Below are 72089 nucleotides of genomic sequence, written 5' to 3'. Positions count from 1 at the left end.
AATGTAGAAAATGGTGGATTAAACCTGGTTCTATAGCGCTAACCCTCTCACTTTAATAACAGTCTCATCAAATTCCGCTACATTTACATGTTCCTGGTAATATTATTAAGTATACATCAGAATTTTGTCTGGTAAACAAATTAAATTCAAATATTCAAACTTTTATTTGTAAATTTTCAAAATAGTCAAGATTATCACACCAATGCTTAGGTATGAGTTATGTTCTTTCCCAAAAGATATCCTATGAAACCATGTCATGTGCTGAACTTTCTGGGGACTCCATTAACATGCTTATCGGAAAAAAGAACAAATACTAGATGGATACAAAGAAGACAACAATCTTACAATAAAGCATGTATGGGTCTAATCATAGTCATGCCAGATTCACACGTTCAATGTGAACGGAGAATGTGTCAAGAGAAAACAACCCATTTCATCCCCTTTTGTCATATATAGTGCTTTTAGTTGATAGTTAGCCACATTTCTCTTTTGTTTGTTTATTTACGATAAACTTCTTTGTCTTTTTCGTGCTTAATTGATATGCTTATAGTTTAGGTATACGTGTTTGGAAATGCGCAAAATCTTGAAGTACACACATTAAGCAGCAAGACCGTGTTCAAGAAAAAAAGTTAATCAACACTTATTTTAATATCTTTCAATTGATAGAAAACGTCTGCACACGACCCCTTATATTTAAGGAAAGAAAATTCTCGTTACGCCAATCCATACCCACATGCCGACCATAGCAACAGACATATCACCTCGTGACACCAATCCGTACCCACATGGCGTCCATAGCAACAGACATATCACCTCGTTACTCCAATCCGTACCCCTATGGCGTCCATAGCAACAGACATATCACCTCGTGACACCAATCCGCATCCATATGGCGTCCATAGCAACAGACATATTACCTCGTGACTCCGTTCCATACCCACATGGCGTCCATATCAACATAACCATCACTTATTATAATGACAAAAATTATGGCGTTCTATGATTGTGCTTCAACAAATAAATCACATCAGGAATAGGAAATAAATAACATCTTTAAGTCGGTTTGTTATACGTTAATAGTCCTAAGTACTTCAAGTGAAAACTTTACATAAATAGGAAATATTCTGTAAAAATACTTACTAGATATAACACCTATTGTATACATATATGTTGCTATCAGATTTAGTTGATATATATATATGAATTCCAGTGCGTGTTTACGAAGAGTTGTTTTAATTAAAAAATCAAATGATATTTACAAAAACGTTTTCCTTAATATAATTAAATTTTATAGTATTTTTAGATAACAATTCCTAATAATTTGATAATTACTGACAACCTAAATGTATTTGTTTTGTTGGGTTGAAAAAATTGAAACAATTCTATAAATTATATTGGTTGAGTAAACAGTGATACCATCTCGCCATGAACAAATGATAAACATTTAGTTAACCCGTTCGCATGTCATTTGCCCAATACATTATACATTTTTTTAATTATCTTTTAATCACTTTTATATTGTGTTATTATTGAAATTGCGGTATGAAAATGAAATGATTTTTTTTTATTGCTATCATTATTCTAATATACACATAGGGTTAATGATTTTGTTTGAAGCAGTTTTTAGCTTGAACCTGGTGGAAGTGAATATGCCAGAACAATACTCGAACTCGGTTAAAGCATGGAAGTAATATTTAAATATTACTTCCATGGTTAAAGTAAAAGGACTATTAATACGCATAGAATATTTGCTCATTGTTGAAGGCCGTACGGTGTCCTATAATTGTTAATGTTTGTGTCATTTTGGTCTTTTGTGGATAGTTGTCTCATTGGCAATCATACCACATCTTCTTTTTTCTATATATGGGTAATCATAATGTTGACAAGTAGCTATATAAGTAAGCCGGATAAAAGTAATAGACAGGCGAAAGGTACCAAAGAGACATTTTAAACTCAAAAGTCAAAAATAAACTGACAATGCAATGACAAAAAAACGAAAAAGACTAGAAAGACAAACAAAAGTATACAAAACACAATTTGGGAAACTAAACCCCGAGCAACACGAAACGCAACAAAGCTGGTATGCTCTCAAGTGCTAACGTGGGTACGCACAACCTTCTTCATATGTAGCACCCGTCATGTTGATAATATATTGGTATTTCTACGATAAGCGACTTCATATGACATTTAAAACGGGGAAAACTATGACTACTCTTAAAACATAAAATAAAAAAAAACACGGTTAACAAGATTAATTAGGACAAGTTTTCAGTACAAAACTGTATAAAATGGGTCCTCTTTTGTTTACTTATATTGGCGGATTTTAGACTTTATGACACAATATCTGTTGATGAATAGTACAATTTCCTGCTATTCAGTACAACCAAATACAATGCAATATGGGTTTGCTGCTAAACAGTACAACCAAATGTAATGTACTATGGCTTTGCTGATATACTGTGGATTCATTTATTTTTGTGGGTACCAATTTTTGTGTTTTGAGGAAAACTTACATATTCGTGGATATTTAATTTCGTGGTTTTGGCAAAGTCTACAATCATTCCTTTACAAAATTTGTATTTCGTTGAACATTTGAATTCGTGGTTCTCCTGTACCCACGAAATCACCGAAAATTGGTATCCAACGAATTTTAGTGAATCCACAGTACAGTACAACCAAATACAATGTACTAGGGATTTGCTGTTATACAGTACAACCAAATACAATGTACTATGGATTTGCTGCTATACAGTACAACTAAATGTAATGTACTATGGATTTTCTGCTATACATTACAACCAAATTCAATGTACTAGGGATTTGCTGCTGTACAGTACAACCAAATTTTGTGTACTAGGTATTTGCTGTTATACAGTACAACTAAATGTAATGTACTATGGATTTTCTGCTATACAGTACAACCAAATGCAATGTACTATGAATTTGCTGCTTTTCAGTACAACAAATGCAATGTACAATAGATTTGCTGCTATACAGAACAACCAAATGTAATGTACTATGGATTTGCTGCTGTACAGTACAACCAAATGCAATGTAGTATGGATTTGCTGCTATACAGTACAATCAAAAGTAATGTACTATGTATTTGCTATTGTACAGTACAACCAAATGTTATGTACTATGGATTTCCTGCTATACAGTACAACCAGATGTAATATACTATGGATTTGCTGTTATACAGTACAACTAAATGCAAAGTACTATAAATTGGCTGCTGTACAGTACAACCAAATGTAATGTTCTATGGATTTGCTGCTATACAGTACAACCAAATGCAATGTTCTATGAATTGGCTGCTATTCAGTACAACCAAATGCAATGCACCAGGGATTGGCTGCTATATAACAAGCCAAATGCAATGTACTATGGATTTGCTGCTATACAGTACAACCAAATGCAATGTTCTATGAATTTGCTGCTATACAGTACAACCAAATGCAATGCACCAGGGATTGGCTGCTATATAACAAGCCAAATGCAATGTACTATGGATTTGCTGCTATACAGTACAACCAAACGCAATGTTCTATGGATTTGCTGCTATACAGTACAACCAAATGTAATGCACTATGGATTTGCTGCTATACAGTACAACCAAATGCAATGTTCTATGAATTGGCTGCTATTCAGTACAACTGAATGCAATACACTATTGATTGGCTGCTATACAACAAACCAAATGCAATGTACTAGGGATTTGCTGCTATACAGTACAACCAAATGCAATGCACCAGGGATTGGCTGCTATATAACAAGCCAAATGCAATGTACTATGGATTTGCTGCTATACAGTACAACCAAACGCAATGTTCTATGGATTTGCTGCTATACAGTACAACCAAATGTAATGCACTATGGATTTGCTGCTATACAGTACAACCAAATGCAATGTTCTATGGATTTGCTGCTATACAGTACAACCAAATGGAATGTTCTATGGATTTGCTGCTATACAGTACAACCAAATGCAATGTTCTATGGATTTGCTGCTATACAGTACAACAAAATGCAATGTTCTATGGATTTGCTGCTATACAGTTCAACCACATGTAATGTTCTATAGATTTGCTGCTATACAGTACAACCAAATGTAATGCACTATGGATTGGCTGCTATACAGTACAACCAAATGCAATGTACTATGGATTTGCTACTATACAGTACAACCAAATGCAATGTACTATGGATGTGCTGCTATACAGTACAACCAAATGCAATGTTCTTAGGATTTTCTGCTCTACAGTACAAACAAATTCAATGTACTATGGATTTGCTGCTATACAGTACAACCAAATCCAATGTTCTATGGATTTTATGCTCTACAGTACAACCAAATGTAATGTTCTATGGATTTGCTGCTATACAGTACAACCAAATGCAATGTTCTATGAATTGGCTGCTATTCAGTACAACCAAATGCAATGCACCAGGGATTGGCTGCTATATAACAAGCCAAATGCAATGTACTATGGATTTGCTGCTATACAGTACAACCAAATGCAATGTTCTATGAATTTGCTGCTATACAGTACAACCAAATGCAATGCACCAGGGATTGGCTGCTATATAACAAGCCAAATGCAATGTACTATGGATTTGCTGCTATACAGTACAACCAAACGCAATGTTCTATGGATTTGCTGCTATACAGTACAACCAAATGTAATGCACTATGGATTTGCTGCTATACAGTACAACCAAATGCAATGTTCTATGAATTGGCTGCTATTCAGTACAACTGAATGCAATACACTATTGATTGGCTGCTATACAACAAACCAAATGCAATGTACTATGGATTTGCTGCTATACAGTACAACCAAATGCAATGCACTAGGGATTGGCTGCTATATAACAAGCCAAATGCAATGTACTATGGATTTGCTGCTATACAGTACAACCAAACGCAATGTTCTATGGATTTGCTGCTATACAGTACAACCAAATGTAATGCACTATGGATTTGCTGCTATACAGTACAACCAAATGCAATGTTCTATGGATTTGCTGCTATACAGTACAACCAAATGGAATGTTCTATGGATTTGCTGCTATACAGTACAACCAAATGCAATGTTCTATGGATTTGCTGCTATACAGTACAACAAAATGCAATGTTCTATGGATTTGCTGCTATACAGTTCAACCACATGTAATGTTCAATAGATTTGCTGCTATACAGTACAACCAAATGTAATGCACTATGGATTGGCTGCTATACAGTACAACCAAATGCAATGTACTATGGATTTGCTACTATACAGTACAACCAAATGCAATGTACTATGGATGTGCTGCTATACAGTACAACCAAATGCAATGTTCTTAGGATTTTCTGCTCTACAGTACAAACAAATTCAATGTACTATGGATTTGCTGCTATACAGTACAACCAAATCCAATGTTCTATGGATTTTATGCTCTACAGTACAACCAAATGCAATGTACACTGGATTTGCTGCTATACAGTACAACCAAATTCAACGCACTATGGATTTGCTGCTATACAGTACAACCAAGTTCAATGTTTTATGGATTTTCTGCTCCATATTACAACCAAATTCAATTTTCTATGGATTTTCTGATCTATAGTACAACCAAATGCAATGTACAATGGATTTGCTGCTATACAGTACAACCAAATGTAATGCACTATTAATTGGCTGTTATACAGTGCAACCAAATGCAATGTACTATGGATGTACTCCTATACAGTACAACCAAATGCAATGTACACTGGATTTGCTGATATACAGTGCAACCAAATGCAATGTACTATTGATTTGCTGCTATACAGTACAACCAAATTCAATGTACTATGGATTTGCTGCTATACAGTGCAACCAAATGCAATGTACTATGAATTTGCTGCTATACAGTGCAACCAAATGCAATGTACTATGGAGGTACTGCTATACAGTACAACCAAATGCAATGTACTATGGATTTACTGCTATATGGTACAACCAAATGCAATGCACTATGAATTGGCTGATATACATTACAACCAAATGCAATGCACTATGGATTTGCTGCTATACAGTACAAGCAAATGCAATGTACTATGGATTTGCTGCTATACAGTACAACCAAATGTAATGTACTATGGATTTCTTGCTATACAGTACAACCAAATGTAATGTACTTTGGATTTCCTGCTATACAGTACAACCAAATGTAATGTACTATGGATTTAATGCTATACAGTTCAACCAAATGAAATGCACTATGGATTTCCTGCTATACAGTACAGCCAAATTCAATGTACTATTGATTTGCTGCTATACAGTGTAACCAAATGCAATGTGCTATGGATTTGTTGCTATACAGTACAAAGAAATGTAATGTTCTATGGATTTCCTGCTGTACAGTACAACCAAATGCAATGTTCTATGGATTTGCTGCTATACAGTATAATCAAATGAAATGTTCTATGGATTTGCTGGTATACAGTACAACCAAATGCAATGTACTGTGGATTTGCTGCTATACAGTTCAACCAAATGTAATGCACTATGGATTTAATGGTATACAGTACAAACAAATTCAATGTACTAGGGATTTACTGCAATACAGTAAAACCAAATGCAATGTACTATGGATTTCCTGCTTTACAATACAACTAAATGCAATATACTATGGATTTGCTGCTATACAGTACAACTAAATGTAATGTACTATGGATTTTCTGCTATACATTACAACCAAATTCAATGTACTAGGGATTTGCTGCTGTACAGTACAACCAAATTTTGTGTACTAGGGATTTGCTGTTATACAGTACAACTAAATGTAATGTACTATGGATTTTCTGCTATACAGTACAACCAAATGCAATGTAATATGGATTTGCTGCTATCCAGTTCAACCAAAATACAATGTACTATGGATTTGCTGTTATACAGTACAACCAAATGCAATGTACTATGGATTTACTGCTATACAGTACAATCAAATGCAATGTTCTATGGATTTGCTGCTTTACAGTACAATCAAATGAAATGTACTATGGATTTGCTGCTTTACAGTACAACCAAGTTCAATGTATTATGGATTTGCTGCCATATAGTACAATCAAATGCAATGTACTATGAATTTGCTGCTATAGAGTACAATTAAAATGTAATGTACTATGGATTTGCTGCTATACAGTACAACTAAATTCAATGTACAATGGATTAGCTGCTATACGGTACAACCAAATGTGACGCACTATGGATTACTGCTATGCATTACAACCAAATTCAATGTACTCTCATCATATATTTCCTTAACATAAATGACAAATTTTGATTTCGACTGTTGCTGGTGTTTACTTCCTCTTTATTGTGTTTATTAATTTTATGTTTTTATTCCTACGTCTTTAGGCATTTCACTGTTTGATAATTGCCGCCGTGTTGTTTTATAGTCGATCACTTGTATAATCTAATTGCTAGAGAAACAAACTTGACGAATTGTTTGTTATATTTTATAAAAATTATCTGAATTTTATTTTGATTAAAGAAACTTTATGAATTATGTTTAATATGATTAGCTATTGATTCAAATTTAGCTGTATCATTTGAAACTTAGATTAGATTATCAATCAAAAGAGTGCAATAACTCGTCAGAGGAAAATACATCACCATCAATTACGCCAACGGTCTTTTAATCAAGTGAGTCAAAATGTCTGTTTAACTAATTTCTAATGGAAAACATATGAAATATGTGTCCTTGGCTTAGCAGCTCACAGAGACACTAGTTATCCTAGTAACCCTATGTTTCCTATGCATAATTTTAAACTTACTATTACCAGAAGTTGACCAGTATAAATATGCGTGTTTTCAGATTATCTAAATATTCATCATAACACAAACAAAAGTTCATGTTATCGTACGGTATGCTATATTTTTGCGTTTAAAATTCCCCTGTTGTTGGTATTTCATCTCGTCTTTTTTTGCCAGTATAAAGATTTATTTTCGGTAGTGCCATTGAAACGAAGAAAGAATAATCAATCATCGGTATTCAAAAAATGATATCATTGGATCAAGAACGTTCGAAGAATTTCTGTTAGTTTTGTGTAAATAAGATATGCAAATACAAGAAACAAAATCACTTTAAACCGTTAGTTTAAACGGAAACATGTAAATTATAAGTTAAACATTCAATCAGCATTACAATAATGTAGACTTTTATATCCCAAAAGAATTGATAACAATAATGCAGATCTTAGCATTTGATAAACGTATGAGTATATTTCAACTATCGCAATCTTCAACACAAAGGATCGTTAATATCTAATACATGAGTATTTTTTGCAATTTCAAAAGACGCAGTGTTTCCTGACTTCTTGTAAAAAGAAACACATGAAAAATAGGTTTTGCTAAAAAGGTCGAAGTAACGAATAGAGACGAAAGGGTTTATTGCAACCTTTGTAGACGGCGATTCAGGGCCCAGTTTCACGAAGCTGTCTTAGGACTAAGACATGTCTTATGATGGTCTTACGACACATCTTAGTCCTAAGTGGGTTTCACAAAGTGGTCCTAAATTAGGACATCTCTTAAAATTGGTCATAAAGTTAGGACAACGCGAGAGGTGTCTTATGATGGTCTTAGGATAGTTATACGTTTATTTATACAAATTCCATTTTTTTTTTTTTTATTAATTTTGAAAAAAATATCTTATTAACATCTAACTATCTATTCTCCTGTTCCTGCTTTTAACGCAATTTTTCTAGATTGACGGATTATCATGAGTTGTCAACAATGTAAATTCGATGTATAATTGATATCAAAATTGCACGATTTTATCCCTTAACCTTTTATAACCAATAAAGTCGAAATTGAATTTAACTCACTTGTACCAAAATAATTATCATTTTATATTCTTGTTTTCTTATTTTTTCATTAAAAATTTCATATTTATATTGATGTATTGTTTGAAGATAATTTATAAATAAATGACTTTTACTTTTTTTATATTTATTTTGCAAATTATGTCATTTATATTGATCAATACGTTTAGAATAATTTATGGTAAGACATACTACATTTACATGATTTTTTTTCCGTAAATCATATTTATATTTGAAAATTTAAAGAACTTGAGACAGGTTTAGGATGTCTTAGCTAAGATCATCCTAAGATAAGACAGCTTCAAGACGAGGTCTGAGATATGTCATAGGATAGTCATAAGAGGATCATAAGACATGTCATAAGATATGTCTTATGACATGTCTTAGGATAGCTTCGTGAAACCGGCCCCAGATTATTTGTACAGATACATCATAACGATAGACTGAAGAAAATGGTTTTCACACAAGGAATACAATCATATTCCAAATTATAATCCTGGTAACTTTGATAACTATTCTTATAGTCTAAAAACATTTGTTTGCAACAATTAGAATGAAATCGTTTTTGTCGTAACGAATTCTTTTTCCAATTAATGAACAACCATAGTTTCTTTTAGTAAGCATATGAGTAACCTTTTGGTCTTCTTACTCTATTAGACAAGATGTATCCAACCAAATCTTTAAAATTAAATCAAAAGCTATACAGTTTAAAGAAATATTTCAGGATAAACTTTTTTTAAAAAGGAAAGAACAATAGCTGAGTTATATTTTTTCATAAAGGATATCCAATAGATGTAGTTATTTACTTGTAGATGTTAAGTAAGCGTAGTGTTGTTCTTTATGATGGTATGTTAGTGTGTTTTCCTCAAGGATGTTAATTAAGTGTATTTGGCCTTAAGATTTTCAGTGAGTGTTTTTGTCATTGAGGGTATTCAGTGGGTGTCTTTGTGTATTTTTGGATGTGCAGTGAGTGTAATCAGTGTCCCTTTGTATGTCTAGAAGCTAGCTTTGTGTATGCATTGATGTCCTGTTAGTGTTTGCTTCTTCATGCTATTTAGTGGGTGTCTTTGTGTAGTTTTCCATGTTCAATGCATATGAGTGTTTTTGTCCTTAATCATATTCAATAGGTGTCCTGTGTGTACGTATGGATGTTCATTGAGTGATTTCGTCCTTAAAGATATTGAACAGGTGTCTTTGTGTAACTATGGATGTTCAGTGAGTGTTTTGTCCTTGAGTATAATCAGTAGTTTTCTTTTGGCATTGTTCACCAAGGATGATATTTAGATGGTGTCTTTTGTTTACTTATTTTTGTTTATATGTGTGTGTTTTGTTCTTGATGATATTCAATATGTGTCTTTGTGTAGTTTTCAATGTTAATTGAGTGGTTTTGTCCATCGGGATATCCAGTAGGTGTTTGTATGTATCTATTCATGTTCAGCGAGTGTTCTTGACCTTCATGATAATCAGTAGGTGTCTTTTTGTAGTTTTCGATGTTCAGTGAGTGTTTTTGTCCGAGAATAACCAGCTGATACCTTTGTGTTTACAATATTTAGTTAGATTTTTTTTATCTTTCGCATGTTCATGGCTTTTGTTTTTCGTTTACGAATTCTACTTGCTGCTTTGTCGATCAACATGATCTGTAACTGGTTTTCTTTTATTTTCTTTTAATATTTTGTGTTGATTTTACAGTCTCTCTATTTTTTATATAGGTTCAATTTGAGAAACCTTTGAGGTAAGGTAACGTATGGTATGTCATATAACGTATCATCACATGTAGATATAGTCCGTATCTTTTTATCTGATATAATCAGAAGATATATCTGTTTACACTCTGTATCAACCCGGAGAATGTTACTTATCTGATTTTATTCAAATGTTTAAAAAACGAAACTTATGACTTCCGATTATACACAGTTGTCGATGCCATTTAATCTGATATTTATCAAAGACAGAAGTGTTACATCCACGATCGCAGTGAATCAGTGATACATTTACCTTGCCATCAGCAGCTAAGTGATTATGCTTCAGTAAGAATAGTGGTGGTAGTAATTCATAGTGTGTGATTCCTATTTTAGTGCCAATTAAAAGTGTAACAGTTTTAATAAGCTGCGCTACAACTGTGATGAGATGTGGATTACATGTTTTAGTTTAATTTAGCTGCGCTACAACTGTGATGGGGCCTAATAGTTTTAACTAGATGTGCATTAAATGTTTTAGTTTAATTCAACTGCGCTAAAACTGTTATAGGTTAAATGAGCTGCGCGTAATATTTTATACTTCTAATTTAATAGCTTCCCATGAGAAAAGTTGTAGTTTCGATAATATGCACATAAAATGTTAGGATTCAATTAGCTGTGCATGAAATGTTAGGGGTCAATTAGATGTGCATGAAATGTTAGGGTTCAATTAGCTGTGCATGAAATGTTAGGGTTCAATTAGCTGTGCATGAAATGTTAGGGTTCAATTAGCTGTGCATGAAATGTTGGGGTTCAATTAGCTGTGCATGTTAAATCCGCTTAAAATATAAAATCAGCTGGCTGTTATTGGTCACTTGAGTTCAGCTCCGCTGTCACAAATTGATGGTGTTTGTTTTGGTCAATCATTAGTTTTGGGGCTATTGGTTTTCTGTTCGTTCTGTTTTTATAATTGTCATGTGTAGATATTTTTTTTAACCAATGATTTATTATTGTCTCCTTTTGCTACTGTTTCCTCTTTAAAAGCCTGAAGGGATTGCGATTGGATATTGCCTTAACGTATTGGGACAATACAATACAGAAGATGATGTCTACTTGATATTTGGCTTAATACGGTTTTCATCGTTTGCAGCACTTTTGCATATATTACACAAATAAACTTTGTTATGATAATAAAAATATGTGTACAAATATATATGAATCTATTGACTTTAATAGAACTAAAAAAAAAGACAGCACTCCTTTATCAGGTCTCTAGTGGAGAGTTTTCTCATTGATAAACATACTAAATCTTATCATTCTTTTTTATTACTTCAGAAGAAGATTATAAAAAAGAACTCACTAACTATCTTACATTTGTTTGGCCATCATTTTTTTTGTGCATATCTTGTAAACAACAATCAAATATAATCTTAAATATTTCACAAGTGGGATCGATAAATGCTTAAGATAGTAAATGTCACAAAGAGCGAATATTCATCTGGGTCTTTGTAAACGTAGAACGAAACGGAAAGAAACTATCTGATTTGTTGACTTGTGTCAGTTGTAAACAAGGACACAACCTTGTTTTAAAGTTCGTTTTCTATAGTGGGCTGTATAACTTGTAAATACTTCAGATTTACAACTCTAATCAATTCTAAATCATTTACAATACAGACATAATCCGACCTAAACACCCAATAAATGCATTCAGTTCGCTGACACCTGCATGGTCTTTTGTTGTTCAGCATCGGAGAGATTACGTTTGCTACTATAAACTCTCGTTTATCAAAATCAACGATCAATGTCCGTTAACAACAATTACTATCAACAAAACGTAGGGAATTTATTGTAACACACTATTTAATTATATAGTCTGTGGTATTTATGATCAGAGAAAGTCTTCGGACGTAAATCCACTAAAATACCTACATGACAGATAAACAATTTAAAAGTTACCGCTATATCGGCGAATTTTAAACATTAATTCGGGAGAATATATTAAAACACGATGTTAAATTTGCCATAAATTTTAATGCGTTTAGAAGTAGTAGTAAAGAAAAAAGTTTGGATATTATGAATGTAAAATTACGATCTAATTTGAGAAAAAAAGTGTTTGATGGACAGTAATATTAATACTGATTATCTGAATGAGAGATGTAAAGCTTCTGTGATTTGTTTATATATTGAAGAAACACGTGTCTTGGTATTTATAATCCATTTGGCCATACCAGTTGATAATTGTTTATAGAGTTTAAACACAGGAGATACCTATAATTATCATTGTGTATTGAAGGCTAGAAGGTGTATCTGCATTAAATACCATTACGGATTTACATTAACTGTGATCTCAAGAAATCATTGATGGACGAAAATGATCGCTATTGATTGTTTTGATCAACAAAAATAGTTGAATCGTAATCAAAATGAGTTGTCCATTTCAAACTGCGGTGAAAAATGAAATTGATTCTATCAAAAAACAATCACCGAGTTCCAAAGGATGTAATGGTACAGAAGACTGTAACAAACACAATAGAACCAAGGATAAAATACCTCAAACTAATGGAACATTATCTGGTAGGGATAATTCTCCATCAAATAAAACTAGAAAGGAGAGCGGACTATCTCTGTGTTCTCAGGCCTCATCAGATGAACTTGACGGAGAAGATGAGAAGAAACTAGGACTCGTGGGATTGATAGAAAGTGTAGGGACACTGTTACTGCCTTCGGTAAGTCAAATCTTTGCATTCTATTTAGAAGGGGGTTATATCGTGCATGATTCTATTTTTAACTTAAATCATTGTCATTGGAACGAAAAGAATAGGTGAGATAACTCGTAATAAATGACTATTATTGTACATATTAAAGTTAGAATTAGATGAAACACTTCATCACCTCGGAGGGTATAAATTGGACAAATTTATAATAGTCGTATTCGTGTATTCTGTTAGATTTGTTGATGAAATCATGGAGATCGCTCCAGTTTGCCTTGATTAGAAAAGATATCACAATGTAAAACTGACTACAAATATTGTGTGATTGCAAACATGGAAAAGGGATGTTTTTTACAAGTTGTAAATAATGAGGAAGTAGACAATAGTCATATTGGTATTTTGTAAGGGAAATATTTTATTTATTGCTTTATCTTATACTCCTCATAAATGTCATTTTAAATGCAGTCGAATATAGAAAAAATAATGTAATATACGCATGATTTAGAATTATTGCAAATATGTATGTTTATCCTTTTGAAAACACATTGATTCGATCGTTAACGCGTGATTTGTAATACCCAGAGATTTATGCATATTACAAGGAAAAAAGGTTTATGATAGCGTGTAAATATTAATTAAAGAGAAATGCTTAAAATGTCGTGATTGACGAGAGTAAAGTTTGCTGGAGCATTATTGATATAATTTTACAGTGAACTGACATGATACCTTCTGTACATGTTTACTTTGTGGACGTTTATTTGTAGAGTTTTATTTTTATTTGCAACACTTATTTATTCAACCCAACAATTATTCAATATATAATAGTTCCGCTTGACCTTTTCGTGCATCTTTTAGTAATGAATAATATTCTAATTTAGATAAAAACATGAGTATAAACATTAAGTAAAGAGTTGTGTAGCAATTAATATGGTTGACAAGACACATGGGTATTTACATACAACGATTTTTACAATGCGCGAATATTTAATGTTACAAAATTATTAAATGAAACCAACATAACTTAAAAAGTTGCCATCATAAAGGCAGGATTAAAGCACACTTAAAGTATACTGTTATCATGGACGAAATGCAATAAAATTCTTCCCCTTTATTCAAAATTTAATAAACAACACCGTTAAACTTATTATTCATTTTAAATTTGGGGCACATTAGGGTTTTATTGTACCTGTATTCCGTTATAATGTATATTGCTCTTGACTTCAGAGACCATTGTTGTTTACAATAATCAGAACAGTGGGTTTACTCAACTAGAATCAAGTTTATAACACATTGTTGTGATGTTCAGAAAATTGCTACTGTATCTCTGTATTGGGTCCTCTTAAAATAAATGTTAGACGGGTGCCGAACAAGTTTGAAGATGAAAAATGTTAATTTGAAACAAAACACTGAAGGTAAACAAAATCACGAGTCCAAAAAGGATAAAACCACGATATATTTATAAATAATCATTTCAAAATATTCCATGAGATTTTTCGGTATACATCCACGCATTCACTTAATCTCTATTTCACATAACAATTCTGTTTATATGGTAATCTGGGACAAATTTAAAAACAAACTGGGATCAATTTACATAACAAGGAAAGTCGTCTATTTAATTGAGACGATGTTTAATACTTAGTAGTAGAACAGAATTGAGGGCAATCATAGGAAATAGAATGCTCAGCTAGAAATAAAAGAATAAAAAAAAACTTTGAGAGCCTTAAATAACCATCCCCCAACAATAATGACATGATTGTACTTTCGTTTGGTTTTTGTTTTCCTAAATATATAAGACACGTAACTAAATTAAAGACTGACAAAACAATAGGTTAAATTAAAATGCCCACTTAATTAAGTTTTATATCTAATAAAATTGAGAATGGAAATGGGGAATGTGTCAAAGAGACATCAACCCGACCAAATAAAAAAACAACAACAGAAGGTCACCAACAGGTCTTCAATGTAGCGAGAAATTCCCGCACCCGAAGGCGTCCTTCAGCTGGCCCCTAAACAAATATATACTATAGTTCAGTGATAATGAACGCCATACTAATTTCCAAATTGTACACAAGAAACTAAAATTAAAATGATACAAGACTAACAAAGGCCAGATTCTCCTGACTTGGGACAGGCGCAAAAATGCGGCGGGGTTAAACATGTTTGTGAGATCTCAACCCTCCCCCTATACCTCTAACCAATGTAGAAAAGTAAACGCATAACAATAATAAATGTTTCAACTTTAATAATAAAAGATATTATAGATGCAATTCAAATAAATGATGTTTTAAATATTGCATTTCTTTTATACTAATTATGATATTATGATCCGGGAAATTAGGGGAAAATAACGACAGCATGAGCTAGTTGGTTATCACTTATTTCGACGGAAGTCTTTGTAATATATTGATAATAGTTCCGAAACCTTATAGTATTTACGAATTAGGGTAGAGCATATCTTCGTTTTTATATAAATTACATGTGTTTACATAATACAAAGAAGGTAAAGAAAAGCGTCACAGAATTCGGAAATTAATGTTGAAATGGCTAGGTTAAATATATAAGTGTACTTGTTCATGTATGTCATGTATGTATAGTGTCAATGAAAACATATAAATATTACAAATAATTTTGTAATACGATTGCATCAATAAAAAATCTGTTTATGTCAAGTAATGATTTAACCAAACTGTAGTAGCTGTTGTTGTTTCACTTGTGAGAACCCTTTTTATTTACTTTCTCAAACTTTCTTACTATAATACTATATGTATTTTCACCAACGTTCAAAGAAGAGTAAGCGACAAGTTAGCTGAGCTGGCAGGACTAATCTGTATAGTGTATTAACATGCACGCTACTCAAGCTGAGATTCAGTCATTCTTAACATGCTTAAATTTTATTTCAATTAGCATGTTTTGTGTTAGTAGTACTTTTATTTTTTTTTACTAGACATTAAATATTTTTCTACGTTAACATGATAAGGATACAATTTCAGTGACGTAAAACTCACCGGTCAAACACCCAACAGCTTATACCCGAATCGAAAGATTTACACTATGTAATGAATGTGATAAATAGTAAATAAAAAAGAATGAAATTGGAATATATGCTACTTTATTTCACGCGTTCTCTTTCGTCTTTTTTCTTTTTTTTTTTCAAAAACAGGTAAATCTTCCACTTTAATCATCTTTAATATTTTTAAAACAAAAGTCCACTTGTAGATACATAATGTGAACTCTAGCGCTTCACTCAAATGTCTCCCGAACCTTTACTTTCATACTTTAAGAAAAATGTGTGCACTCTGAAAATATAAACTTAAATACTTAAGATTGCAGATTTGTTTAACAAGATAAAATGAAGAGGTTGGACCCGTATCAATTAACATTGTACCCTGCTCAAACCAGTCCTCTACGTCCGTATAAGGATCAACTTAAAATTGTAGATGTTTATAACACAATAATTATTCCATTTCTTTGGTTTAGGATTACATTGATGTTGACCAAGGTTTCAAATCAAACCCACGGGTTAAAGACGGGAGGATATATGTGTTTGTTTAGGAGATGTTAACCAAATATGACTACCTGTTAAATTAAACAACTGGGTTAAGAAAGAGACGAACAAGTGGCAGCTTTACCTAATTAACATTTTACGAGTAAAAAGGGTGGAGCGTTTATTTAAGTTGGCCAAGTTGTTTCAAGTTCTGAATGAAATTGCGGAAAGTGTAAAATTACACCTGTCACAGGTTAAGACTGGGTGGGTGAATTACATAAAAGTTCACCTTTTGTCAATTAATCTTGAAGATTATACATATATCTTTTTTTTACGTCGCATTTGGACAAAGATTTTCAAGATGGAGTTTTACTTAGCGTAGAAATAAGCGTCATTGAGAAAATATATCTCCTATTCTTAAGATCATTATACTATAATAAGTTGACGTCGATGATCAAAACTCGCAAATAAAACGATAACAACTGACGAAAATTATAATTTAAGGCAAATATTCTAAATAAAGGATACGAACAGTCAAGCTGGGGCTAACCAATGGCTGTGGTCAGTTTTGATTGTAACTCCGTGTCGCGATGATGACTGTCTGTAGGTATGCATCGATAGTTAAATATAGGAAGATGTGGTTAGAGTGCCAATGAGACAACTGTCCATCCAAATAACAATTTATACAAGTAAACCATTAGGTATACATATAAAAAAGAAGATGTGGTATGATTGCCAATGACACAACTATCCACAAAAGACCGAAATGACACAAACATTAACAACTATAGGTCACCGTACGACCTTCAACAATGAGCAAAGCCCATACCGCATAGTCAGCGTACCACATATTTTTCATGGTACAACTCTGACGGGAGAAGTTGGTTGTAGATGGGTATGGTCAATCAGTTGGAAATGTAGATTTCACTTTTCTGTAACAACTATGGCTTCTCCAGTTTTTACTATGAGTCTGCCTTGTCATTTAGCTTCATCAACTTGAAAATTCTTAAGGTATAAAGAAAAAACTATGCATTTCATAAAAATTTATTTCATACACTATAAAGTTAAGAGTCAGAAATACAGCAAAAGATCCACAGCAAAAATCTGTTCATAGTATCCGTTGTAAACCCGCGCTTGCGCTGTTTATCGTTTCGTTTATTGGTTACGTATCGGTTTTTTTTACTACAGTACAAGCGTTCTTTCCCCCTGTAGACCCTTTATCTTGTAGACTTATTTAATTGTTAATTGATAAATGTCAGCTTACAAAAAAGACCCAATAGATTAATAAGTTGATATATTTTAAAGATTTAACCTTTTTAAGTCAGAAACAATAAAGCTGACTTCCGTACATAGATGCAAGAATCGTTAATACATAATCCCGTGGGATCAGTTCTTTGTAGACTATCGTACAAGGTTCCGACATATGGAAAATACTGATTATTATACAATTTATCAAACGCTCTAACATCAGTCAGGCTTTTCCATTATAAAATAAGTAAGTTACACAAAAAGAACAACGTGAAAGTAAGATTTATGCTTCATTCGATTGTAAAATTACTTTTTTTAATATGTGTGTCTCAATCGATTGCTATTTTATTCTTCAGTACATAATTTAGATTTCTTGATATTACTTAGATGGAATATGTAAATGGTGCCAAAAATAGCTCAGCTAACATAGACCCATTATTCTTTCAAACTGTAATCCCGGTAGTGTGTGTGGTTAACTCTTTGAAAAGACATGTACCAAGTTAACTATTGACCTCGTGTGATGCTTCTCTGTTTTGTTGGTATTAGATCCTTCCACAGCAAAATCCATGTACGAAATAATGATCACGTGTCCAATACGAGGACCAATTTTAAGGCATGCGATAAAAACCGATAAGGATTTCGTGTAACTTTCAAGACAACAACCTGTTGTTACTTTATGTATCAGATCACCAATTCAGAATCCCTTTATCTAATAAGCTATATTTTTCACAGCTTTCTGAACATACCTTAAGTTTGACCTCATACAAAACAGATGTATCATAAATTGTACACGTATCACCTGTTTACACGTCAATTTTCAACCTACCTTTAAAGTCTTATAAGAAAGAACTGACCGTCATAACATAAAAAAACCTTCTGAAATAACCCCTGTTTTTTTGAAAATCATAAATATACTATTATGGAGCGCATATATCTTCAATTTTTAATGCAATCTAATAGACAAGTAAATTTTAGCTCAAAATTACCTTCATGAAATTCTCTTTCACTGAAAGTTTCATTTCTGCAAATGCTTTTGCTTAATTTGAGGGAGTGAATTGGTGGTCTGACACCTTTAGCCACAGTTAAAAATTATTTCAAAAACATTTGTAAAATAACCATGGATACGACTTATAAAAGGATGTTTACTTGCATCTACCAAGGAGGCATTTTTAGTCTTTTAATTTATTCCTTTTGGTCATAGTGTTGCATACCTTTCTGTGACTGTAACTGTCTTTGAATGATCACATGGTACATGCCTTCTTTGTTTGTCTTACATTTGAAAGTTTGATTTTAATTTATAAATAAGGAGATGTGAAATGGTTGCCAAGGTGGCAACTATCCACAAGTGTGACAACAATACATATGATGCGAGTTTATAATATTAAGATACCCTGCACAGTATATACGTAACTGTATAAGAATGATGCCATTTTATATTCAAATTCTTCCACAATTATTCCTCAAGTACTGTATGATAATGTGTAGCCTGTTTTCAAAAGTTACGTTTGTGTAAAGAAAAACGACACTTGTACATGTATAAAAACTATGCACTTCGAATATGAAAAAAAAATGTCAGCTAGTCCTTGTATAAACACAAACAAATATATTATACTTTGTACCCCGATTTAATTTAATAAGTTTTGATTATCTTCAGCAGGGAGATTCCATTGTAATCTCCGGGGATTACGTTACACTGTAATTACCTCCAGTAACTATTAATTCCAGTCTGTTACAAATCTTAACTTACATGCAATCTAAAGATTTATTAAACGAACGGAAATCAAAAGACGATTTATCATGAAACTATACCAAAAACCTCTGTGGCATGTTATTCAGTTTCCTTGCTTTTCTTCCAATTAGTGTCTCAGAGTATAATTTGAAAGTACATAAATCATTGTGTAATAACTTCAAATCCTTACCAACTGCAAAAGGCATAATTATACAGATTTTGCTAGATTTAAATGAACATACTTTATGTGCAAAGGACAATTATGTTCGGAAAAGAATAACTTATATGTATTTTAAGAACGGAGAATAGTGTTTTACTTGGACCAAAAGCAGGTGTGGAGCAAGTGATATAAATACCAATGTTAATCATTTGTGTAACATAGTTTCATAATCAGTATGTAGGTTTAAGATATCTGTCAGCTCTAAAGCCATTTATTTACTTAAGACATCTTGTTCTAACAATGCTTAATCAAGATCGCCCATTTGTGCCGGAAGTGTCCATTTTAAGGTAAAGTGTTGATTAAATAAAATAATATGTCAACATGACAATATTATTTCCTTTTCAATATTAGTCCCACCAAGGATTTGTAAAGTTACTTTCCAAACAGATCCTTAGTCCCACGATAAAAAGGATGTTCTTGTGAAGACTGAAAGTTTGAGATGGGTTCCGACCCTAAACAAAGGCAACAGTAGTATACCGGTACTGCTGTTCAAAAGCTGAAAGGTTTTTGGGTCTGACAGAAAAAAATATTAATCTGTGCAGATCGACAGAGTTCAAAATATAGGTCTGCTACTTTTCCGGTTGGGGAAAATTAAAAATCAAATATAAATCTCGTAAACTATGGAATTCATTTAACAAACCACAAAAATGTAAATATTAATTTAAAGCAAACACTTTATTTTTATGTTGTCAATAAAAACTTTAAAGAATAATAAATACATCAAACAATATAGTAAATATTGACTTCTTGAGGTATTTATTTCAACATGTTTACAATTATCATTTTGTACATGTACAGTTAGAAGATGTTAAATATAGTAAACATTAATATTTATAGTTTAAAAAGGATAAATTTGAATCAAAACAGAGATGGGACCTAAACAAACTTGTTAACAGTTCAGTGATAATGGACTAAACTCCGAATTATACACAAGAAACTAAAGTTCAAAATCATTCAAGACTAACAAAGGTCAGAGCTGGGCTCCTGACTTGGGACAGGCGCAATAAATCGGCGGGGTTAAACATGTGAAATCTCAACCCTCCCCTACACCTCTAGCCTGTATAGATATGTGTGTATGTTTATGTCGGATTAAAAAAAAATCTCAATAAAACAAAACAAAAAAGGTTAAAATATCATCATGCATGCGACCATACGGTGTGTGTCATGATCAATCTCATACATGTATGCCAATCTCAAAACGCACGAGTGACACTCTCATTACAAACCCATTTGAAAACGTTTTAAAGAGAGACTTCCAAAAACTTTAAGATCACAAAACAACCAAAAGGGACTCAGTTAGAAGATTACAATTTTGCTTGTCAATGTTTTTCAACAAGAAATACACCATTAAAGACTACACTTGAAAAGCTGCCCAGGACATCATTGGTACAGGCATGGGACATTGTTTTAAATTTAGGTGTTTTATGTTTAAAAATGGCAAAAAATATGCAATATTTACATGTGCTAAGAAAACCTTCCAGTAAAGCAACGAAGGATATTAAAACATTAATATAATTTTAAAGGCAAAAATTACTTTCAACGTTAGTAGACCCCCCCCCCTTTTTTTCCCCAAGCCCAACACATAGTATGATCCTTTTAATTAATACTTAATTTCTCTCAAACTTTTAAGCTGATTATAACAAAAATGTTCTTGTTGACATTTTGTCTCTTGAAGTATTTAAACTGCTACTCATTTTCATTTGCAAAACATATTGATCCCCCACTTTGAAATTGTAAAATAATTGAACACCCCTTTTCCACATGCATAAAAAAATTGACCCCCTGCATATTGACCAGCCCCCTCTTCGCGCTATCGGCACAGATACAAAATGATAAGACCCTAAATGCACTCAATTAACCGATATCGTGTTAGCAGCTCAGTTAGCAGCTAGTGTCTTAACTAACCACATTTTAAAGTGCAGAATTAATCCACATCATTGCATTATGAATATCTTCAGAGGTTTCTCATTAGATGAGATGACATTTTATTATTCCTATAATATTGCTGATACATTTTTTTTTACCCCAAGATCAAGATTTTTGATCAAGAATGTCCATGGAAAAAACTACCACTCTTTATTATATTTGTTAAGAATGGATTGCTTCCCCTTATTTTGCAGTTTTAATAAATCATATTTTTTTTCAGTAAAACATCAATAATTGAAAAAACAAATGAAATAGTCCGTTTAAAACACCAATTTTAACATATGATATTTATTTTTAAACAAAGTATATTTATATTTTAAAAAAACTTTGTAGGTTATTTTTTGCTTATAGACCAATCAGGTGGTCATAAAATTTGAAGTACACTATATAATTTTGCCATTGTTAGGCACTGTCTCATTGACGTATACCCTAAACGTTGATACACAAAATCAACGGTATATTTGCGAGCTTCCTCAGTAATAAACTGAGGTTCACAATAACAAACTAAAGTGAACATAAAATGGAATGAGAAAACACGTACTGTGTAATAACAAATTATACCGTGACATTGAAATATATTCTCAGTAAATAAAATATATACCATGCATATCACTTAAATAAGAATTATGTTTATAAAATAGTTGTATAATTATAAAATATTCTTCTAAAATTCTTTTCTATAAAATGTCAATGTATACTACTCGACTGCGGCAAAAAAATATATGCTCGAGTCGACTGATACATTTACAACAGTATGCATACAGATGGGACAGTTTATTTTACATAAAAGTTTTAAATATATACATTTACGGTATTTTTTTATATTTAAATAATACCTGTAAATGTATATCGCATTAATATTGAAAGGTTCATTAAATAACTATATTTAAAGATTTGAAAGCATTATGATTGCTCTAATTTCTTCCTTATTACTAACATAAATTACAAAAAAAGAAAAAAAACAACTATTTAAATCAAGAAATCGTTCGATCAAAACGCTTGAAACTGATGCGATTTAATGATTTATTTACGTACTTTGATTTTCATATGAACTCTTATACATATAATTATGTTGTTAGCAAAGATACGTCGTTTTTCTGTATTCATGGTATTTGTATATAGTTTTATACAATATTTATATTAGTAGAAATAAGAAGATGTGGTATGAGTGCCAGTGAGGCAATATTCATCCAAGTCACAATGTGAAAAACACCCAATAATAGGTCAAAGTACAAAAAAATGTACGTCAAAGTGTAAGAGTATATGTATTCATCTATCTGATGAGTTAAGCCTTTTTCAACTGATTTTTATAGTTCGTTTTTATGTTGTACTGTTATACATGTACCACTGTCCCAGGTAAGGGGAGAGTTGGGATCCCGCTAACATGTTTAACCCCGCCACATTATTCATGTATGTGCCTGTCCCAAGTCAGAAGCCTGTAATTCAGTGGTTGTCGTTTGTTTATGTGTTACATATTTGTTTTTCGTTCATTTTTTTTACATAAATAAGGCCGTTCTTTTTCTCGTTTGAATTGTTTTACATTGTGTTATCGGGGCCTTTTATAGCTGACTATGCGGTATGGGCTTTGCTCATTGTTGAAGGCCGTACGGTGACCTATAATTGTTAATTTCTGTGTCATTTTGGTATTTTGTGGATAGTTGTCTCATTGGCAATCATACCACATCTTGTTTTTTATATTCATAAATATACTTTTCATTTTATGTCGTTGGTTTTATAGTGACAGAAATTATGTAATACAGTATTGCAACCGTCCCCATCAGATACCACAACAGTTGCATGTTGCAATAGTAATTTAAGGACATCCGATACAGTTTCATGTGATCTAATGCCGGTTGTTGATATTAAGCATAATTGTTAATTAATTCCAACACTGAAATTAAATTTTGACAATTGATTTGTGTCCAGTGGAAAACACTTTCATTTGCAATTAATTAGTCTTGTACCATTTAATGTATAGAATTGTAAGTGTATTCCTGTTTACTAATATGCTTAAGTGATGACGAACTGTCTCGTAAATGTATGAAGGGTATCGCAAAGTTTACTTAGTCCAGAAGCAGGGTCTGGACTTTTTGAAATGTACTGTTCAATTTAACAACAACAAAGCACAACTTAGACTCCTATAGGGATATCGATTGGATTTGTATTAACAAAAAAGTACGAATTGCTATTTAATAACGATGGAAACGTTTGGGTATATCTAGCCCTATGAGCGTTCACATGACGGGGAGACGAATGGTCTCATACGGATGCGCTTAGTAATTTGGACGCTATTGGGGCGTTTTTTTCAATGGACACGATTAGGCGTTCATAAAAAGAACATTCTATTTTGTAGTTGTATTTATAGAGCTGTATTATCGTTAATGATGGCAGCTAAGCATTATTACCGCGTGCTCTCATATTTGACATAAATAAATGAAATAAAATGTTCCGTGTTTTTTTTTTAAAGTATTGATTTTTCAATACAAAGGATTATAAGAATTAAAACTAGATTGATGCGCTAGCTGTACTTTCGATATGAATTTATAAAGATCATTGACACATATTGACATTTACTTTGCTTGTAACTAAAATACGCTGTAAAACTTTTGTTTGTGTTCTGTCAGACTGACATCTGATCCAAATTAAAAAGACGAATGACAATAAAATTCGAACGCGTATCGTCACTCCAAGAGTTAACTCCCTTTCATACTGTATCGGCGTTTCTCTTTCTCTACAAAGTCATGGATTTAACGTACTCGTTTTGACGACACTAGGCTACGTACATATTATCACATAAGGTCCAGGGATGGCCATTCGTATTGTTATACCAAGTTATCCCGTTTTCACGAAAGATATACATGTAATTTGATAATCGGACTCAAATAACGAGGTGAATTTAAATACAAGATACTACCGTACTTGAATAGATTCAATAAACTTACATGAACATACCTTGCACATCGTATTTGTACATTGAAACTAATATGATTTACTGGGCAATTTGGAATCCTTAACGACCTTGAAGAATTATTTAGCTAATCTAAATTATCACGATTCTGATTGATTACTGTTTGTTTAACGTCAAATTACAAATACTTCGTACATATTAAGAACGATAACAAGTTAAACAGAAGGCGCTACAAATAAAAGCGACTTAACCGCTGAAAGGGAGGCGAGGTTGGGAATTTTAGAATTCCATTGGTAAACAATTGCATGTTGAAAAAATATACAGAAAGTTTGTCAGACAATAGGTCACCAATATAAGCACCAAAGAAAGGTCCCAATGGTTCCCTTACAGAGAGATAGCCAAGTACTCTCCCAACCAGGTGCATTGTAATAATACTAGACGCAACATCTGCGCATTTATAATATTCTGTATCTAACAAAATAGAAGGAAGACGAAAAATATCAATAGAACATTCAACCTCAAAGAGAGATTCAACCCAGTAAGAGGAAGATTCAACTTCAAAGAGAGATTCATCCTCAAAGGACATTTAACCTCAACGTCAAAAAAAGTCATGGCTAAAAAATAAAAATAAATCACTATCAGACAAACAACATCACACATAGCCCGACATAGAAAATTAAGGACTGAACAACACCAACCCAACCAAACACTGGGGTGATATCACTCATATCAGGTGTTCCGGCAGGGTAAGAAGATCCTGTTCCATATGTGACACCCGTCGTATTATTTTAAAAAAATACGAAGATAAGTTTTATTAAGTGATAAGGCATCACACAGTAGCAGATTGGTAATCCAATTTTATCTTATCCTAAGACAAAACCAAATCCGTAAACCATCGCTCATGTAAATGAAAATAAAATAACACAAAGCTACCAGACATTTTCTAAAGTAATCTAGACCAATTTTCGTCTAGGTGGCGCTTGATTCAAAACAGTTAGAAAGACTAACCAAATGCGCAATAAAAAAAAAACATCCAAAAAAGAAGTTCCAAACACGACATAAATACAATATATTCTTCGGAATGTAGAAAACCTTGGTGTTTTGAATAATTTTAGACTCTTTCGGTAAATTTACAGAAATATACAGAAAATGAACCTACCAACGATATTTCTTTTCAACATTACAGTGCTGACTACTGGGCAGGTCACGTGATAATGTACATCCGTGTATAACACGTCCAACACTACTAGTAACACCGACCAGGGGCATACTCCAAGTGGTTGTAAACACTGTTTAACATTAAAAGTAAATTAATACTTCCGAAAAGCAACAATGATCATCGAACATCAAAAATTAAGATCACAAGAAAGCCGTGGTGTAGTGGTTAGTGCATCGGACTACTATCACAAAAGTTCCTGGTTCGATTCCCGAGACTGAATTTTTGGCTCACCCTTGACAACATTTTCGAGTATGGTTTTGAGGAAACGATTATAGTCCGTCTGGAGGGGACAATAAATGGCTGACCCGTGTTAAGAGGGAACAATATCTCTTGCACGTTAAAGACACCCTTGAAGATTTTGAAAAAAGAGCAATGTAATGCCGCTACAAGGCAGCACTTGCACTCGCAAAAGTGGAATGGGGTTAATGAAGGTTGAAAAACTTGTTTCCCAATTCCTTATAAATAAATATGTTTAAACTAAACTAAAAACTAAGATCACAAGAAACAGCACTGAAGAAATTAAGACCATTTCCCAAGCGGGAGCGTGATCTAGTCGACAAAGTCGCAAGTGGCTATTAGAAATGAAAAGATTTAAGACTGAGTGAGCTTGGATTTGATTAATATTCAACATTTAACATTTATTTTGGTCATCATACAGATATAGATAAAAAAAATGTTAGGGAAAACAGTGTTTTGTTTCAATTCCTCTTTTGAACACTAACTGTTACAAATAATCACAGACAATACAGACAGACTTAATAAGTGGGTTCCAATGTGCAGGTCTTCGGTTTAATCATATCATCGATGTATTTACTATTAATGTCTAATGGTGTTTATTTTGAGTCATTTTTAGGTTCCATATGCAAATATAAAAGACAAATTAGGGTAGATATATGATGGAAAAGCGTTTGTTATAATTAAGGTTATGTTTGTTTTAAAGTTATTTGATCTTGTTGATTCTTTACATAAACTTTACTCCTACTAATTAGAGATAATTACTTTATAAATATGTAGGCGACGTAAATTCATATTAATAATGAATGAGCAGAATTGTACCAGACATGCAAGTTAGGCAGAAATAGCATGTATTGATAAAATCAGCAGTAAGACCTACATTTCTAAGTAGCCAGTAATTAGAATACGTAATAAAGCCAAGTATATATTTATAACCTAATAAAACCTCCAAAATATATACAATTTGTATGTTCAATGTACGACAATTGCAGGAATTATATTAGTATTAATAAAATTATTGGCATTTGTCTGTTATTATTATTTATATACTATCTAAATTATTATCTTTCAAATTGGCTGTGCCTGAAATACGTTACATCCGTTTTAGTGCGAATTATGTGTGTTCTACATGTACATCTAAAACACAAAATTGAATTTTTTCAAATTTTCTTCAAAGAAAAAAACAAAACTTTGAAACGTTCTCTCTGTTCTAATTAGTTACCGGAGAGACTGAACTATTTACCATTCCACAGTCAGTAAAGAAATGATACTGTGTATATATAAAAAAGAAGATATGGTATGATTGCCAATGAGACAACTATCCACAAAAGACCAAAATGACACAAACATTAACAATTATAGGTGACCGTACGGCCTTCAACAATGAGCAAAGCCCATACCGCATAGAGTCAGCTATAAAAGGCCCCGATAAGACAATGTCTGTTTATTGTTTGGGATGTATAGATACGTGGCCACGTCCAGTCAGAATGGGAATCTTTAATCTGTTAATCTTGTTTAAAATGGGCCTCATTCTCCTCACTATTGAATACCTTATTGCCGTTACTCACTAAGATTGTAAGTTACCAGATCCAAGTCACAATCTCTGCTTTAAAGTAATTTGTTAAGTATAACCTTAAAAATTTCCGCCTTCCTTATTTATTATCTACCCTATTTTCAAAACATACTTCCTTAATTATTTTTTTTATTTATTCTCGACCTGAATATAAAATTGAGAATGGAAACGGGGAAACTATTGACCCCTTATCTCAAAGCAAGCAGCATTATTCTGACAATCTTTATCAACAATTCAAATAAAGTGCATTTTAAGTATTACGGGAAATATTTCTTTTAGATATATTTCATAATAAAGGAATGTATAGTATCATACGAACAGGAAATACAGTAAAATTATAAACTGAACAGTATAATTACTTATTGTGTGAAAAGTGGACGAGTGTGTGTTTAGTTTTAGTTTAGTTTAAACATATTTTATTTGCTCAAAGCGAAAAAGGATCAGACACAAGTAAAACATACTTATAAAGTCTTCTCCACAAGACAGTATATATAACAATACAAATTGAACTTGAGCATGCATCATATAATATAAACAACATAAATATTACTTATCTATACTGAAAAAAGAAGAGGGAATGAGGAAAGAACGACAGAGATTAGGTTGATGATGATAATGATGATGATGTGCGTTTTACCTATGTTGATACTATACTACGAGGAATCGTTTTGAACTCTTTATAAAATTGAATATTTGTTTAAGAATTTGCACATTTTGATCATAGGAAAGAGTTTCTTTTCCAAAAACCAGTAGTGTTAAGTCCAAATCGCAGCCTTCGGGAAGCCAGCTGAGACCATTAAACAGAATAGCCCTTTCATTTAAATAGAAAGGACAATCAAAGAAAACATGGTGCATGTCCTCAATATCCAAACCACATTTACGTGTTTGATCAGATATAATGTTAGCTCTAAACAAGTCACAATTTAAGAACGATGCCGAACATTTAAATTGGGTTAATATTATGTTCAATTTTCTTGGACCATATAAATAATGTTTTAAGATAGATTGATTCTCATTTCTCATTTCGTAATTTTTTAATTCTACTTTGAATTTTGATAACGAGTCTACATTTCGAACTGATATGTTCAAATTATTCCAAAGTATAATTGTGGATGGGATAAAGGATTGGGAAGTCAGTGTCAGCCTGCAAAATTGTAAAATGATATCTTGTCCATTTCGCAAGGGATATTGTGTTGTACTTTGAATTTTAGGGGGCACAAGGTTACATAAATATGTATAGTATTCATACGAACAGGAAATATAGTAAAATTATAAACTGAACACTATAATTACTTATTGTGTGAAAAGTGGAAGAGTGTGTGTTAATGGTATACTCGATATATTGCATGGGGTTGGTCAGCTAAGGCTTTACGTAACTGTACAAAAAATCATTTATTTGCTGTAAAATAAAATGCATACAATAGAGCAATTAGTAGAGTTCCCAGCTACATGTATAATTAAAAATGAGAGGATATCTAGCTTTCTACATTTAAACTCGACAAAATTGAAATACACATCAAGCAAAGATATCCTCATGCTAGAAATTAAAACTCTTTCGAAAATGAAATTTGAAAATGCCTGTACCAAGTCAGGAATATGACAGACTGAGTTCTTGTCTATTCGTTTTTGATGCGTTTTGTTATTTGATTTTGCCATGTGATTATGGACTTTCCGTATTGATTTTCCTCTGAGTTCAGTATTTTTGTGATTTTACTTTTTTTTCGCCAAAGGGTAGCAAAAGTCAAATATTTTGCATTTGATAATTTTCAACTAAATATGTAAAACATAATTTACGATCAAAATCTTCAAAGATGTACACATTTTTCAGGTACCTCTCTTGATGTGGCTCCCCGGTATGCTACCCTGCCTAGTTATAACCTTTCAATCTATGTTTTATATACATGTATATATATATTTGTTATTTTCAACTACTATTATATTTTAATGAATCTTATTTTCCTTATATTTTTACAAATTGTTTTGATTCAATATTTAACATAAATGTTCCTGCTTTGAAATAAATAAATCCACATGTTTTGCCAGATTTGTGAGGAAGATAGAGAAATTCCAGATAAATCTGAGGAGTTGAAAAGAGTGGCCATTTCTGGTAAACAAATGTACATGAAAAACTATCCCTATTTGGTCAAGAAATGTACGAAGTTTAATACTATGTTTTCCCCCTAGGAAAACATTTAAAAAAAATCAAAACGCAAGAAAATAAACCCAAAACAGATCCGTCAATGTGTAACCTTTTAAACTTTGAACCTTTTAATACAACCTTGGACAATATAGGCTGTCCCAGGTGAGGGGGAGGGTTGGGATCCCGCTAACATGTTTAACACCGCCACATTATTTATGTATGTGCCTGTCCCAAGTCAGGAGCCTGTAATTCAGTGGTTGTCGTTTGTTTATGTGTTACATATTTGTTTTTCGTTTATTTTTTTACATAAATAAGGCCGTTAGTTTTCTCGTTTGAATTGTTTTACATTTGTCTTATCGGGGCCTTTTATAGCTGACTATATGCGGTATAGGCTTTGCTCATTGTTGAAGGCCGTACGGTGACCTATAATTGTTAATGTTCGTGTCATTTTGGTCTTTTGTGGATAGTTGTCTCATTGGCAATCATACCACATCTTCTTTTTTATATATTGTACGAATAGTGTATTACAATTGGGTAGGAGGTGCACTTTTCCGTGATGTAACTATATATTTATGAAGACAATGTAACCATATATATGTAGGACAAGGTCACATTGATATTTCCACATTAATGAAATATACAACCTTACATCTTGACTTTTAATTGGATTGCCATTTAATCCAAAACTGAAAAACTCTTAAAATTTATGATCACCCTTATACTAAAAGCAATTTACCAAGCTTAAATCTACATGATCAAAGGACATAAGACTTCACAATGGGTAATAAAAGTGTGAATAAATAACCTTATTAGATCTGTATCAATTTATTGTCGTGGTGTTTAGATACTATAGAACATTTTTCTTGACGTAACAACAACTGTAACATGCAAAGATGCGACAACAAACAAGGCAGATTATAATCTGTTTAATCCTTAACACAAACGTACACCAAATGATAACAAATTATCACATTTCGTATTATGATATTGAAATGATGCTGTTTACAGTTCAAGTAGGGATTATATACTAATGTGTGAAATAAACTTTGATACTACTTTTAAGAATTGTTGGCCCTTAAAGCTCTTCAACTTCGTAATTTGTTTGGTCTCCACTTTTTGTTATTCGAGCGTCACTGATGAGTCTTTTATTGACGAAATGTGCGTCTGGCGCAAATTCAAAAATTCAAAAATGAAATCTTGGTATCTATGAAAAATGTATTCGTTTAGTTAACATGAGGGAAGATGTGTAACATGAAATAAAAAAATGGTTTGAAAGGGACAGTAGAATGAAGTGGCTTTGAAAAAGATATGAAGAGAATAAGCTCTCATATAAAAAAAAGGAGATGTTGTATGATTGCCAATGAGACAAATATTCACCAGAGCAGAAATGACACAACCTAAACAACCACATGCAGAAAGACAAAAAAAACAAACACAATGTAGAACTTTCAATCCTTGTCTTCAAAAATACATAAACATATTGACATCTCTCAAAGGTCATTTCATTAATCTTTGCAATTGGCAGTACTATACATGCATTCAATGATTTAGAAAATAGTCTCATAGGGACAACTATTTGAAGCTGGTTAAGATTTATTCCGGTTTTTTTCTTATCCATTTTGGATCTGAAACAATCACCCTTAACAATAGATAAATAGTGTGTTATCTACGAAATTCTCATATTCCATCATAATTATATCTTTGGTTATGTATCATCAATTGTTTAATTAAATTCGAATGCACTGTGTTAAAGGAACCTGTGTCGCGTTTATCGTTTGTATATTTTATTTGTATATATGTCTTTTTTTCTTGATCAAAGTGTTGTCGGCGTCTCTCCGACTGATGACTGTAGATTCATATCATCTTCTATTTTTTACTTTATTACAAAAGTCCTATCTAAATTATTAGACAAAGGACATATGCCCAGCGTTTTTATATCCAATATTTGTTAAGTGTTGTGCATTGTTTCTAATACTTATCCTTGGTTCAATGCTTATCTTTATCTCCGAAAGTTTAGACTTCTAACTTTGTGTGACATTGCAAACTGCATACAATGCAATTCTAAACATTTGCATATACTTTAGGCATAAAAGAATCAGTATATTATAACAAGATTAGTATGTCCATTGTGAGAGAATTTACAGATAACAAAGCCATACAAATTATTTGCCATTACATAGACTACGCTTGTCATAATTATCTAATACAATCAATCATCTACCAAGTTCTGAAGCATTCGTTATGTTAAAATAAAATGTATAATTCGTAAATCGGTAAAAAGTATTTGGTACCATATGTCTAATGCAATCATGTTTAAAAGCGTCACTGACTCGGACAGTCTAAAGATTTACGTATCAAAACTACACATTTACAACTTGCACTCATAGATGGAGTAACACGAACCATTCTAACGCAACAGTAAGGGTAAATGGAGATTAAGCAATTTCTGCTGCACGCAAGAACAAATTCGTTGATTCGAGCATTCGAAGATTTTGTCAACTAAAGAATGATTAACATGATGGCGTTCGTTAATTTGTTGACTTAAACTATATACAGTTAAAACCCTTGCTTCAAATGCGTCCTTTAAACCACTAAGCTTCATTCAAAGGCTTTCTTGTTTACGTCAAGCTATTTTCAATGAAAGAATCATGACATGAACATGTAGTGTAAATGAAATAGTTTTTTTAACTTTCAAGCATTTCGTATGAAAAAAATTGAAAATGGAATAGCAAATTATGCAAAGGTGATGGTTGAATTTAAACTGTTCAGACGGATACAAATCTGTAGAAACAGCACTGTAAGGAACAACAAAGCCACAGACACTATATAAGTACCATATCAAATAATGATCTGTGGAAGCACACTATTTAAAGAACAACAAAGCCACATACACTGTGACGATCTAAGTACCGTATCAAATAATGCTCCGAGGAAGGACAATATTTAAAGAACAACAAAGCCACATACACTGTGACGATCTAAGTACCGTATCAAATAATGCTCTGAGGAAGGACAATATTTAAAGAACAACAAAGCCACATAGACTAGATACATGTAAGTACCGTATCAAACAATACTCTGTTGTAGCACAATATTTCAAGAACAACAAAGCTACAGACACTATCTAAGTACCGTATCAAATAATGCTCTGTCGTAGGGCAATATTTAAAGAACAACAAAACCACAGACACTAGCTAAGTACCGTTTCAAATAATGCTTTGAGGAGGGACAATATTTAAAGAACAACAAAGCCACAGCCACTGTGACTAGCTAAGTACCATATCAAAAATTGCTCGGAGTTATTAACAATATTTAAAGAACAACACAACCACATACACTGTGACGATCTAAGTACCGTATCAAATAATGCTTGAAGTTATTGACAATAAATTCCAAATGTCAAGAACAGAACAGGAAGAGATAATCCCATGCAATGCCCAAAGTATATTTGTATACATGATATCAATTCAGAAAATAAATAAGAAACATTTTAAGTCTGGTTACAAACTGTGATTTGATATATATTTTAGGTGCAATGTAGAATAACAGCTCAATGACTGAACAACAGCAATATAAATTCAATCTAGTTCAATGAGTGTATTATGCAATCAGGAAGAAAATTCACGAAAACCGCATGCATTGCTAATATTTACAATAATTATACAATATAGGTTAACAAACTATACAAGCAACTGTAATTATCAATAACAATGAACTGTAGCTGCATCTAACTATAATAACTTTCCTTTTGGCATTGGATATAAACCGATATCAATTGTATATTATTAAAAAAATTATTAAAAATATAAGAAAATTATCACCAAGTAGTCATTAATCGTTGATAAGAACCTCGTCTTAGTTGAACTGTCGGGGGGGGGGGGGGGGGGGGGGGGGATATGTTTATACGACTTATAACGTGAAATAAAAGAAAAACCTAGTTCTTCCAGTGTGAGAGTTATCCCCCAAAAACGGTTTTACGAGAGCTGTCTTGTTCGCGAATTGTTCATTTTATGCTTGATTCAAATGAAGATGGTTTGAAACTTATACATGTCTTGTAATTCTACTTATTCTTTGGAATAAGTAAAATTACAAGTTCAAGGACTGCACATTTTATACAGCAGATGGTATAATAAGATACACAATAAAATGATACGGCTATATGTTCACAAGATATGTCCACCATCTCATTAAATCCCAAAGAACGGCAAACATTGATCAACGTTAAGACCATTTCAATGAGATTTATATATGAGTACAAAAGTCTATCCTATCCATTTATAAACAAAATTTGATTTGTTTTTTGTTGTTTTGCATTGATTGAAGCTTTTTTGTAATTTCGGTGACCAAATAATTACGGCACTCATACCTGTACCATTCCCTTGTGGCACAAAGCATTTTGAAAATTGTCAGACGAATCACTGATGCCTGACTTAGATCGGTGCTAGCTACGTAGAGTATTGACCGCATGTCATCATAACATCAATGATTGGGACAGAAAACAAACAATCAAATGTCAAGAACAGAACAGGAAGAGATAATCCCATGCAATGCCCAAAGTATATTTGTATACATGATATCAATTCAGAAAATAAATAAGAAACATTTAAGTCTGGTTACAAACTGTGATTTGATATATATTTTAGGTGCAATGTAGAATAACAGCTCAATGACTGAACAACAGCAATATAAATTCAATCTAGTTCAATGAGTGTATTATGCAATCAGGAAGAAAATTCACGAAAACCGCATGCATTGCTAATATTTACAATAATTATACAATATAGGTTAACAAACTATACAAGCAACTGTAATTATCAATAACAATGAACTGTAGCTGCATCTAACTATAATAACTTTCCTTTTGGCATTGGATATAAACCGATATCAATTGTATATTATTACAAAAATTATTAAAAATATAAGAAAATTATCACCAAGTAGTCATTAATCGTTGATAAGAACCTCGTCTTAGTTGAACTGTCGGGGGGGGGGGATATGTTTATACGACTTATAACGTGAAATAAAAGAAAAACCTAGTTCTTCCAGTGTGAGAGTTATCCCCCAAAAACGGTTTTACGAGAGCTGTCTTGTTCGCGAATTGTTCATTTTATGCTTGATTCAAATGAAGATGGTTTGAAACTTATACATGTCTTGTAATTCTACTTATTCTTTGGAATAAGTAAAATTACAAGTTCAAGGACTGCACATTTTATACAGCAGATGGTATAATAAGATACACAATAAAATGATACGGCTATATGTTCACAAGATATGTCCACCATCTCATTAAATCCCAAAGAACGGCAAACATTGATCAACGTTAAGACCATTTCAATGAGATTTATATATGAGTACAAAAGTCTATCCTATCCATTTATAAACAAAATTTGATTTGTTTTTTGTTGTTTTGCATTGATTGAAGCTTTTTTGTAATTTCGGTGACCAAATAATTACGGCACTCATACCTGTACCATTCCCTTGTGGCACAAAGCATTTTGAAAATTGTCAGACGAATCACTGATGCCTGACTTAGATCGGTGCTAGCTACGTAGAGTATTGACCGCATGTCATCATAACATCAATGATTGGGACAGAAAACAAACAATCAAATAAAGTGGTTCCAAATTGACAACAATCAGTTCTATTTTTATTTATATGTGTTAACAGTTATGTCGTGCTGAGATTTATCTAAGTGTGTCCTAAAATGTTTTTTATTTTTTTTTATTTTCTATATATATTCCCCCGTTCAACCTTTTAGTAATTGCATTTCCACATAACATATCTGTTTTATGGAATAAACGTGTACTATTATGTAAAGTGCGTTTGTCGTTTGATTTTGCCATTAGAAAAGAAACTTTCTTTGGAGTTATTATCTCACTTATGTCTAAGGCTGTGATCAGTGTTTTCAAAAAGGGGAAGGTCTTATCTCCAATCCCCCAGGACACACCGTTATAGTACTGTTTCTATAGTACTGTTTCATAAAAGATGGTTTAAGATTAATTCGTCTTCAGCGTATACAAAATAGGCTAATATATAAAGAAAATACATTATTATATCACATCAGTCAATGTGTTCTTTTTTTTATTCAAGCCAAAAACACACAAATTTGACTAAATGAATAAAGGAAAATGATAGTGCAAGAAAGCTTTTAACATTGCTGGAAATTTCTTCTGTAAATTATACTTGAAAAAAAAACCCATTGCTTTTAAAAGGCACCTGTTATGGTATGTGAGGTGTATAGAAACAAAGTCATACCAGGTCTATTTCCATTATGATCTAATGAATTTTGGTTTGGAACATAACGAATGATATGCTGAACTACTAGTTGACCCCTTGATTTCATTATTGTGTTTTAGACGGTTGTTGTCTTATTTGTGTTCACCGAAATAATTGTTTTATTTATTGTAAATTGTTGCAATTGGCGACTCACTTGCAAAGGGGTCCTCATTTGTGCAAAGTCAAAGTGGTCCAACCTCTAAAGATGAAAGAATGAAATGTTTTGCGTAAATAAGGGGGGAAGTGGAAGAGCACCCTAAGATAGCTTGTATTTTTTTCCTTTACACTTTAAATACCAGTGCTTAAAGAGCACCTGTTATGGTATATGAGGTATATAGAAAGTCAATACGGTCTAGTCTGGCACCATCAATGTATTGGTCTTTGGGGTAAATGTAAGCAACAACTATTGTAACGCAACTTGATCTTATCAACTCCTGTAGATATTGGTTTTCCAGAGGCAGTTTATTCAACCCCCTTAATCCATTATCTCCTATACTCGTGAGGTTAATTAAGCCATGATAATAGAGCACCAAACTAAATGCACAGAATTATTGGGATTACAGGTCTGAATTTGAATATGCTTGAACTATTTTCAACCTGAATATAGCAAAGTGCAATCAGCCGATAATGACCAATGTAGGAATCTGTAATTCAGCTGTGCTCTTAGCTTGTAAATTACCCTGATTTATGAAACACTAATAGTACTGGTTTAGTACATTAATTCATACATAAAAATGGCACAAACAAATGAAATGAACAATCGAACGAGAACGCTAAGTAAAGCAAAGCAATATTATTACTTTGAAATCGATGAAAAAAATGATACTTATGCATTGATACTCAAACTAAAAAACGCATAAATGTATACAAATAGTGTAAATTAATATTAAGATCACATCAGAATAATCATTCAAGGAAGAAATAAGAAGTTGAAAAGACAAAAAGAAAGAAGAGCTTTGTGCACGTGAACACTCATATATATTACCCCCATATGTCTTTTGGTTATTTTTCAGTGTGTTTTGCCATGTGATTATGGACTTTCCAAATTGATTTTCCTCTGAGTTCAGTATTTTTGTGATTTTACTTTTTGCTGTCTATTTGGCGTATATACACCAAATCGGACTCCTTAACATCTTGTTATTTTGAAATGCATTTTATGAAACCGTTTTCTTTTCATTAACAAAATTATCATGATCATATACACAGTTTTCAGTTTCTTCGTTTCTGTCTAGAAACTGTCTGGTGAAAGATACGTCTTTGATGTACATGAAACATATTGTTCTAACATTTATTGTAAGAAAATCAAAGAAACTTTTACCCTCATCTGTTACAGAAAAATCAAGAGAATATCCGACTGTTTATTGACGAGATAAATCTCAAAATAGTTTTGATCCCTTCTATTTATTTTACATGAATCAGTTTTAAGCGCCGTTTTGATAACCAGACGTCAACAACAATTAGTCCGACATATACTATACCCAGCAATCTGGGACCATTAAACACTGTCTTACGGCTCTAACAAGAATATTTATAGAACTAGTAAAACAAATGTTTATATGATGGATGTTTTCACATGTTGTAATTGACCAATGTTAATCCTTCACTATAAGTTTGATAAACTATACATAGTCTTAGAGGGTTGAAGGTTTTGCACATCTTGCAGCATAAGTTAATGTATTGGTTGTAGTAATAAATCTATAGCCATGTATGAGATTTGAATATGTATTTTTTGAGGAATTTTCATTATCAATCTTGTCTTTGAGTAAAGACATTTTTTTTAATGTGTTAGTTTTTTTATATTAAGCACTACAGTGTTATGGGTATACACAAATGCATATACTTTTAAATGATGAACTAGATGCCTATACGTATTCAGGCCCGTAGCCAAAAGGGGGGAGGGTATTTGGACTCACGAACTCGGCTTAAATAGTCACAATTCAAACAGAACGTTGACTTAAACAGTGCTTATTTGTTTTCAAGGGGGGGGGGGGTTGTCTGAACCTCCCTGGCTACGGGTATGCGTATTTGAAGATAGGTCAAATTCAGTTGCATGAATATGCAGTTCCTTTAAAAGCGTAATTAGATCATTAGATCAATTAAAGTTAAAAATACTTTTTGAACAATAAGATTTTTTTCAACAATCATGTCATAAAAATAAAACGCCGTTGGAAATTCGAAAAGATAACATGAATAGCTAATTAAAAATTCTATTTTCTAAAATTATCAAAGTTATAAATGTGAAAGTCATTTCTCCAAGTTAATTTCATTGTATTTTTTACACATGCTTGTACAAATTGTACCTTATAGTTATATATTTATGTATGTTCTCTATAGCTATGTAATTGTTGTTTTATGAGAAATAAAGTATTCGTATTCGAAAATTCGAAAATATAAAATGAATAGCCAATTAAAAATTCTATTTTCTAAATTAAGCGAAAGCTATATAATCTGAAGACATTGAAATTCAAAAATAACCCTCCTAACAAGCACGATACAATACACCAGAGAAAACAATTAATTTATCTGTAGTTTATATAGAATTTACTCTGTAAAAACATATAAAATCCTGTACTTTGTAGTTCATTTGATCGACAGTATTGATGATATTAAGTGAGAGGCTCATAAAATTGAAACAATGCAAACAATGCAAGCAAACACAAATGTAATAAAATTTGGTTTCCGTATAATACAGAGTTTTATCATTTTTAAATTAAAATCTATGTTTTCGTCTGATCTTTGTTGAAGTATACGAACACATATTCCTACAAATTAGTATAACTAATAATCGTGATCGTGATAATAGGAAAGCTATCAGGACAAGTTTTCTAATAAACTTCATCAGGATTACAAGATTTTAATATTTGAAGCATCCAAATCTATAAACAATCAGTCGGAAGCCCAACCACAATAGTCTTAACTTTGCATGGGGAATAGGTTATCAAAACTTATCTCTACCCTATCGTATATCATATCAGAATTGTAAAAGATGAGGTCTATTGTAAGAAGGTCTTAACTTTGCATGGGTAAATTGTTAATTAGAATTGAAATGCATGTTTTAAAATTTATAAACAGTTACTAAAAGTTTATGATTAGAAAGATCCGAAAAAAATCCTCCTTTTATCACAGAACATTATGGTACAGTACTGAAAATTTTTTGCACATTATTTTACAGAATGCATTTCACTATCAGAAGTCCTAATATTAGAGAAAAAGGAACAACGGTTACTCATACATCAACGGTTTACGAACACACCCGATATCCCTACCATATAATATATTATATTAGAATTGAAAAAGATGAGTTTCATTGTAAGAAATTGTAGTTGGAAGCTTAAGATGATTAAAATGATAAACTTTTAGTCATATACAACAGGTCCTATTGCATACATGCGTTTATTTGGGATCCTCAACTGTGCATGAGTTGGACGTCATTACTCCTGATAAAAGCACATCTTCTCACTCAAACGATCTTACATCATTGTGTATAGATTCATGTTTTAATCACTACATATCTTCACAAAAGCTCCATGTATTGGCTTGCCTCAGAAAAGAGATAGATTTTTGACACCAGTTGTTTACTATTAAATGCCAGTTAAGATAAACTTTCAAAATTGTGTTTATGATAAATGATTAAATGCAATATAAGAATGTCGGTGCCGATGTAAGACTTACGTGCATTGAAGACATGACTGTTAGATTCTCCATTCAAATGTCTAGAATACATAAATACTACTGACCAAGAAGAACTAATACGTTTTTGTCGATCCCAGGATTCTGATTTTGAGCAGATACAATACCAATATGAGATTATTCACCGCGTTTTACATTTTTAAAACAATTCATTACCAATATATATATTATAGCAGAGTGTTATGTGAGCAAATGTAGACGAAACACAAACAGAACGGTGTAAAGAAAACTTTTAGTTAAAATGTGGGGATAGAGATTAGTTGAAAAATTAGATTGTATTACACTTTTTCTTGATGAAACCCCATATTACTGTCTTATGATTTCAGTACTACTGTATGAAGAATCGCGTCATCTTTTGTATGGTTTAATTGACAAAAACAAAAAAATCCGCTGCTTTTGCTGAGAAGTGATTCCAATCCTTGTTTGTGCGTGACAAAATTATTCTAAGAAAGGCGTTAATTTGTTATTTCCATGAAAATTTAATATGATGTCTTGTTTATCGTAAAAAAAACTGTGATATTTATATAACACTGCATGCACGAATGTTTGATAGTAAGCGTAAAGAGGTGCCATTTGGGGTTGCATTCGAGGTATACACCATGCATATCCTCTGTAATTCTTATAATAAATAACACCATTACGCCATTACATGATATTGGATATCATACATTTATCATAATTTACTATGAAATAAGGACAAATAATAGTTAAATTGCTAAAAGATCTCACTCCTAAATTATTAAAAACTATCATTTAGCATTAACCAAAATAGCATGGTGTAAATAATATACACCGTTCGCAGGCTAACGCCATCAGGGGTGTAGCGAATACATATAGAACTAAGTTATTTAAAAGAGCATTAGCAGAAATTCATATTACGTATTGAAAGTATAATTAAATTTTTAAATATAGTAGATAATGTGATTTTTTTTTTTATCAAAAACGAACCGAACAGCCACGGTCCTGCTGGTGAATCATCTCCATTGGTAATCTTACCACATCCGACACATTTGTATAGGTATTAGTATTTCAACCATTCCAGACTACTATTGTAAAAAAAGGAGAAAATGTATGAATGCGGTTAATTGTAGAAACAAATGTCTCAACATCTTAATTTTTGTCATTTAAGATTACTGTATATCGTTCATCCCTCTGATACCAGAGTATGTCTTGTCTTTAGATAAGAGTACAATTGTCTTTTGGTTTTGGGTACTATTGTTCTGTTAATTAATGATTGTGTGTAGGTTATCTTTGGAGTGAAATTGAAAGATGAAAAATTACAAATATGTGCAGAATTATGCGTTATGTTTAGACACAATTGAAACTGATAATTATAACATTTTTACTCCTTATGTTTCAGGCTGGTTTTATCTATAGGGCATACTCTAATCTGTTATGTAGGAAAGGTCAAGATGCGTTAAATGTCGCAAGGTAAGTATATTTATGTGTACGATATGAGATATTTAATGGTTAATAAATGAAGAAAGAACTTTATTTGTTTCGAGCGTCCGAATTCCCTTTCTGAGCTTACTTTCAAAACGAACGTTCAAGACCATATAATTAAAAGTCCGGGAATAATAATGACATAGACATGTTAGGGGCTATATGATCAGAAATGACATTAAAAGAATTATAAAATATATCAGTCTAAGAGAGTTGGATTCTTATTTTTGTTTGAATAATTCTTAAATCTATTAACTGGGTAGATACATATGATAAAAGCAGTAATGAGGACATTTAACCGGATAAAAACTACATGTATATGCTTTTAAAACAACAAAATACAGTAATTGTTTTTGTATGCATGTGATGATACTATTCTCAGCTACTCATTGCCACACCACACCAGTAGTAATATAAATATCCATTTATTTCATTTAACGGTAGTAGTATATATCATATTTTACTACGAACAACATATCCATGTCAAAATAAAGCTTTCAAAATGCCAACAGACGGCTCAAAAGTTTACATCAATTATGTTTAGATACAAGTATTTTAAACGATTTCATAAGTATATTGTACATCTCTATGTTCTGTTTAATGTGAATACAATTACTACTTGTCCCCGATAACCCTCAGTTTCCCTTTTATTGTTTTAAAACACGCATCTTTTACATACTGTCTGATAAATTGGTTTGCAATTCTTGTTATTTCCACAATAACTCATATGATATTAGTATACAGTTTTAGTTCACTCTTTAAATAGATTTCATATGAAAAAAATCTATTTTGAATAAATTCATTTAAAACACAAAAAAGCACGAACCAACTATTTTCATCCCATCATTTTTTTGATGTGCCATATGTATCAAAGCTCAAGAAACAAAGAAATTGTTTTGATGGAACTATAGTGTTTTTGAAATTTAATTGAATATAAGATAAGAAATAGAAAATGCAGTCAAAACTGCTCAAGAGACCACACGTTTTAGGCAAAAACCTGTAATATAAGACCATTAAATTAGCTCCCTCTTTAATATATTTCTTATATATTGAACCTGTATTAAAAAACCACCTGTCTTAAGAGACCACTTTTTTGCTCTCCTTTGCGTCGGGCGTATTTACAAAATTTAGTCATGGCATCTATGATGAGTTTATTATGTGGTCTTTTTAAAACAGGTTTCACTGTATATATAAAAAATGTTATACAGTAGATTGACATCGATTGTAAATGTTGTTCCTTTATTTTATTTGCAGACAAGCATGTGACATAGATGAAGTAACTTTCAGCACGGCATTTATTGATACAGAGTTACGACACAACCCTGTCGACGAGGAATCCATCTTAAAACTCGCACACGCTGCTTCAAATCTTCTCCGTAAGTTTGGAATCTTTTAAATTTAAGGGTTATTTTGTGTAAAAATGAGTAGCAAGAAAGCAACACAGCACAACAAAAGTGCGCTAAACATCGGGTTCGTTTTGCGCTATTTTTTATATTACGCAGACGAGCATCACCTAAAAAATATAAAATGGTCCCAAGGTATGAAGTTGTCAAAGATAATTTAAACATATATCAACTTGACATATGTGATGGTTAACGTGCAGAATAATTCCGTGACAGATAATATTCGAATTTCTACAATATAATATAGATTTAATTCAAATTTGATCTTCCAGGAAATAACAGTTTTGCTAAAACTATACGAATGAAAATAAAGCAGGTATGGCATTGTATAATGCATTTTTATTGGAGATACTTACATTTAAAACCGGACTAGCCACGACGAAAAACTTAAAGTAATGTCGTATTACTAATTATTGAAACAGAAAGTTGTCATGTGACTTCAATATTCTCTTGTCCCGATCCAACATAGTTTCCTAATTTTTCAGAGCATTAAAATGAATTTGTTTTCAACCTGAACATACAGTATACATATATTTGGCAATGGACGTAAAATCAAACGACAATCGATCTACCATGTAATAAGGCTAACTCGAGGTTACGACGATTTATGTTCAGAATTTTGTATGAAAAAAATATCAAATACCAATTTAGACTAACAATCAGGCTTTTCGAAAATGGTTTCTAGAATGGACTCTTGCATATTACATTTGTGTCAATGACCTTATATGTTATGCACTTTCCTAGCTGCAACAACAATGATCCACGATGTTATTGAAGGTTAAAATCTGAAAACGTTGTTATTTGAATTAATAAAGGACAAAGTTAATCGTGATAAGACTGGAAATCTTTTATTATTTCATTTTTAGCAGGTGTTGATTATTCGTTACAAATCTGTTTAAAAAAATTCCCACCTACAAACATTCAACCTTTGCATTAAATCTAATAAATGTAGAATTTATAGGTTGTTGTTCAACCCTCTTTATGTAGTAAAACCCAATTGATTGGTATGGAATGCGACTTATTACTTGTATTGTTAGAGAAGGTTTCGGCATAATGAAGCCAAGGGTTAAAAATGCAACTATCGGTGTGTGATCATATATCCCTTATGTAAATACGAATTGCAGAGATTACAAGTATAAGCTTGTGACCAAAATCATTTATTAACGAGGATTACTTTTCACTATCAATACATTTTATAGATGGAGGTCAAAGGAAATAAATTTAAATGAAATAGGAGGAATTTCAATTTTATTGATCTTAATTTCGGAAAGTAATCTTTATTCCATATATCTTTTCTGTTATTTAAGTCTTGGTGTTTCTTTACTGTTTGATATATGTACCACGGACACCCCTATATTAATCATTAATACTTATATAACTACATGAGAAAGAGTTTTCGCATTGTATGTTACAGGGTTGTTGCATGAACACTTATATTGTCTGAAATTCTTCAAGATAACTATTTTTGTTCTTTGAATCCTTAGCCAGTAAAATTATAGAACACATATGCAAACATATACCAGTGGAAGATAAGCAACCACCAATGTTCTTGTTAAACATATTGTTTTTTTGGGGGGATTACATTTGAAAATATATTTTTATGATATTGACTTATTTCGTTCAGTAAAACCTTTGCTAAAGTGGCATTGGGGCGTACTATTATTAGCTATGTGAGATGTATATATATGGATACACAGGTCTGAACGAGGACGTGAATTATTAATTGCTTTGTTTAATGCAAAAGACACTACCATACATAGCACATAGTGCAACTGCGATAATTTGCTGAGTACCATATAGGTGGTATTGTGTATTTGAACAAAATTTGTTTGCCACTCTTCAAAATATCTGTTGTATTAACCTTTAAGTTTTGTATCGAAAACACGTTCAGAAGATATACACTCAAATTTGGACTGCAGCAAGGGAAACTATTTGCCCTTATTCAACATAATTGTCTTTTTACTAACCTAATTGTTTTGTACCGAAGATACGTTCAGAATAAGTACATCTCGGTTTTTCGCCAGCTGCAATGTCATTTGTTCTTTCCTTAACTGTTTTGTCATATCAAGATTTTTGTATTAATTTTTCTTTATATATTTAAGACGGGGGAGTGTTATCCTGGCTTTTCCTTGTTGTCTCATTATTTTGAAATAACAAAAGAAAAATATCACTTGTTATTTCGTACAAACAGATGCGACATTGTTTTTCAATCGACTGATCAACATGAAAATTCAAAATATACGTTTACTGTTTGTAACCTATTCCCGACTATTAGCCTCAGTGCACTTGAATAAACAGGAACTGGTAAAATTATGTAAAACGAATTATTAGATATAGGAAGATGTGGTATGAGTGCCAATGCGACAACTCTCTATCCAAATAACAATTTATAAAAGTAAATCATCTGTACGTTAACTTATCTTTATATTGACCGTCGAAAGGTGCGTCTCAATCTTCCCAACAAACGCAAGGATATCAATATTTTTAATTGGTCAAAACATAAAATTTACCTTACACAATTGCGTGTCACGGTGGGGATTTCACAGAAGGCTAGGCCAATACTATAGAAAATAAGCCATATACATATGCAAGGAAGAAAGTAAGGTTTTCTCGGATGTTTCTAATGGCTACGGCTGTTTGTGAAATCTTTTTCGTTTTCCGCAACCAACTGTCATCCAAGAATACGATGATTTACAAGCTTATCAGGTTTTTGTTTGTTTCGAGCATTGTTTCTGCACAAGTTTTGTTAGGTCCTCAGAAAGATCTGGTGAAACTCTTTGTGTAATTCATGTATCAATGTTTTCTACATCTGAAGATTTCTACAACCATTGTATGCACATGAATAGCTCCCCATATTCATTTTTATCACTTTCGACACTATTCACAAAAGAAATAAAACAAAGAAATGAAAATGCAAATGTACACAAAAACATTGTCCGTATTTGATATGTTGTTTTTCCAATTACTTGTGTATTCTCTTACTCATCCCAGAATACATAATTAAATTTGCTTTAAAACAATATAAAGATCTGATTATTAAAATGACAGATTTATTTCAGTTTGATTCAATTTGTTTCAAAGAGGTTGACAATTAAAATATAAAGCCAGGTTTTTATTGAAACAATGATGTACAATTGTAAGTGCAAATATAGCGGATGAAAATAGTTCCTTAATAAGTTTAGGTCCAAGCAAGCTATTGAAATTCAAACAAAATGTGTTTTTTAAAGCATTCTGGTACTAACCTTAATATCATAACAGAATGTATGTTTTAAGTCATTAGTGCAGAGTAACTATTTCAGTCCTTAACAGCAAGTTAATTAGACGGTAACCATTTTATAAATTTAAAACAGAGTTAGCAGGTGCTTTGTTCTTCGTTTAATGTATAATCGGTGACAGCATTAAATTTGCCTGTGTTGTTAATAAAGATAATGTCTTCAGATTACTTTGTTTTGGCTCCGACATGGAAATAAAGTAATGTCTTTAAATGAGTTTGTTTTGATGTTGAATAATTATAATGAACATTCCATCAGTATTGTCCTTTTGTCCTTCTGGGACGCTTGACTGTAAGTAAAAATAATAAGTACGTGCCAAAAAATATTCCAGTACACAATTAACCTCAAGGGAGTTACCGTATGTATTAATTCATATGCGATGAATCAGTTCCATCTGTGGTACATTTATTAGGTTTAGTACCTATAAATTTAAAAAAAGAATGATTTCTTTAATTGACTACAGGCAATACCTTCTTGCTAATACCAAGGTCAAAATCTTTTATAAACTCCAACCCTCTATCGACTATAAACGGCAATTGAACCAGTGTCTGGTGATATTTTATTGCTGTTTTCAAATGCATCTTAAGAAACACAAAGAATATCAGGTTATTCGCAAAGACATTCAGTACAACATTTATATGAACGATAAATCACGATAATCCTTTTGGTGTGCCAAATGATCGCAGATTGAGGGAAACAATCCGTTAAAACTAAAGCTTGTTCTAATTGTTTATGTCCATAATCCAGTGCACTTTTCAGTTACCCTCTCTTGAGAATAAAAGAATATATATTTATAGAATGGAAATAATGAATTGAATTGATTTCTAGTTAATATTTCTAGTTCATATATGAAACATGTGTAGATAGGGTTACACTAATTCATCTCAGCATTATGGTATTCTTTACGAAACATTGATACTCAACGTTGACTTTAATTCTCTTGTGAACCTTTTGAATACTAATGTGTCTTCTATATGACTTTCTCTGTTCGATAGTAAGTCACGTGCTGAGACGTTGCACATTTTGTGATTTGTAATACATGAATGTACAGCTACATCATGTCCGATAAAGTCACACAGATTGAGGTAGATGCAATAAAAACTCGTGTTTAAGCGTTTTTACCATGGGTTTGCCATTTTTTTATCGACTGGTGAGTATGATCCACTATTGTCTACATAATGTAACAAGTCATGTGATTGCTATCCATTCGTGTGATGTGTTTGGCCTTTTGATTTTGCCATTTAAATAGCGACTCTGCGTTTTGAATTTTCCTCTGAGATCAGTATTTTTGTGATTTTACTTTTTAAATATCCCTTTGGTTTCTTCCCCAATAAAAAACTCATATATACCAGGACTAAATTTTATATTTACGCCAGACGCGCGTTTCGTCTACAAAATACTCATCAGTGACGCTCGAATTTAAAAACGTTTTAAAAAAGCCAAATAAAGTACAAAGTTGAAGAGCATTGAGATCCAAAATTCCTACAAAGTGTTGCCAAATACAGCTAAGGTAATCCATGCCTGAGGTAGAAAAGCCTTAGTATTTCAAATAATTCAAATTTTTGTAAACAGTCAATTTATATATTATTTATTAACTTTAAGAAATTGACCTAACAATAAATTTTAGGGTGTTTTTTTGTGATTATTTATTTATAATATTTGTGTTAGAAAAATACTACTGCTGGCAGATGCATATATTCAAGTCATACATTTGCTTGTTTTGGCTTACAATTTTTTTTTATCTGAACGTCACCGATGAGTCTTATGCAGACGAAACGCGCGTCTGGCGTATACAATTATAAGCCTGGTACCTTTGATAACTATGAAGGAAAACAACCGAATCTATAAACAACAATCATAATGTCTTGAACAAGGAAGAAATTATATATTCCGTAAAACGTTGCCTTATCTATACAATGTAATAGAATTAACAACGATGTCTGCGTTATAATCAGAATAATACGTATTGTTTTCGACAAATTGTCAGTTAATATTAATCACTCTAGACTCCCATAAGGTAAAACTTCATGTAAGATTTTCGAAATTACTAAGTTTTACAATTGGTTTAAGGCAATTTCCATTCATTATAATCATTTCAGTGGAACTATCGAAGAATCTCGATGTAAAACGAGATATAGTTATAAGACGCATACCTTTTTTATTATCGTGATTGGCTTCGTGTGCCAACATAAACGACAGACTTTACAAGCCTCTGTGAAATTAGTTTTCTAATCATGTTTTATGCATTCGTTTGGAGAGGACCAATTTCCTTAAATACGAAAAGTCTAAATTAGACGACGGTTAGACAATTGGGTTTCCTACTAATGAGAGCTTATTGATAAAGTCTTTGGTATTCCAATCGAAATTTCATCTCACAGGAAAAATAATCTCAAGTGTTGTTTTTTTAATTTGCGCTGAAATCCGCATGTTGAAGTAAACAATCAACGTCTAATGGTGCTATATATCCATATATAGATCGTCATATATATTTAGCTAGATAAGATATCAACCTTTAGGGACATAATTGCTTCTAATTCGTTATGAACTATTGACTTATTAAAAGATGTTATACTTCTGCATTGCTAACGGTACGAAGTATAAAGTTAATCAACAATAATGTTATTGCAAATATCATTAATATGCATTTGGCAGAGAAACCACCCGGTGTTTGCCCAGTAGTCAGTACGTATGAATTATCATTGATATGGTTATATTTATAAATTAACTGTTTACAAACTGTTAAAATACTAAGGCTTTTCTACCTCAGACATAGATTACCTTAGCTGTATTTGGCAAAACTTTTAGGAATTTTGGTCCTCAATGCTCTTTAACTTCGTACTTTATTTGGGCTTTCTAACTTTTTTAGATTCGAGCGTCACTGATGAGTCTTTTGTAGACGAAACGCGCGTCTGGCGTATATATAAAATTTAGTCCTTGTAGCTATGATGAGTTTATTTTCATTATATGAATTCTTGTGACAAAAGTAGCCCCTGGACTAGTTTCACTACCTACATACATTCAACTGTAAAGCTGAAATAGCACAATAATAAGAATAGCTGGTAATATACTAAAATCATTGAAAAGTAACTTGTATGTTCAATTATTTACTATTTTCATTTGTATATTTGCTGCTCATTTGTAATATGTTATACTGATCGAGCACGAAGTAGATCAAATAACACATATGGTCATACGACAGAGATCTATTGTTAGTCTGTTAATTTAGAAATTATTATGTTCAAAAATTTATATAAAAATTTAATTATAACGAATGAATTCATAACATTGAAATAAAAAATTAATTGTATGTATTCATTGTTACGTTATATCAAATGTTATGCACTGTTTGAATATATACATATTCATAGATTGTTTTAATGATTTAACAGCGAATAACAAGACTGTTGTTTGACATTATATTTAATCTACCCTCGATTATTTCAGTAGAGTTAAAGGCGATCATAAACTTTCTTTACGCAAAAAGAGTTTACTAACTTTTTAAATGTACATTGGTCAACATTTCAATGATATACATACAAATAAAACTATAAAAACGAACGATTTGAGCATCTTTGTACAATATACAATAATATACTGTTTTCATTTTTGATAACGGCCCCAAAAAATGACAGTCTTGGAAATAATCTGAGAGAATTACGTTGATTAGAAACTCTCAACATGAACAAATATGCCACTTATTTTAAAGAGTAAAGTCGTGCTTTTTGTTGTGAATCTGAGGTCTTAAAGTGCAAATTGTATTTGATCGATCCCACCTTTGATAAACTTGGAGTTGTTTACTAATGACATACTGTACCACTTGAACACAATCTGATTGTGCCTTCTGTTTATAGAAATACTCGTAACGATCCTGTCACTCAATATTAGGTATAAACTTGAAATGCGATGACAGTACATGCATTGATTCTTACTTGAAGCTATTGATATGCTTTATACTCTTATCGGATTTCTGTACTCATCGTAGATACTTGTTTATAAGTAGAAACTATAGATTTTGGCTTATAGTACACTTGTAGATCAAATACATTCTTATGTTTCAACTAGTTATGGATAGGAGTGTCATACGGTTGTACTTTTTTAAGTGTAGATTAAAATCATTGGAAGTAATACACTATAGATTAGATATGAATTCACATTATGCAATAATTTAAAAAAGCGATAATGTGAAAAAAAGGAAAATAAGATAATATAGTGATATGAAGGCAAGAAAAAGTAAAACCACAAAAATCTGAATTCCGAAAAAAATAAAGTCACTATGCAAATGGCAAAAGCTCAAACACATCAAGCTAATGTATACAGCATCAATACTCGTTACACACATTTTCTTCTGTAGAAAATGGTGGATGAAACCTGGTTTTAAAACTAGCTAAACCTTTCATTAGTTTGACATTCGCATCAAATTCCATTATATCGACAACAATGTGTGAACAAAACAAACAGACATATACGTACATGTTGGTGACCTTCTGCTGTTGTTTTGTTATTTGGTCGGGTTGTTGTCTCTTTGACACATTCCCCATTTCCATTCTCTATTTTATAATAGGTAAAAAAGTCCTAAATATGGGTACAGCAGTCAAATAATAAACATAGATATACATAAACAAACTATAACCACTAAACTACAGACTCTCGATGAATATACTCGGCTGAATTTATTCCCGTGACATTGCAGTGTTGATTGCAAACTTGTTTTGAACCTTTAATACACGACGTTTACTTAAGCAAGTTCAAATTACATAAACCATTAATTCAAGCAATTAAGGAATAAAGTTTCCTTAGTTATTGAAATTAATTGTAAGCAAAGCTTAACGATGTTCTGATTGTATATTTGTTTTCTACTCGAGATAGAAATCTTGGAATCGCGATGCAAAAAATCAGGCTAATAACCAAACAGAATGAGTATTTGACGGTCGTGTGATTTTAGCTGTAATTAGAATCAAGGAATCATTAGTAGTAGATTACATATGCAATCAATTTGTCCTTTTCCATATAGAATTACGATGTAGAAGGAAACAGTAGATTGTTGATTGACAAACATCACTTAATGATTTACTTTTGTCTTAATTTCTTACAGAGTCCCTTATGATTAAGTTAAATAATCAATTTCAATACTAGTTTGCCTAATATGAATATTTTGCTTTGCAATGCTCAGAGTTGAATTTGTGTTTCCAGTGTACTAAATCAGGATTTTATGATTTACAAATTTTTATCCGTTTGTTAGAACAAAGAAATTGTTAACCGATATTCTGGTATTTTTGCAGGGTTTTAACTTCTTGTTACCATAAAGACATGTCTTTAGAATATGACCACACATACCTGTATGTCCATTGTACGACATTGTATTGTTTAGAAAAGACATGTTGCGAATTGTCTTGCCTATGCAGTTTCCAAATATTTACATTGTATGTTCTGCGTTCTTTCAAACAAAGAAAATTGCAATAATGAACGAAATGGATAAAAATCTGGATACAATAAAGCAGAAGAGTCATTTTTAAAGTCACCTGAACGTCATATTATTGAGTTGCTCAGAGAAGACATGTTGCGGAATGCTGGAAAAAAAAACTTACTGATTATGAGGGCATGGGCAGTTTTTGTTGAATTGCGACCTCTCTGTGCGTGAAAGTCTCCGATACATATTTGTGTAACTGTCTATATAAACGTATGTATGACAAAACACATTCCACCCTTCCGATGTTTAAGGTTTTGAATCGTTTCTGGCAGTCTTTAAGTATTTCGTCCCTTTCATTGAAAAATACCTCCTTTTAAACTCAATTTTATCATTATTAAATTAATTTTACCTGAATGAACATTATTGTTCATACGATTGACTGACTTTTACAGAAAATCGCACTAGAAAAAAAAGTCATTAACATTTCAGTTTAACATATTATCAGTTTTAGCGGCAATAGTTGGACAAACAGATAACACATCTTTTCATTGCTGGAATGAGGATTACATGCTGTCATAGTCCAATTCATATATTCAAGCTTAGAACATCATGCATTCTAATCAACAGGTTTAAAATTCCTTTAAGAAACCGCGAGTATTGTTGTTATTTGGAAATATTGTTGTGCTTTATATTTGTACTTGTGATTTTGTCATTTATTTTTGATTTTTTCTTGTAGAATTATGTGATTTCATTTATTGTTTTTAGGTATACGATCTATCATGTCTATTTCTGTAACTTCCTAAATCCACGGATATATTTTAAATGAAATTTTAGACATGCATATAGTTCAATTGTAGGTGCCTCGTCAATATATTTCTTGTGTCATATAACACAATTTTTGAAAACTTGTTTCGAGGCATATTGATATAAGAAAGCAGGTCTGGCAAATGTCATTGTCTAGCTTAAGCAGTTTCCAAATATTTACATTGGATGTTTTTCGTACTTTCAAACAAAAAAAAATTGCACTAATAAACAAATTGGATCAATATCTGGGTACATGAGAGCATAAAAGTCATTTTTAAAGTCACTTGAACGTCATATTTTGAATACTGTTTTGATGAAGTTAAAAATGAACTGCAGTCTTACCTGATATAGAACTACAGTTATTTGAACGAATAGGCATTATAACACAGTTTTTATGGTTATTCGTTGTGTATTAAAGCGATTCATTGACAGTTTATTCGGTGTGCTTAATTTCAATTTGGGTACTCGTCACAGAGTTATTCTGGTTTGACATATATATATATATATATATATATATAAGATAATATGTTATTTTAAATTCTCCCTCATGAATTCGTCCGAATTTAAAACATTTCTATACTAAATACATGGCTAAATAAGAGACAAGTCATAATTTAGGTTTGTTTGCTCGCAGTAACTTTCTTATTTTCTCAGCGAAACAACATTTAATATCTTGTAAACATTTTACAAATTACAAAAATATACCACAATTCCATCTATATACATTCACAATGTCCTCTAAATACATATCAATACACACATAACTGTAATATATTATGCAGAGCTTAACGTTAACTTCGTCTATCAAAGTTACTCGAGCACATCGATAATAATCAAACGTAATCAGGACTTATATATGCCTATAAAACCCCACCCGTACTACCGCCCTCGAAATATTCGTGCAGAAAACAACAGTAACATCAGACCACTTCTGATTTACATACTAGCCAAACTTGTACCACAAGTCTAAAGAAATTCCAAATATAACGGAATAGAAATAAATAGATAATTGATCTGTTGCTTACACATTTACCGAAATAGATTGTGTATATAACAGCACACTATGATATGTTTGGTGCATTTGAGTTGCCAAAGAATATTTAGTTGTTAGTTTGGTAGCCTTTAAATTCAACTGAACATAACATGAGCGCCATTATATTCTATTATAGTAAATTGTTCCTTAATATCCGTAATTTTGGAAAATTACCTCTTTAAAAAAACGGAAAACCAGTAGCAAGTTAACTTGCTTTGGAGGACTTTTCTGAGAGTAATTGCGGACTTAAAATGTGCAATTACTGTAATATAAGACGGATAACAAACGATTGTCGATGGTGCATAATTATATCATGTTCTGTAAGTTAAATGATCGCTTTCGTTCTTTGTATAGAAGTCTAGAGTAACATAAATAAGAATAAATTATACCAAGGCCAAAAACAAAAATATGATATCAAAAATACCGAACTCTATGGTAAATTTAAGACAAGGAAGTCCTAACTGATTGAACAGAAACAACTGTTATCAATGGTTATATTCCTTATTTGGAACAGGCATCTTTCAATAGTAGGTTAAACCTGGTTTTAGAACTATCTAAACTTCCCTTGTGTATAATAATTCTTGATAGATCCGTTATGTTGATTAAATTGGATGAGCAAGCCAAACCGGCATACCAATTTGACAATAATTAGGATCCAGTAGCCAAACATTATGTTAGCATACTTCACAAACAGACAACACAAGTCACTAGGAACCTCAAACAGATTGTTTGTCAATCACACCTACAAAAAAAATCTTTAGTTGATACCGTATAAGAACTGTCGTTTATAATAAAACACTTTGAAAGACAGATAAAATCATGAAAAGGAGAAAAGACTACAGCAAATCAACAGCCCACCAGTCACAAACACTAAAACAAAGTACAATGAAACCCAGCTGCTAACATGTACTTGCAGTTCTTTCTCCAATACGTGTACACATTACCTGTGCAATTAAAAAACATCCAGTTATAAGTCGCATTTGGTATTATAAGTAGAACAACAAGAAAAGTAGGACCTGATGGCGGCTTATATCAATAGAACATTTCTGTTGTCATATGTATTTCATAAATTTCAGTCATTGCCAACTATTAGAATTTTTGTAAAACATTAGAACGGAACTATTTAGAAACGACAACTAATTTTCCCGCAAGCAATTTTATTAGACCTTGTACTTACTTTTTGACGTAAAGTGTATTAAATATACATAGTTTTCTCACTGCACTGATTCGACGCCACAACTCGTAAGGTGACTATTATCACTGCACTCTCTCTCTCCCTCGTCTTTCTCTTTTTGGAATGTTTGGCAGAATTTGCATGACCAGTAGTTTTAATGTTCGAATATCATATTTAAACTCAATGAACTGAACTGTGAAAAATCAGGCAAAAGCAATGCTGTGAATTTTGATTTAAACTGTATCGTGTGTGTATTTCAGTTCATGTCAAAATTGTAAAATTATTACGGTTTTTCATACAATTTCAGAAACGGACCTATCAACATGTCTAAATCAGTTGGGTCGGGAATATGTAAAGTTATGTCTGGCAGAATACGGCAAAGCTCTTGGCATGATGGGCAGTAACATGGTGGAATTCTTCAGTAACTTAGACGGATTACATGAGGAAATATGTAAAGCCCCACAATTTAAGAATCAAACTCCACCTTCGTTTCGATGTGAAAATAAGTTGGACAATGTTGATATGCATTTTTATTCTGACAAGCGTCGTCTGTTATCTTATTATGCAGGAATAGTTCAAGAAATTGCTGAATTTTTATGTCAAGTGCAGATTGACATAGTTATACAGCCAAGCGAATCGCCTTCCGGAATTCATCATGTCTTTCATATAAATTCTTCACAACAACGCAACAGTAACAATAACTGCACGATATGTGTTCATCAATCCACATATTCGAGCAAACCGTCCGATTTAAAGATTGGGATATCCACTTTTTGTGAGGCGTGCCCTTTTCATGTGATAATAGACAGAAATCTAAAAATAGTACAACTTGGAAAATCTCTCATGAAAGTCATAGCCTCTGACATTCAAACAAAAGGTTTGAACTTTGAAACCTACTTCAGCATTACTCGTCCTAAGCTCGACCAAATAACATTCTCAGCACTACTTTCAAGGGTGAATTTCTCATTTGTATTGGAGAGTAAATGCGGATCAAAGTTACAACAGGTAGGTTGACAATTATTATACAAATAAGAAGATGTCGTATGATAGCCAATTGCCAATGTGACAACTATCCGCCCGATACCTCTTGATATAGAGGTTACACACTATAGATCGACGTACAGCCTTCAACAATGATCAATTTTCATACTGCATTATCAGCTATAAACTAAAAGCGTTTAACTGACAAAAACTAATAGATTTCAAAAGACAAAAACTAACGGCCTGATTTATGTTCAAAAGAATGAATGAAAAACAAATGTGATATACAACAAACGACAACCCCCGTATAACAGACCTGGGAAAGGGAAACACATACAAAATGTGGCGAGATTGGACAAGTCTGCTGGCGCCAATCCGTCCCCTTAACCTCGGATAATGGTGAAAAAGTACATCATATAAAAAAACCCAAATGTAGAAAATATATGCAATACTTCATATATTTTACACTTTATATGTTTTCATGTAGCATATCAAACAAAATTGCAGCATGCACTTTAACATGCAGGATGACTCAAAATATGACAATTATTGAGTTTGTTTAGAGGTTAAACACATTTAAACATTGCCAGTTTTTCTAAATTTAAGTATCTCTTTAACGTCATTCACATGAATAGTGAATTAAAAAGCTAATTTAACTGGTGGTAATGTTAAGCCTTGTTATAACCTATATATGATATGTGTCTATTTCATTACTGATGTCAGCCAAGTATCCTTTACAACCGTTCCGCATCATATTTAATCCTATTACATCATCTATTAAGTCTTTTATATTAAGAATATTAATATCCAAACCAGCTGGGGTTTCCGTCTTTTATTGATTTTTATCAATGAAATTTGATACTTACTTTTCGGTTCACCCTCGTAAATACTGCGACGAAGGTTGATTCATGTCTTGTGATTGTACTGGCGAACAGTAAAGACACATATAGTGCATCGTGTCAACACGTGCAATTTTTGTCCTCTTCAATCGTCTGGGATATACTATCTATGTAGAATTAGTTTATATGTCATTATTCTTCAAATGTAGCAATCATATCTGCTAACGCAAATCGTGATGATTTTTGGTTTTCTATAGAATCTTGTCAAAAATAGTAATAACGCCGATATTCTCGTAGTAATCCAACAACGTTAATCAATACACACTTGAATAAACAAAGTAATTCTTAGAGTTGACGATCATTTAATGAATAAGTTGTAAAAAACATGAAAGGATAACTTTTTCTGCACCTGATTCGCATTTCGACAATCAATGTCTCTTTATTAATGCTCAGGGCAAAAACATTGTAAATTGTTTTTGATTATATCAAAGAATGCTCGTAGATACAAATAATTAACATCAGTTCCAATCCGAGTTTGTGACTTCCATGTATATATACTTAACAAAAGTTCACACTTTTGGCTCCTTACATTGTTGGTCCAGAAAAAGCGGTATGATTGATTACAGATCACATTAATAAAAGAGTTTTACATTTCTGTGAGGAACAATTTTGAAAAAAATAAATCAAACCATTTCAGTGATGAACCTGAAAGAAAAGTTTGACAACTTAAAAGAACCACTATGACTTAGTAACAATTATGGCTTTACATGATGTACGCTCTACATTATTTTAAACGAATTACATACTTTTGGTATTTCAAATTTTCCTTTTAACAAAGTTCACATTTTTATACCATTGATGTCTTTGTTAACAATACTACAGATAACTGGTTGAAATGAACACATGAAGTATTTTTCCCCATGGATGATAGTTTGTTCACTACTAAAGCAAATGCAAATTTTTCGAATTTTGTTTTCGCCAATAACAGATCATTACAGTAAACACTAATATTCAAGACCGTGTAGGCTCTTAATTTGGTCCATTCAATTACTCATGTTTTCATTCCAGTGTCCGAATCCAAAATATCTTGCATTTGAGTATCACTGACTCGGTATATTTTGTCAGAATTGGGAATGTCTCAGTTTATTTCACTAATGTAAAACATGTGTGTCAAATACTAAGATATATTTCATGCATTTCAGAACGTTTGACAACTGGTCATTTGTTGTTTATTGCATTAATTGTTTACCCTCAAAGGAAAGTATATATGAAAATAACAATATTTCTTATTCGATCTTTTTGTACGGATTAAAGGATACTTCATTTTATCAAATTGACCATGAACCCTATGCTATACCAAGTTAATAATCCTACATAAAAGATGTTTTAGCCGGAGGCAATAAAGGCATTAGTGTGATGTCCATTTAATCTAAGCTTTTTCTTAATTGTCCAATTACAGCATATGCAATTGAAAGGACAAATGATATACCTCCAAGAATCAGACAGTATCTTATTTCTTGGTTCTCCCAGCATTGAGAAAATAGACGAACTAATAGCACGTGGTCTTTATATATCTGATCTTCCAATTCATGATGCCACGAGGGATCTCATCCTTGTCGGTGAACAGACAAAAGCACAGGTAACCTACTATTAACTCATTTTAATAAGAGGGCAGACAAAAGCACAGGTAACTTACTATTAACTCATTTTAATAAGAGGGCAGACACAACAATACTGTTGTTATCGCTTAGATCAGGAAGTGAATCCTAATCAAAACTTTCTCTTATATGACGTAGTTAAATATGTTCACTTACGACGTCACAAAATTTAATGTGTTTCTTTGAAATACTTTTGAAATATAGGTATTTGGGTAGAACTAATCGTGGTCTCATTCATTTAGAGTCTTTAATAAAAGGAGATGTTCTATAAAATTTGCCCTCTATTTAAATATGGATTATTGAGAAGTATGAAGTTGTTAGTTTCCACCCTGAGCTCTTGTATGATGTTACAGAAGAGAAGTGAAAAATACCAAACAAACTTACAGTCATGAAAAACAATGACCAATAGACCAACAATAATATAAAAATACAATATAGAAAGCTAAAGACTGAGTGAAATCAGGGCTTAGTCTGGGGAACCCTGGAAAGTGTAGAAGATTATGCTCTATATATGGAGTCCGTCGTGTTGCTTATGTTAGTACACGCCCGATGTTTTGTCTTATACGGTATGTTACATCCAAAAGAAGAGGATTGAGGTTACGACAGTTAAAACATATCCGTCTTAAACAGATATTCCATAACGGTCAATCAACTCGTGATGTAGAGTTTAGAGGGGGAAATGTCTTCCAGCATATACTTCATGCTGTTATCAACATTAAAGGTTTAATTAGGCTGAACTGTACGTCAACGTTATAGTTGTAAAGAGGTTATCATTGGTCTGGCACCATGACGTATTGATATAAAAACCGTCTACATGTTATATTGTCATTAATTTCACAGACTAAAAATCACATGTTATTGTATATCATAACGTCGAATTTTAAATTTCTGGTTCAATGACGTTTCCTGTATTCTTTCGATTACAACACAGAAATTGATGTCATTTGATTATATTATTGCTGTGTTCAGTCATATTATGAATTTCGTAGACATAAATAAACATAAAACGTACAAAATATATTGTAGATTGGATAATTGATTTTAGATTCAAATTTAATCTGTTCATACTGCTATAGTTTATTCACCTAATAGTATTTCTTTTACAAATTTATAAAACAAATGACACTTGAAGCAAATGAAATATGTTCTTGCCTTTAAACGACAATGCTACACCCTATGAATATATCGGAATACAGTAGTATAAAAGCCTTCACGAACAATTCCTGAATGGAAAATCATTTTATAAACAACTCTGAACACGCCATTTGACCATTAAAACTTTAATACTATGTTATTATCCATAAAATATCTTTAGATTGTTTATAGCTTGTGCAGATGATACATAATATAACTAATGGTTCTTTTCCTTTCTACTCCAACAAAACATTCATCAGCTTTTGATTAATGCATCTTAGGGAATGGCTTCGAATTTTATAGATAAACATATTCTATAGATGCTAATTTAAGTCATTTTGCGTCCAGACGTTTCCCCTTTCAACATGAATGAGTATCTATTTGTTTCCATTACGCCACAGCTGTTCGTCCATTTCAAGTAGAAGCATGTGCATGTTTTCCATTCTTCTTTTCCTAATACAGGTAGGAGTGAAAAACTTCTCCGTAATTCACCCATCTTATTTAAGTCCTTCCGGACTCTTCCTTTGTCCATTTTCAATAGTTCGAAACATTTATCTAGTAGTTGCTTTTTGTTCCACGAGATCCGTTTCGGATCTCTATAACTTGATATGTTTCGAATACTTTGAAATATTTCTAGGTCTACGCTCGTTTGGTTTCCATTCTTGTTTATAAAACATAAAAGGGAAAACAGAAATCACATAAGTTACTGAACATTGCAATACTGAACCATAACATCCGACTCCTGGCAAACATTTACATTAAAACTAAGGTAACCATCGAAGAATGAAACCTGACACAGAAAGCCTGGTCTGATTCAGGTAAAATCTCTGTCTTTCCTTATCTAGACAACAAGTCGTGAAATGTGAAATTACGACTAAAAACCTTTGGGTTTTGAAACAATATTTTTTCCACAGAAAACGCTAGGTTTTGAAAAATATCCAACTTCGTAGACCGAAGCTAGCTAAACCTCTAACTTATGTGACAGTCGCATATTATATTGACAACGATGTGTGAACAAAGAAGACAGCCATAATATGTAAAATGACAAAAAATGGGTACAACAGTCAACATTGTATTATAATCCCAATCACTATGAAAACAAACAAATATGTAAAAAAAATTATAAAAAGGCATATAGACAACGCACATTATCAAACATGAAAGATAATAGTACAAAAACGTAACGTAAGAAATGACATATGTTTAAGTAGAGATGCTATGATACTGACCTATCTGTTGTGGCTAGTCATCGTCAATTTAAGGAAACATTTAATCCCTTCAAAGCATTGAAAGTATTCAATATCTCTCATTTGGTCGACAAAATTATAAACCAGAATGAATTTGACCCTGTTCATATGCATAAAGCTATCTTTTACAAAACAATTTGTATTTTCAAATTGAAAATTTAGGATGGATTGAAGAAACGAATGGAACAAATGAAGAGAAGCATTATAGAAGGAACTGAAGCTGTAGAGGCAGAGAAAAAGAAAAACGTCGAACTCTTACACATGATATTTCCTGAAAAACTTGCTTCTAGGCTGTGGAGAGGTATTGAAATTATTTACAATATGCATTTTAAAAGGATTCTGATCTGACAAGAGTCGGAATCATTATCAAATTTGGAGTTTGTAAAACAAAGATTAAATTCATAAATCAGGAGTATGCATCCTATAAAACGATACCAAGACGAAATGTAGCTGAATGAATTGTATCTTTTACTACTAATGGAACATTAAAACAACCTAAAGATCGATGTGTTGTTGAATTTTATTTAGTGGTATTGTTGATTTATACGTATATCTAATATTACATTCTAGCCATCAACAATCTAACGAAATGGTTTTAAACGACAGAAATTTTCAAATGATAAGTTTGGTTTTGTATGAAGTTGTAATGATTGTAGGCGAAACAATATAGATTGGTATCGACGGAGTTGTGACACATGCATGATATCGCTGATTTTTAAAATAAATGCATCATAGATTAAAATATGTAATTTATTTTGTCGAGCCGATTAAGCAATAGATATTATTAACTCAAGTTAAAAAGATCAATGAGGTTCGATGCAGTTATCATGATTTTCAGTTATATCTTAACAGTTAATATTTTATCTATTGATGCTTATTAGTAAATATGCTCACTATAAGATGAAATTGTAGAAATTGCAATTATTAAGTTATTCTTTGAAACTCAAGTTAAACAATGAAGATAACGAGGAGACTATTATATGCAGTAACGTTTAATTTGAATTTATGTTTTTATGATGAAAATTTATCGATGCATTTACTTTTTCAATATTAAATAATATTGATCTTGAACGGGTATTGATTTATCTGACACAATTGAAATGAAACGATTATCGTCTTATTAGAGACTTGGTATTTTAATGTGTTCTCAACGACTACAAAACGATGAAAAATGATAATGTGGCGCTTTTATCAAATAGTGATCAAAGGCACCAGGATTGTAATTTTGTACGTCAGACGCGCGTTTCGTCTACATAAGACTCATCAGTGACGCTCAAATCGAAATATTTATGAAGCCAAACAAGTACAAAGTCGAAGAGCATTGATGATCCAAAATTATTATTATTAAATGATATCGTTGATTGAAAGCATTTTATATTTGTCAGGTGAAACGATAGAACCGATGAAGATCGATGAAGTGACGATGTTATTCAGCGATATCGTTGGTTTTACTGCTATTTGTTCTTCCTGTACTCCTCTCACCGTGATCAATATGCTGAATTCACTATACACACAGTTTGACCATTTCTGTGGAGATCTGGACGTTTACAAGGTAACGCCACATTTCATTTGTACAGTATATTTCTATGGTGATCTTGAAGTGTACAAGGTAAAGTCACATTTCATTTGTCCAGTATATTTCTGTGGAGATATTGACATGTACAAGGTAACGTCACAATTCATTTGTCCAGTATATTTCTGTGGAGTTCCTAACGTGTACAAGGTAACATCATATTCCATGTGTCCAGTATATTTCTGTAAAGTTCCTAACGTGTACAAGGTAACGTCACGTTTCATTTGTCCAGTATATTTCTGTGGAGATCTTGGCGTGTACAAAGTAACGTCACAATTCATTTGTCCAGTATATTTCTGTGGAGATCTTGGCGTGTAAAAGGTAACATCACATTTCGTTTGTCCAGTTTATCTCAGATTGAGGTTATGCAAAACAATTCAGTGTCAAAGTGTCTTAAGCGCAATGCATATAAAGGTTCATTTGATAAAACGTACAAATTTGAAAGAAAATCAACATGCAAGATTGAATTCAAATGACTCAAAGTCTAGAATAATGCCGGATAATAAGTATGTGTTAACAGTTTTAGTGGTTGTTAATGCTTAGTCCGTTTCTGTGTACGTTACATTTTATGTTGTGTTGTTGTTCTCCTCTTATATTTATTGCGTTTCCCTCAGTTTTAGCTTAATACCCCGATTTTGTTTTTTGTCCATGAATTAACGAGTTTTGAACAGCGGTATACTACTGTTACCTTTATTGAAGAAATGTTTTCTTTAAAAAACTGAATTATTGGTAAAAATTCTGCCGTATAGGTGAAGTGTAGTTATGTTCAAAGGGACAGACACAATATTTGTTATAATAATCATTTTCTGAATTATAAAGAGATTATATTGTAAGTAGACTCTATACATTTAAATTGGTCTGGTCAAAAGAAGCTCTCCAATTAGTGATGAAATATTTCAAGAATTAGAATTGATGCTTTATATCGAAACTCCATTTTTATATGATTGATAAAGGTTCTACATTTGTTATATTTTTGTTATTATTTTATTGTATATAATCTTATTTTGTTATTGTCACTCATGCAATAGAAATTATTTTACACAATTTCGTCAGCAGCCATTTCTATGGCAGAAATAACATGATTATAACAGAAATAGTGATAATGTCATCAACCGATATACTTGACCATAGAAGTAACGAGAACGACTTCATTCCATTAAGACTGATTATCACAATATCTGTCCAATGTAGTTCATACTAGAGCTAGGCGAACATCAAGTTGGTTAATTGCAGTCAATGTTTACATTTCGGTTTTTAGGAATATCTAATAATACAATATTTTATAAAAACCTATTACGATTTCACATGACTACTGTTATCTTTCCCTAAATGAATTAACTTCGCAAGCATTAACCTCAATATTCTATACAAAATTAGCTCTATCCGTGGTGACGATCTCAGATATGAGATGATGTGAAATTGGCTCAGACGTGTGAACTTGACGTTTGCATTAATACTAATTTTCAGAAAAGTATATCTAAAACTTAAAAACAACATAAATAAATAATTTTTGAATATTTTTCTTCATCTCTTTTATTTAACAACCTTTTTGTGGATTCACCATGCTTTCTATCCTTCTTTTTGTTATATAAGAAGCTGAAATGGTCAAATCTTTACGATAATAATGGCAACTATTCATCAATCTCAATCAAAGCTAACGTACACATTATTATAATAGTATGCTGTATATTCATTTTGTGATCGAATCAAGTTTTTATATACTAGTAAAATGTGTAGATGACTAGGAAAAGTGAGTCTATGAAACAATGATAAACACAACAGCTCACTTATCTCTTTCAGCATAAGTGATTACTAGATAATATATATCAGCTGAAATTACTTTTATTCTTGTCATTTGAAATATTCCTCAAATAATTTGAAAGTATTGAAGTGAATTTCAATTAACAAAGAAGACACATGTATATATATATATAATTAGGATAAGTCACCATAAGCGCGTTCATCAAACCGAAACTTAATCAGATTCCTAAATTACTAACAGAAGATTATTGCTTTAACTTTCACCATAGTTTCCGATATCTAGAAATAGTTTCGAGTAGGTGTAATTTTTCCAAATTGAAACAGGAAGCACAAATTGATATAATTGCCTTTCTGCAAATTAAGTATCAATGACATTTTCTAACTTAACTAAATTCTCAATCTAATAAATAACTTGCTTTTGCTAAACATTAATTTTATAAGTTAAACACAAGCTTCTCATGAAGAAAACGTATCGAAAGTTTTTATTGAAATAATAAGAGGTTGTTGCGGTTATTTGTTTGGAAAGAAAATTAAATCATATTTAATTCAAAGAAATAAATAACACCTCATATTAAAACTAAAATGATCTTTCGAATACATCTTTCAAAGACATCTTTTTAAGAAAATCTCTAACGTTAAATAAAAGGTGGAAAAAGTGTTGCTTTATTTTTTTATTGAAGAAGTTTCAATAAAGCAATGAAAATTAAACCTTTCATTCAAACCATATAATAACATGATAACGATGTCAAAATATTGTCAAAATATATTTATTTTGAACTTCTTTCTTGTCAAATGAAGTTGTTTCCAAAACCTTGTATAAACTAATCAAATTCAAATGAGTGTTAATCATAAAACAGAATAATCATTTTTGGTTTGTGACCCAGATTTGTTCTTTTCGATTTATGAGTTTTGAACGTGGGTATATTACTGTTGCCTTTATCTATAACGATGTTTGTTTTGTTTTTGTTTCTTAATATTCAGTGCCTCCTTTTATTCATGTTGTAGGTAGAAACAATCGGAGACGCTTATTGTGTTGCTGGCGGGCTACACCGTCCTTCCAAATTCCACGCCCAGCAAATAGCCTGGATGGCAATACGAATGATGGACACGGCCGGTAAAGAAAAGTCGCATGATGGGAATACGATTAGGGTAAGAATGTCAACTTATTTTTTCCAGTTCAATAACATTAAAATAATAAGACATGTGTGTTACCATATATGAAATTTACTCATGATGTAAGATTGAGAATACCAAAATTTACATTTAACTGAAATCGACTAGTTTCCAGTAGAAATAAAACTTGTCCAGTAGTAATAGACCTTTTTTTAGAACGTTTTAAGATCCATAAATTGAAGTGTCTTATATCTTCACCACCCACGAGCCTTTATCAACTAAATAATATTTTTCCGGTGTTCCAGATTGTCTAAATTACCAGGTGAAAATATTTTTTTATAATGCCTATTCATATCTTTTTGTTTGATCGTAAACTGAAATTAGAATAATTTTGGAACTGCGTATTCTGTTACTTTTGTCGTGTTTCACTGTAATGTAGTGAAATTTGTAACTGGGAAACAACTATATCAAGTGACCCATAAGGTTTACATTTCATTCCAATAAAAAAGTTTTTATCAGTTAATAAAGGACTGATATTTTGATTTATCAAATTTTGATTTCTTAATTAATAGAAAAAATAAGTTTTATCTTATTAAATCTTTAACAGATGCGGATTGGATTACACAGTGGGTCGGTATTGGCAGGAATTGTTGGTGTACGCATGCCCAGATATTGTTTGTTTGGAAACAATGTGACACTAGCAAACAAATTTGAATCCGGAAGTGAAGCAACCAGAATTAATATTAGTCCTACTACATACAGGTAATTTGTGTAATATAATTTAAAATTTAGATTGCAAACATCAAGAACACTAGTTTATAGTTTTCCCCAAGAGTATTCATTATACTGCATTTTATATAAATGAATAATTTAAGGAATATGGCAGTTGTTATCAAATAGTCCGTTTCTATGTATGCTGGAGATTTGTTTTGGTTGCAATTTAGTGTTTCTGCTGTGACATCGTTTTCCTCTCAAAATTGATGTGGTTACATCGGTGTTAGTTTTTAATGTGGATTTATTTTCGCTCAATCAATTGATGACTTTTAAGCAACGGTATACTATTAGTGTTTTTATTTAACCTTACGAGATGACTGAACCTGAATTTGAGAGCACAATACAACCAATCAGAAGGACGTACATTGTGTATATTCTTCACCATTTTCTACGTTTGAAAATGCCTGTATCAAGTCAGGAATATGACAGTTCTTGTCCATTCGTTTCTGAGGCGTTTTGTTATTTGATTTTGCTATATGATTATGGACTTTCCAAATTGATTCTCCTCTGAGTTCAGTATTTTTGTGTTTGTACTTTTCATTTGTCATTGCAGTCAAATTTTGATTATCAAAAATCCAAACTTTGATGTTTACACTATGTTCTGTCCTTTTGATGTTTATAACTATGAAATTTCGAAAAAAATGCGATTTCTAAGGAATTATTTATATTCAATGGAATGTTTTTAGAAAAGCGCATCGGAGGAATGAATTTTATAATGTGTTGTTTTCAAGTTTAATGTTTTGTACAATAACTGAAATATTTATAAATAAGGAGATGTGGTATGAAAGATACTACATCAACTATCCACCAAAGTTGAAATAAACTGGAAAGTTATTAATTATAACAGTCGTATCTGATGTACAATATGTGAAGGAACGGTCCAAACGAGTTATCATTGTAGCGTGTATTAGAAATTGAATAGTGCCCTCTTTATTTAAATCAAATTCACCAATATCAAAATTTATTACGTATATCGTCATCTTGAATTGTTAAAATCATTAGTAAATTAAAAGCTAAAATACTTAAAAAAATATGGTAACAGTTAGGTTTTGATAATTTCGGAAAAATTACCAAAAGGAGAGTTGTTAACCGTAATCAATTTCATGGAACCTTATTTTAAAATCTGAATACTTATTTTCTTGAAATATTAAAAGCTTGCGAAATATCTCTATGGAATTCCTAAATCATGAAATCAGTAAGAAAAATGTAAATTCGTGAAAAGATGAATAGTTTAGATTAAGAATTTAAGGAATGAAAGTATAATTCCTCCTCAAATCAATAGTTTCATCTTATGCATCTGCGTTCAATTTAATTGATGGATTTAAGGGACTTAACATAACACAACGATTCACAAGTATGCAATTTTTTATCATTTCCAAAGTCAAATGGTATGTGTCTTAAAAGAAATGAGAATGGAAATGGGTTATGTGTCAAAGAGACAACAAACTGCTCTTGACATTTTTGTATTTGAATCTGAATGGATACTTCATGTACCTAATGCTTTGGTTGACCATGTATATGTATATGTATATCCATGTCACATATCAACAATATGATATGAGTGGCATATCCACACTCATGTCCGATATCTCTCTCTTAATGTTGCATTTCCGTGTTTAACCATGGGGTTTTACCTGTCATAAACAACACGACGGGATTTATTCTTAATGCATAATCTGTTTAACCGTAGGGTACAACCGATCAATCCATCACTTGGTAAGGACAGTCTTTAGGTTTCTGTGTAGACGTTGTTGTTCTTTCCTTTTCGTCCTTTTTCTATTTGGCCATAGTATTTTATGTTTTTCCTCAGCTGTTATTATTGTTCCCTTGGTATCTTTTCCCGTCTTTTGTGTAAATCATAATTTGTTTTCTACTTATAATTTATATGAAAAACAAGAGAGTTTTAATCAGAAACCAGGAAAGACATTTCCTTCCTGTTTCTATAATCATATCCCTTATTATCTCACAATGATTTACGGAAAGCCATTATCGTGTCTGTGAATCCGGTTGAAATCTAAATTCCAAACTTAATTTAGATTCTTATTTACAATAATTTCTTTAGCTGTAAGACAATTCGGATGATTCAATTGATTTACAATAGAACAAAGGATCAATTTAGATCAGAATATTTTTGACAATCTCTAATGTAATATAATAAACCTGTTTACATTTTAGTTATAAAGGTACGAAAGTATATTCGTATACTGATGCTACACTATGTAAAGACATGACAATTTAATATTCATCTTATTACTTTTTAATTAAACTGTGTCTAGTCAATTTTCTTTTTTTTCACACTTCCACACATCATTTAATATTCCTAATTAATATAATATTAACTGCCAGAGGCACATAACACTTCTTAACACTTATCTGTAATCGGATAGACGAGCTCTTTTACTTCTGGACTTTCTCTGCTCACGATTTTTTCAGAAATGTCAAATACAATAAAGACAAATCAATATTGCAATAGCAATTCATAAAGAAAGACATTTTTTGAATGCATATGGTGCATATATTTCGAATTTTAAAGTTATGCAGGAATGAAAGAAAGCATTCAAAACAAACAACTGAAATTTTGAAAGCAACATGTGGATTATTTAATTATTTGACGCTTGACGCTTTCGATTCCAAAAAACTTCTTCAATCGCAGCAAATTAACAGTTCACTTCCACTGGAAAAGAACTTTATTAAAACATAATAAATATCACAGTGGGTTTTTGCATTGATTATCTTTCATTATTAGATTTTGGTAATCTTCCGTATTGATAACTTAGAAAAATAAGAAGATTTGTTATGAATACTTATGAGACAACTCTCCACTAGAGACCAATTGATATAACAATTATCAATTATAATAGTTCACCGTACTACCGTCAACAATGAGCAAAACCCATACTGCATTGTCAGATATTAAATGCACCCCAAATGACAAATGTATAACATTGCAAACGATAATAAGCTTGTTTAATTTTGTTAAAGGTGTTCTTGCTAACATTTAAACACAAATTCCAAACAGATGTACTGTGCTTAAGATTTGACACACTAGACAAGCGTTTCTTCAATAGTGTCGTTCAAATCAAAGCTGAATGCAAAATCAAATATGATGCTGATGAGTATAAACATGATCTTTAGGTGGGGGCAGTTGAAAATTCTATAAAGGCATCCCAATGGGTTCAATCAATAATCTTACGTAGTTAAATGTTATGTTATGTTTTTAGTATTATGTCGACATTGCCACTAAAAGATACATCTCTTTTTTTTCAGCTACATAGAAAATGTTGATGGGTTCAAGTTCACTCCAAGGTCACGAGAAGACTTACCTGTTGGATTCCCGGAAGATGTTCCCGGAATCTGTTACTTCCTCGATGGGTACACATATCCTGGAGCATCAAAGGACAAAGATGTTGACCATATCACACTGGCGTTAAAAACATTGCCAATTTGTAATGAAACAAAAACGTAGATTTATAAATAGAAATTATGCAATAGTCAACGGGTAAAAGTTTGAATACAATGTCGTGGAATATGAATGATTGTTGCTGACCCGACAATGCGTATAGTGATATTCAATTAAATAGTATGAATGATTTATTTATAATAAAAACATGGTTTACAAAAGTACTGTTTGTTAGAAATTGTATGAAAACAATATTAAACATCAAAATACTCCTGCCGTAGCTTCAAGTTATTGGCTTCAATAAGCAGGGAAAAACTATGATTAACATTGAAACCATTTACAATTAAACGTTTGAATAAGATCCCCACGAACAGATGATACCAGAAACGTTTTATACTCCTAAAATACTTATATGGGATGAAATGTGAATATATGAATTTTCTTTTCTTTTGTTTTAATTTAGTTTATTGTGTGATAAATATTTTGCATTATTTTTATATTATTTATTATCTAAGATATGATATTATAGTTTATAGATTAAAATATGAATATAGTTTATAAATCATGTTATATTTATTGTAGTCTTTATTTAAGCTACTTAGTTTATATTTGTGTTTGCATATTTTGTAAGTTGTGAAAGAACAGTCGACAATCATATATGTATACAATTTAAATATATGACACTTCTAAAAGCATATAATATATTAGTATTTATAAACATTGTACAATATATAGTTTGGTTCTCCTTTGCCAAAAATCATTGTTATATACACTGTGAATAACTTTCATACATGATTATAATTTGCTCGCCAGTCAAATTATGTGGCAAAATCTGCGAGTTTGTTTTCCATTAGCATAAGTAATGGAAATCTCTATATGTAGTGTACAGCTCGTGTTACACTCAGTAATAATAATGTATTGTGTGTTGAAATAATGGCAATTAAATTAAGAGAAAATAAAAAATAATAATGTAACTTCATTTTGACGTATTTAACTTTGTAAAAATAAACTACTTTTGAATATTTTATAAAAGAACGTTTTAAATACTCAACCTTCTCACTAAGTTCACTTTTGATTTGTTTTACTTTTGTAGGCATCCTGTCCTGAATTCTGTAGGGTCCATTCAATAACCTCTGTGTTTTATGTTTAACGTGATTTGCATCTTCCTTAATGGATTTATGAGATTTGAACAATGGTTAACTACTGTTATCTCAAAACTACTGTTGGCTTTAAACTTCTATCACCTCTAACCTAATGTTGAATTTAATTTGAATTTTTAATGTATTTTGTGATATTTAGGTAATGTCCATACATCCTAATAGTTTCAGGCTTGGAAGCCAATTTTACACAAGCCAGTTTATTAGTTGTTTTGGGGGGAGTTTTTATTAATCTTTATGATTTCTATTCCAGGTAGTGTTCAATTAAATCATAACGAAAGAATTATCTTTTTACTGTTGAATTTTTCTTCTAAACAGTCTACCAAAAAGTCCTTATACAACTAAAATATCGGAAGAAGGGAAAAGCCATAACCTCAATTGTACAAGTTGATATTTATCAAAGCTTATTACATGTTCATTTCCAGTTTGCAACACTGAATATAAATTATACAAGAATTTGATTTCAAAATTGATAACCTTTAAATGGTGTAACATGAAATTTTAGGTACAATGTAAATTTATATATTTTTCTTTTCTGACCATTATTACATTTTTTTGTAATTTATAAAAACAAACTTAAATAATTTCTTCCTGTCTTGATGATAGTTTGGAATTTTATATGTGTGACTGTTTGTTTGCAGCAAACACCCTATGTTACTGATTATACTTGCATGGGCAGCACAATAATACCCTATGTGGAACAGAATCTGATTATCCTCCCCAGAGTTAAGTTGTTTGTGGTGTGTTTGGCATTCTGTTGTATGGCTTTCACCTTTCTTGGCCTTGGCGAGCATATTTGTTCTTTGACTAATGAGTTTGAATATTATAATTTGACGACTCTAATTTCTTGACGCTTGTGACCAGGACTCATGTTGCCTGGCTCAATTGATCAATGTACGATCCAAATTTTAACATAACACTTTTAAGAAAATGTTAACCAAATAGGTCCAAAGAGAACAGGAACCCAATCTATCTAATATACAAATATTGTACTCATGCTTTATTTCCAATCATCTGACAGCACTTGGTTCTACTTTTTGTCCAATAAAACAGGACGAAATATATAGCAACAAATGGTCGAAAAGAAAAAGAAATGACGAAACCCTACACACATGTAGAAAAAACCTGTATACCCAAATTAAACGAGCACCTTTACTTGTGTTACTGTTATCTGCAGACTTAATAAAACGGTGTGTATCACGTGGATATACTAAATTAAGTACTTAATTGTTCATGATTTAAACTATCTGTATAATTCCTTACATTGTATACTTTTAATTCCAAAATTAATTAACCGTTTTGGATTATCTGTGGTGTCAGATATGACTACAAATCGTAGGCACAATTCCGTCCTCTGTTTCTCGCTTGTGAGATCACTGAATACAACATATCACCGTCATGAGAAAATCGACGTTTGCCACTACATTAATATGAAAGAGGGGCGACATATATCAGAGGGATAGCCCTTATAAACAACCGCGCTCACCAGATATTTTTTCAGTTTTAGTCGTGGTGATTTTTTAGTTAACTTACTTGGAGTCGTTCCTTTTTTTTTGTCTTGGATTGTCTGTTTTAAATATGCTTTTTTTTATTCCCTCATATGTTCCATATAGGCTGGGAAGTGTTAAACACAACAGTTCGGCGCTTTGTGTATTTGACTTATAATTCTAATTCTGATTTAGTTTTTCTTCCCTCTGTACAATAACCATATGCATTTTTCTATCATTAGGCACAATACCATTCATATTTATGATTATAACATGTCAGTGTCAGTGTTCCTCATTGTAAAAGATTGATCTGTTCTCTGTAAAGGTTAACGTCCTTGCTCTTTTGTATTTTAGTGGAAAGGTGCATTAAGCATCGTATTTTACTAAATCAGTTAAAACTGGTAGGGATTCAATCGCCAAATCTAGTTTTTTGGACTGTTGAATGTTTGTCGCCAACTTAAGATAGTTCCCTCACAAATATGTAACAGTATAAGACACTGGAAAGTTTTAATAAAACAGATATACCTGACAACAAATA

General features: G+C 31.8%; 1 protein-coding gene across 1 annotated transcript; it reads left to right on the top strand.

Moving 5' to 3' along the window:
• The first annotated feature begins 12194 nt into the window (after positions 1–12194).
• On the top strand, positions 12195–70615 carry LOC134695876 (guanylate cyclase soluble subunit alpha-1-like). The gene is made up of 10 exons (XM_063557345.1): positions 12195–13256; positions 41252–41322; positions 42589–42710; positions 54735–55432; positions 57707–57886; positions 60449–60587; positions 61672–61838; positions 64626–64769; positions 65341–65495; positions 68775–70615. Exons 1-10 carry the CDS (start codon positions 12954–12956, stop codon positions 68971–68973), a joined length of 2178 nt encoding a protein of 725 aa, XP_063413415.1. The 5' UTR covers positions 12195–12953; the 3' UTR covers positions 68974–70615.
• Positions 70616–72089: the final 1474 nt, after the last annotated feature.

The sequence above is a fragment of the Mytilus trossulus genome, chromosome 14 (assembly GCF_036588685.1).
Source record: "Mytilus trossulus isolate FHL-02 chromosome 14, PNRI_Mtr1.1.1.hap1, whole genome shotgun sequence".
Lineage (NCBI taxonomy): Eukaryota > Metazoa > Mollusca > Bivalvia > Mytilida > Mytilidae > Mytilus > Mytilus trossulus.
This window is presented reverse-complemented; position numbering and strand designations above follow the sequence as displayed.

What these genes read in the sequence shown, in the direction of transcription:
- LOC134695876 (XM_063557345.1), top strand. Translation starts at nt 12,954, where the DNA reads ATGAGTTGTCCATTTCAAACTGCGGTGAAAAATGAAATTGATTCTATC. An exon ending in CGCTGCTTCAAATCTTCTCC is followed by an intron (nt 42,711 to 54,734) that starts GTAAGTTTGGAA and finishes ATACAATTTCAG; the next exon opens with AAACGGACCTATCAACATGT. An exon ending in GTGAACAGACAAAAGCACAG is followed by an intron (nt 57,887 to 60,448) that starts GTAACCTACTAT and finishes TTGAAAATTTAG; the next exon opens with GATGGATTGAAGAAACGAAT.